The 67,728-nt window shown below is 60.3% G+C and overlaps 4 protein-coding genes across 4 annotated transcripts in view; 1 reads left to right on the top strand and 3 right to left on the bottom strand.

Moving 5' to 3' along the window:
- RNF213 (ring finger protein 213) overlaps positions 1-5,835 on the bottom strand; it is a 101,359-nt gene extending 95,524 nt beyond the window's left edge. Inside the window, exon 1 of the mRNA XM_032870432.1 lies at positions 5,724-5,835. Within this exon, the coding sequence (XP_032726323.1) occupies positions 5,724-5,820 (97 nt within the window). The 5' untranslated portion in view covers positions 5,821-5,835. The remainder of the gene's footprint in view (positions 1-5,723) is intronic.
- Positions 5,836-14,971: 9,136 nt separating this feature from the next.
- SLC26A11 (solute carrier family 26 member 11) lies at positions 14,972-30,191 on the bottom strand. The gene is made up of 17 exons (XM_032870433.1): positions 30,114-30,191; positions 28,871-29,106; positions 28,173-28,365; positions 27,740-27,825; positions 25,393-25,472; positions 24,209-24,351; positions 22,907-23,082; positions 22,399-22,471; positions 21,153-21,203; positions 19,758-19,818; positions 18,852-18,907; positions 18,635-18,775; positions 17,201-17,328; positions 16,895-16,994; positions 16,330-16,463; positions 15,817-15,889; positions 14,972-15,063 (listed from the first exon to the last, which is right to left on the bottom strand). The coding sequence occupies exons 2-17, from the start codon at positions 29,102-29,104 to the stop codon at positions 14,972-14,974; spliced, it is 1,821 nt and encodes a 606-aa protein (XP_032726324.1). The 5' UTR covers positions 29,105-29,106; positions 30,114-30,191.
- A 92-nt stretch (positions 30,192-30,283) lies between these two features.
- On the top strand, positions 30,284-36,833 carry SGSH (N-sulfoglucosamine sulfohydrolase). The gene is made up of 8 exons (XM_032870435.1): positions 30,284-30,408; positions 31,307-31,467; positions 32,822-32,927; positions 33,175-33,325; positions 33,651-33,807; positions 34,178-34,259; positions 35,239-35,442; positions 36,238-36,833. Exons 1-8 carry the CDS (start codon positions 30,312-30,314, stop codon positions 36,795-36,797), a joined length of 1,518 nt encoding a protein of 505 aa, XP_032726326.1. The 5' UTR covers positions 30,284-30,311; the 3' UTR covers positions 36,798-36,833.
- A 1,624-nt stretch (positions 36,834-38,457) lies between these two features.
- CARD14 (caspase recruitment domain family member 14) lies at positions 38,458-59,846 on the bottom strand. Its single transcript, XM_032870436.1, has 20 exons — positions 59,636-59,846; positions 58,293-58,430; positions 56,631-56,956; positions 54,473-54,640; positions 53,281-53,400; positions 52,620-52,745; positions 52,295-52,441; positions 51,150-51,266; positions 50,514-50,650; positions 50,286-50,380; positions 48,792-48,852; positions 48,358-48,550; positions 45,114-45,240; positions 44,622-44,859; positions 43,711-43,774; positions 42,859-42,973; positions 42,142-42,315; positions 40,018-40,139; positions 39,221-39,336; positions 38,458-38,722 (listed from the first exon to the last, which is right to left on the bottom strand). Exons 1-20 carry the CDS (start codon positions 59,844-59,846, stop codon positions 38,515-38,517), a joined length of 3,003 nt encoding a protein of 1,000 aa, XP_032726327.1. The 3' UTR covers positions 38,458-38,514.
- Positions 59,847-67,728: the final 7,882 nt, after the last annotated feature.

The following is a 67,728-nucleotide window of genomic DNA, read 5'->3' on the forward strand; positions in this document are numbered from 1 at the left end:
TCGTTCATGACTTGAGGAACAAAGGCAAAAGAAATGTACATAAAATTGAATTTCCTTAGGACCTTCAGCCCTATTGACAAACACTCCAGACGAGCAGAAAAGAACATTCCTCCAGGAAGTCCCAGTCTCCCGCGTTAATGCCTTGCTAGAGGAAATGCAACATTAGGTTGACAATAGCTAGCCAGACCTCCCAGATCCTGTGAGTCTCTGAGACAGGAAAATCTTTTTGGAAACTTTGCATTGTCCTTACCTCCCCCAACTCTAAAGTATATAATCTCTTCACAGCTCAGCATTTCACAGTCCGGGGGGCAGCTCTCTCTCCCCACAGGTCCTGCCCCTCCCTGTGTTATAGTAAAACCACACTTTTTGTACCAAGAATGTTGGAAGACTTCTTTCTGGACCATTTGCTCCCCAGCACCACTTCCAGTCACCTCCGTTCTCACCAGCACGTGTTAGTTCCAGCTGGATTCAGGAAGGGCAAACCTGCCGCATTTAGTAGGCTCTCTGCGTGTGAACCCGCCAAGTACCCACCGCCAGCCAACGGGGGACATGCTTTCCTGGTAGACACAAATATGGAAGGACAATTGGGGAGCAGGGCTTGAACCCAGGCGTTGGGCTGCCTCCCACAGTTTCACAGAAGCCACAACAGGCCCTGGGGACAGCTGTCGGGGTCCTGGTCCTTGCCCATAGGATATTTTGGCTGAATTGGAGCAAATTCCTGTCCCCTAGCCCTGAAGCATGTATGCACGCTGGGATGCCTGCAGATGAGCAGACCTGGAGGTACCCAGAGAGCCAATGGGTCTGAGCTCCCCTTTAGGTCCCCAAATCAGGTCAATGGCTGATTAGCACAGGAATGAGGGGAGAGGGCAGGGACCTCGCCGACAACCCCAAATCACTTCTATAAAATGTCACCGAAAATTAACTCTACCCAACACGGTCAGCCACGCTGACTCTGACACCCAGGCTGCCGAGGAGAGCCCCAGCAGCAGCCTAGGTCTGCAGGGCACGCACCCCTGGGACGGCCACCAGCTAGCCCAGGGCCCCCCTGCCATCCGGGCCCAGCCCTCGGCTGGAAAACAGGGGCCGCAGCCCTGCAGGTCCTCAAGGCTAAAGCGAGCACGCACGCCTCCCACTCTCACAGAGGTCCCTAAGGTAGTCACATTCCCAGAGACAGAAAGAGGCGGTGGGTGACAGCGGCTGTGGGCGGCATCAGTGTTTACTGCAGACAGACGTTCAGTTTGGGAAGATGGAAGGTTCTGGAGGGGATGGTGGGGATGGCCGCATGACAATGGGAATGGGCCTCAGGCCGCCGAACAGCGACACACCGTGAAAACGGTAAATTTCACGTTATAAATGTTTTACCACGATCGAAATCATAAAACCCACGGCACTGAGCAGTACGACCCTCCAGGTGTGCCTGCCCCACCCGGCCGGAGTCCGTTCAGTGAGCACAAACCCACGGCCTGTGCCGGTGGCCGTGGAGTCGAGGTGCCCACACCAGCCCTACAGGCACAAACAGGCAGGATGGCTCTGTCCCCGGCCAGGGACCCTCCAGTGCTGCCCCAAACCTCCCCCCGCCTGGGGCCACCCCCACCTGTACCTGTTCTGCCTCTGGGCTGCCCCAGGGGCCCCCAGCCCTACCCTGGATGTGAATAGGGTCTCAGGTTCTCCTCTTTTTCCCCTTGTAAAAACATCAAGGAAACTGGGACATAGCAGAAAATGAAAAAGTAAGGACGTTGGCCGGAACTTCATCTCCTGATAATAGGCTTCTAGCACTCAAGGAAGAGTCGGACTGGGTCCCCTGGGGAACCTGACCTTCCCCCCTGGTCCTACCCTCCACCGTCGGACTTGATGAGGGAGCAGGAGGCTGGCTAAGGACAAAGCAAAAGCTGGCACCTTGCACCCCCTCCACCCGCTCCCCTCCGTAATGTGTGTGACATTCCTCAGGCACCCCTGGCTGCCCTAAAAGAAAAACAAATAGTTAACTTGCAGAGATCACAATCCTGCAGGGCAGGAGTCTCCCTTGGTTTACAAATGTCCTAGAGATTTACAACAAAGCATCTATCTTATCAATAGCCCAATTTCCAGAGGCACATAACTCAGTTCCTCAAGCCCTAATGTCACCCTCCCCTCCATAAACAAAACTGAAGGAGGCTGAGGTAGAAGGAAAAGTAAATAAAGTTAAATTTCTTCTAAACCCAAATCTCACTAACAGGGAAGCTTGATAGCAGGAATGTGACATCCCACCAGGAGACTCCCAATTGTCTTCATGCTAGTGCCTCATTAGAGGGAAAAACAGTCTTGGCTTGACAATAACCAGGCCTTCAATATCCTGCCAGTCTCTTTACCTGATAGCCTTCTGAACACCCCTTTGTCCTCACCTACCCGACTCCTGTGTATATGATCAGCCCCTCCTCAGGATAGCGGGGCAGCATCTCTGTCTGCCCACGGGTCCTGTCCCCGTGCTTTAATAAACCACCTTTTTGCACCAGAGACGTCTTAAGAATTCTTTCTTAGCTGTCGGCTCTGGACCTCACCCCACCGAACCTCACCTAGGTTCTAGAACCTCATCGGACTGGCCCAACATGACTGGACAAAGTTGGCCCCTCTCTGCCCAGGATGGGCTGGGACTCTCCACACACACCCTTTCTGCTCCTTTATATGGTCGGTGCCCCAGCCCCAGCCTCCGCGACCCAGGTGTCCAGCCACAGGAGGTGCGAGGCAGAAAGAAATGGTAGAGGGAATGGGATTTCCCCGAAACTGCGGCCACCCGACAGACAAACAATGAGGCCAGGACGGAGCTCCTCCAGGAGCTCTCAAGGGTCGTCCTGTTACTGTCCTGCCAGAGCCCAAAACTACCTTAGCTCAACAAGGGCCAGGCCTCCGGGTTCCTCTAAGTCTTTAACATAAGGAAATCCTTTGGGAAACTTCTTCTGTCTCTACCCATCCGTCCTCCGCTTAAAAGAACATCACCCTAAAAGAACATCACCCGTTGCTCCCCAGGCCCCCATGCAGCTCTCCCTGCACTTCACGCACCGGCTCTGTCCCCGGGCTTTAATAAAACCACTTGTTTTGCCCTGAAAACGCCTGAAGAATTCTTTCTCGGCCGCGCACTCCCGAAACGGGCTTCAGATCCCAGCACCTGGGAACAGCAGCGGCACCTGCCTCTCTGGACCCCCAGCTCCTGGCCCCGCCCACTGCCCCAGAGCTCCTGGCCCGGAGGTGCCCCGGAGCCCAGAACCCTGGGGCTGCAGCCAGGCAGCTCCGGGAGGGGCTGACAGGAAGAAGATCTCCCCCACACACCGCCCCAGCTTGGTTTCAGTTTCCCTTCCTATAAGCAGAAGCTTGGCCGAGAATGAGGGAGGGGCGGGGGAGCGGAGGGGGGGTAAAGCACCGTGCAGGGCAGGGGCTGGGGGAGATCGCCATCACTCCTGAGAACCCTGGCCCTTGGGGATCCCTTGGAGTCCCATCCCGTGCGCCCCGCTCCCACCAGCAGCAGGGGAGGCCCTGATGTGAGAAGCCAGCACTCCCGGCGCTCTCCCGGCCTTCGTCCCTGGTCTGGCAGCATGCGGGAATCTCAGAGGTGGTGGGAGTGGGGGTGGGCGGGGCCCTGGACGGTGACCGCTGGCCTGCTGCCAGGACAGGAAGACTTCATGGCATCCTGTCAAAGCACCACATGTCCAGGCTGGCAGGCTGACCTTCCCTTCCCAGTTCTGTCATGACACCTGGGCCACCCTCAGCAGTGCTCTGAGACCTCCCCAAAAACCAAAGGAGGGCAGAGGTACTGCGCCCCCTGGAGACCCCAGAGAGGAGCGAGTGCTGTCCCAAAGAGGTGGGTCTCCAGGAGGCATGAGGCACTGGACCCAGACTCCAGAGAAGGCCCTCAGGGTCCTCTACCTGCCTGTCTGCGGTCCCCCTACTTTACCTGGTCATGGTCATTCATGTCCACCCTGGAGACCCACACTCAACCCCTACCTCATCCCTGACCCCTGACCCCCATACAGGCCAGGGCCAGCAGGGGTGGAGCTGCTTATCATGGCCCAGGTGGTGGCACTTCAGAGCAGATGGAGGGGCCGCCAGCACCCCACCCTCCTTCCCTCCCCTCAGAGGCCACAAGACCACGGCTTCCTCCCAGGATTCGAGCTCTGCAGAGCCGCTGGGTTCAAATCCTACCTCTGCCAATTGCTAGCTGTGGGACTGTAGACAGTTTCCTTAACCTCCCTGTGCCTCACTCCTGGCATCTGTAAAATGGGAATTTATGATGTCTCCTCTCTCAAGACTTAGCACAACATCAGGCTCACTGACATTTCACCAACTGGTCTGATTTGGGCTTTTTACTCTCTGGGGTCCCAAAGACCCCCTCACAAGGTCTCCCACTCAGGCGGATGTTCTAGTGACCAGGGGTGTGGTGACCCGGCAGGTGGAAAATTCTGCCTGGACCCACCAAGAGCTCAGCTAGGCCATGGTCCCATATCCAGACAGCCAGGAGCCAATGAAGACAGCGGACACCGAGCCGAGTCAAGCTCGACTGCGTGAGTCAAGTCCCCTGTGTTCCAGAGGAAAAGACAGACTCTAGGTCTGACTGTAGCCGGAGCTCCTCCCTAAAGGGGCAGTGGCCAAAGAAAGTCAAACAAAACCCACAGCACAAGCAGTCAGCAGTCGCTTCTTCGCACCTCTTACAGTCCAGTAAAAATATCTGGGATGTAAGCGTTTTGTATACACGCAGCAGAGACGAGAGTAACGAGCCAGGGCCTCCCCTTCACACACAGGGCACCCCCGCAGACCACCCAGGGGTCGGCGAGCAAGAAGGGCTGGTACTGGCAGCATTTACTGACTCCCGCGCAAACACACGCAAACAAACTATATTTAGAAAACACACACGATCTTCTAGAAGACTTTCTTTGCTGGGTCCGGAAATTATGAGTCAAGCACCCACTGTGTGCCAGGTGTCGTGCCAGGGACTTGGAGTAAAGCAGCGAACAAGAGAGCAAAGGTCTTGTCTGAAGCCGTGCGTGGCTCTGGGCCAAATGGTAGCAGCAAACAGCCTGAGCAAGTGGGAGTGGGCCTGGGGGCCGGGCAGGTGCTGCTCTCAGTGGGGTGGTCAGAGTGGCCTCCAGGTGCGAGGGCTGAGGAGCAAAGACAGAAAGGAGGTGGGGGGTAATGGTGCTGCCCTCAGAGGAAAGGTATATTCCAAGCTGAGGGAACAGGCAGTGCAAATGTCCTGGGTCCAAGAACACCCAGGAAAGGAAGGAAGGCAGCCTGAGGTCCTGGACACCCAGAGTTAAGGACCGCCCTGAGCTGGCAGGTGACATGCTTCCCTCTCAGACACTGACCTGCCCTCCATCACCAGAGAGGGTCCTGTCGAGGCTGTGGGGACCCCGAACCCCATCACACCACCTGGGATACCACTTCCACACAGCATCCTCTGCAATCCGGAAACGCCGCAGCTCAGCCCGACACTGCCCGGTCCCAGGGAGGAGGAGAACCATTAGGGGCTCTCCAGGAAAAGAAACTGAAAGTTTTTAAAAAGGAACAAGAGCTCCCAGTAAAGAACCAGATGAAACTGTTCTTGTAACAAAAGTGCTTCTAGTAAGAGTCCCGCAGCCACAGAAGACCTCCAGCTACTCGCCGCATGCAGCTGCCCACTGGCCACAGTTTCCATTTCGGCGAGGGGAAGCGGGGCTGGGCTGCTGCCCACCCCACCACCCCCATTCAGCCCTTACCTGGTACGGGGGCTGCAGGAAGCAGCTTCTGTCCACACTGGCTGCAGAACTTGGGGGCTTTGTCTTTGGAGACATAGCCACATGAGGGACACTCCATTCCTCCGGGATGGGTCTGCTCCAGGCAGGCACGCTCCCGCAGGTCTGGAAGAAAAAGGGTCCCCAGGCAGCTGACTATATACTGAGCCGCCTGTCACATGACCTGCCCTGCTTCAGTTTCATTTTCTGGGAAAGGGAAATTACAGTGCCCAGAAGCTCCCCCGGCTGAATCGAAAACCTAGTGCTAGCACTTCCTCACCTGCAGCACTCACAGCCCTGAACCCCCATCGGGTACCCGCCCCTCCTGACCCCGACATCTCCCCCCTCCCCCACCTCCTCCCCGACCAGGGGCTCCCGCAGGTTTTCTTCCTGACCCCACTTCCCCCGCCAGGGTCACCTCTCCCAGGGTCTCCATCCGTCAGTGAGTCTAAAACTTTTCCCGCTGGCTGGGCCTGGGGGCTGGGACAACTGAGAACTAGGTGTTGGGGGAGGGGGCACTGTTCCAGCAGAGACGCAGCCCTTGCAGAACCCTGAGATCAGACACCGTGTGAGAGGGCCCGCTGGGTGCTGGACGAGGGGCAGACAGACAGAAGCACCTGTGCACAGGTGCCATGGGGTCTGCGTGGGGCAGAGAGCACTTCAGAGATGCCAGAGCGCCCGAGGGGCCGGCCTGCGCGCTGGGGCAGCTCAGGGCGAACAGGGCTAGTGGTCAGGCTAGCGGGCTGCCGGCCCTGCCTCCCCCAGACTTGGCTCGCGGTGCACTAGCTAGTGAGCTCTTGGGGGCAGGGAGAGCTAGACCGTGTGGGCCAGGTTCCCCGGCTCAACCTGTTCCCTCCAAGCCTCGGCCGCCACCCCGCCCCTCATCCCTGCATGGCCAGGGACGCGACTACCGTCCCGGTCCGGCCTCTCCACGATTTTCAGTGCCGGCGGGGCCTCCACCCCTCCGCTGCCCTCCGCAAGGCTCTGCTTCCCCGCGCACCAGAAAAGCCACCACAGGGCCCAGAAGTCCCTGAAGGGCCCTTCTGTTTCCCGCCCCCACCAGGGGCCTGAGGCGTAGGAGAGCCCGGGCAATGATCTAGCCACTCAGCCTCCGACGTCCCCAGCTTCAGAAGTGCGCCGGGCTCAACGCCTATGCCCCAGCCGCCACCCCACCGCGCCCGCCGGCGGGCCCGGGGTCACGGGGGGGGTGGGGGACTGGGAGCCGGGGGTGAGGGGCGTCGAGGGCAGCCAGCTCCCCATCTCCGCACTCGCTCCTTCTCCGGCCTCCCCGCCGCCACCTCGGGGCCCTTAAGGCCGTCGCGGCAGCGGTGCCCACCGTGGCCTGGAGACCCCGGCGGCGGGCAGCGCTGGGAACGCGAAGGACGCGCTCGGGAGGCCACGGGGCGGAGATGCTGCGCTCCGGGGAGCTACTAGGGACGCAGGCAGGGGCGCCCCCCCGGCAACCCCAGGCAGCGAAGGGCTCCGCGCCAGCCCCGGGGCTCCTCCGCGCACACCGCGCGCCCACCGGCGGCCCGGGGCTGGGGTCCGCACGGAGCGGGGAGGGGCGGCGCGGGGCGGGGCCCGAGGCGAAACCGAAACCAGGCGCCGCGGGAAAAGGCCGCCGAGAGGGGACGGCCCGCAGCACGCAGGCGCCCCGACCCAGACCCAAGGACCCCGCGGCCCGCCCGCGCCCCCGCGCCCCCGCACCCCTCCGCGCACCCGCGCACCCGCGCCGCCCCAGCGTGCAAGCCTCCGCGGAGGCCCAGTTTCGTTTCTCTGGTCCGGGTCCCGCCCCTGCGGGCAGGGAGAGTTCGGGCGGGTGCGGCCACAATGCCCTCTCATGGCGCCTCCCGGTGGACAAGGGGGAGGCGCTGCCTGTCGCTGCCCTCGGGACAGGGTGCAGGGGAGCACAGATTCTGGACCCGCAGGGGTCTGCCCCCGGGTGTCCCCCAGCAGCCTCCACCACCCCACACCCCCGCCCCACCCGGAGCCCAGCACCCTGGACAGTGCCCACCTCCCTGGATAACCAGCAGGCGGCCAGCGAGGGGCACAGAGGACGCCAAGCCAGACACTCCGGTGCAAAGTATAGGTCACCAGCCCCATCGCATCAGGGCCTTGCACAGATTTAGTGACCTCAGTGGCCGATGGTCGTAGAGGGTTTCCAGCCCGCGCCCGGCCCTGGGATGGTCACTGATAAACGAGAGGCCGCCGAGGCCTGCGTTGCACCCCTATCTCTCCGTCCTCAGTGTCCTCATCTGTGAGCTCACCGTGCGGCATCCCAGGGCTGTTGGAGAATTGACCAGTAATAATAATACACCCAGTGCTGGTGTGCCAGGACCCAAGCAAAGTACATGATGTGTGTTACTTACTCCCTACGCTCCTCACTGCCCTCTCCCGCAGAACCAGCGACCCTGAGAGCACTTGGGGGCCCCTGGGCTGCTACAGATTCCATCAGGCATGATGACAATAATTTAAAAGGCCGGGGTTCCTTTCCAGCCTGTGTCTCCAACTGTCTCTCTTCCACACGCTCCAGCCACAACGCCTTTCCTCTGGCCCGGGAACAGCAGACTCACTTCCTGGGGTTCCCCTCCCGCTGTGCCCACCCCCTGCAAAGCTGGACTCTTCATTCCAACCCAGCTCACTGAGTTCAGGAGGTGCTTGCGGGGTGCTCAGCACGGAGCCATGATTGACCTCGTACTGACTCAAGAGCCACAAACTCCAATTCACGGCCTGCCACCCCCACTGCCTAGTTCATCTGGATCTGGGCAGGATCCAAGCTGTGTCCGCGGCTGTGACCTTTGACCTTGTGCTGACCTCCTGTGGGGCCCAGGAGAGCTTGTTCTGAAAGAAGGGGGCATCAGGCAGGGTGCTGGGCTGGGCAGGCTGGACCCGGCTGTCCCTTCTGGGTCCTAGCAGGAGGGGGGCTTAGTCAGAATCCAGGGAAGGTTCTGGGAATCTGGGGTTCCTCTGGGACTAGCAAGTGAAGGAAGAGCCCAGCCCTTCCCTACACTGTCCTGTGTCACCTTCAGATGTGGGGAGATGCCAGCAGAGCAAAACCCAGACGCCCTTCCAGGCCAGTGACCTGCTGGCCAGGCGGGGCACCTCCTGCGTGTGCTCTCACAGGTAGGCGTGGCTCGGGAGCTCCAGAACCCGGAGCCCACACCCAGTAACGGGGTGTGGAAGGGCCGGCAGAGAGGGCACCACTGTCGGCACTCTGCAGCCTGGCAGGGTCAGGAGATCACATCCCGGCCGAGTCAAGCGACTGAGAAACCACCCTGACCCACGTGGTGTAGCCCGTTTGTTGTAAAATGCAACATAGCCTTAGGAATGAGGATGCTTCCAGTGAGAGACACCCCACTGAGGGAGACACACTTTGGATTTTAAGGCCATATTTTAATGTCCCCAAGGTATCTTCCCTGTCCGCTTCTCTGTGTTCTTGACCACTCCTTAGCAGAAAGCAGACAGTAAAAGGATGTGTAACATCTCACCTCTGAGAGACGGGCTTGCTGTCCTGCCTTGTCTGCCCCTGCACTCCCAGCCTATTTGGTGGTTCAAGATCAACGAAGCTTCAGCTGGAGTGTCAGGTCATGGCCTCTTCCTTCGGCCGCTAGGAGCCTGCCTAGCCAGGCTGCCGGGGAGCAGGGCTGTCACTTGCATTCGCAGGGTGACTGAGGGACAGCAACCTCCAGAAGAGGAAGCCCGCTTAGAGCCAGGCTCCGACTCCCTACTTTCCGAGAAGTCAGGAAGTGGCATGGGGGGGGGGCGTGGACATCCTGTTCCAACAGGTACAGAGACAAGCCACCAGGGGCTCCAAGGAAAGCAGGGGTTCCAGAGACTTCCACCTCTCGGTGCTGAGAACCAGGCAGTATGTGGTCCTGTCATCAGGACATCTGCACCATGAAGATGGTTAGCGACCCCAAGAACCAAGTCAGACCTCACGGAGTACACCAAATACAGACGAAACGAAGAACACACGGAAAAGCCAGGGGTTCTAAGCCCGCTGCGGGAACTCACAGAGAAGATTCCTCGCGCTCCCTAGTCTTGATACACACCATAAACATACATGTCGCAATGGGCACGCAACTTTTGAAAAAATAATACATATATAGTATGACATAAAATGACATGTACGAGCTAACACCTTTAGGAAATAAGACAGAAAAACAACAAAATACAAGAACAGCGGCAGGCGCAGTTTCCTTCATGCGGCTGAGCCAGGACCAGAGACTGACGTCAGTGCGGGAGGAGGATGGGGTTGTGGGACGAAGGAAGGAAGAGGTGAGGAAAGGTTTCAGGTGGTGCCAACCTCCCTCAGCTTTGTCCCTACACATGCGGTGGTGCCGAGGCTGCAGGCTTGACTCTCTCCCCTCCTCGCAGCATCCGCAAAGAGCCTGACCCCTTCTCGGGAACATCTACTGGCGGGAAGCCCGCCCGCACGTTCTCCCCGGTCGGTGTCCGCGGCAGGCCGCCAGCAGACGAGCCCGCTGGCTCAGCCACCTGGTCTACCCGGCCAAACCCTGCAGAGAGCATCTTCAAGACCCGGATGGTGGAGCGTCTGAAATGTCCTTGATCTCGACCTTGCAGCCACCCGCGTTTGCAGAATGGATTCAGTGGGACCCCACACCTATCTGGTTGGCCGGCCTTGCTCCTCGCCTGCGGGTACTAAGGGTCCTGGGGTCACCTCCAGGAAGGACGGTCTCCTGCTCGGGGGTAGGCAGGAGGGAGGCACACTTTGCAGGGAGCGTAAGTGCAGGTAGGGGTCAGGGGAGGTGGAAAACAAGGGGGCCTTAGGAGGAGAATCTAGGCCTGGGGGCGTGTGGTTCCGTGGCCCTGGCCTGGGTTGGCCTCCAGCCACCTCAAAGCCGGGCTTGTGTGGCCAGGCAGGCCTGAACAGAGCGCTCTCGTTCATCTCAGAGCCGTGTAACTAAAAGCCGTGCAAAACAAGAGGGGCCTGCGGCTCTCGGCCTTGGTCGCATCTAGCCACCAGCCTGCCTTCGGGTCTTCTCTCCAGCTCTGGTTTTTCCCACGGAAGACCACACGTCTGTTTGAGCGAGGCTTGGTGGTCACGTGGCTCCTGAAACAGGCTTTGGGGTACAGATGGGTCAGGGCTGAGTTTGGCAGGTGGGAGTCCGTGTTCTGGATCTGCATATTCTTGACTAGGGATCGTACTCTTGACCCCACGGAGTAAGAACTGTCCCAGAGTCCGATGTCCCTCAGGTTGGAACAGTGGGGTCCAAAACCCGCCTCCATCGGCACCGGAGTCCCCACGGGGGCTGCAGGCCCGCACAGACAGAAGGGCAGCCTTATGGAGGTGCTGGAGTTCCTTGTTTTGGGGGCAGGGGACACAGAACTGAGAAGAAAGCAGCCAAGTGACTTGATGGCATTCTCCTTACCTATGGGTCTCCGTCCCCCCAGCTGTCTGATTTAGGGCCACCCTGATCCAGTGTGACCTCCTCTGAGCACAACTAATGACATCCTCAAAAACCCTGTTTCCATAGAAGATCAGAGTCACAGGCTTCTAGGGTCAAGAACTCTTTTCAGGGGACAGAATTCAACCTGCTGCAGGCACCAGCCCCGTGGGCTTTGCCCGATCTGCTCGGAGAGACCCAGCCATCTGGTACTGCAGAGGGTTCCTATGGTTTGAATAAACTTGGGTCCTTCCACAGGATTAAAATTATTCTAAAGTGGAGAGAGGGGACAAGCTCTCTGCCGGTGTCAGTAGCTGAATTTATAGAGGGTAGGTACGTCTGTGCAGAACAGGGTTTATACACGTAACCACATCACAGCCAGGAAAAGTTTTGCTGTTGGCTCCAGGTCAGCCCAGGCAGGATGGCCCAGCTCCAGGGGGATGTTCTACTGAAGACGGAGGTCCCCGGCCCGCTCTGGCACTCATGCGGACACTCACTGCTCCCCACATAAGCATGCGGCTGGCCCCGTAAGAGCTGGTGGCACTGGGGGGACCGCTCCACGGTGGCCTCAGACTGCAGGCACGGAGGAACAGTCACACGGGATTCCCCCACCCTGCCCGGGTTCATTTCCCTGGGGCAGGGGAGGAGCACTACGTGGCAGCCCGGGGCCTAAAGCTCCCCCTACCCTCCTCCCACCTTCAGAGTCCTGCTTCAAGCCGCCTCCAGCAGGGGAGCAGCCCGCAAACACATGCTCATCAAGGAAGGCATTGGGTTCATGCTCAGAGCAGAGGAGGGGAGAGCCCGAGGAAGGACAGGGCCAGGAGGTCCGGTTCCCAGCCGCGGTGTCTCCTCAGAGCCCAATACACACCCATCCCTCCCTACCCTGCCCCTCAGCTCCATCCCTGCGACGGCCCTTTGGAGGACGTGGAGATTAAGGGTCAGGGAGATTAGACAATTTACCCCATGTCATGCAGCGAGAGACCAGAGCAGCCTGGACTCGACACAGCTCTCCGCCAGCCGGCCACCACATGCCACCTCCTCTGCTGTCCCCTTGTCCCCACGTCCCCACACCAGCGAGTCCCATGACCACCCCAGGGATGGAGTGGAGACAAGCAGAGGCGAGCAGGAGCTCGGAGCAGCCGGGGCCTCCGAACCACGCCGGGTGTGGACGTCTCAAACCTGGGGTATCCGGCCCAGCAGCCACAGGACACATGGCCCGCAGCACTCGAAGCGTGGCTGATCTGATTCACGGCGGGCTGCGGACACACCATCCACAGCGTCCTTGAAACAGGGTTTCAAGACATCCTATGAGCAAAATGACGCCAACCGTCCCATCGGTGAGCCGTGTATAGATCACGTGCTGAAACGATAGTATTGGGGGTGTAATGGGTCAAACGAAACGTTAATGTCACCGTTCCTTGTTCGCTAAGGTGACAGAAAACGGTAAGATGGCTCGTGTGGCTCACGTCGAGGCCATGGACCTGGGCCATCGTCCAGTGTATGGTTGGGGCTCCGGGAGCGGCTGCAACAGGTGGCAGTGCCCGTGGGCTGCTGCTTGGCACGTGCCCTCTTTCACGCCCATGGGCCCTCAGTCTGCCATTTTCAGCACGAGGCTTCCTGGGGCACCGATGAGGCCCCGTCCTGCCAGCACTGAACACCTCATTAGTTTGCCCAGGCTGTTGTTACACAGCAGCATACACTGGGCAGGGATAGGGGGGTGCGAAGGCCAGGATCCTGGGCTCGGTGCAGGAGGTCCTCCCGAGGCTGTGAGGCAGATTCCGACCCTGGCCCCTCTCCCAGCTGCTGTGGCTTACTGGCCACCTTTGCTGTTCCTGCCTCACAGAAGCATCCCCCTGGCTTCTGCCTTCTTGATCACACAGCTTCTCCCCACATGTGTGTCTGGACCAAACCGCTCTTTTTACAAGAGCTGAGCCATATGGACCCATACTGCTCCAACAGCACCATCAGCACCCAGGGCACAGGCCAAGGCCCAGAGGGGCTCGTCTGCCAATGAGGGGCGTCGGTGGGGCCCAGCGGGCATCCTCGGACACCAAATTCCGAAGTCTTTCCGTGCCGTGGTCCATTCCAGTCTTCACTCTTTTCCTAAAATGAAGCTTTAATTCTATAATTAATAATTATAGAATTATGTAATTAATTATAAATTTAGTAAGTTCAAAATTTAGTAAATTTTAAGTTAATTTTAAACTTAACAAATGTATAATTATACATTATATTAACATAAATTTAATATAAATTAATTTTAAGCCATAACTTAATTTTTACCTATATATGAATGCATCATTGAGAAACATAGACCGTTAAAATGAACAGAAGTCGTGTAACGTCAACGTAACTCCTCGTGTCTGTTGGATGTGTATCTTTCCAGGACTTTCCTTAAGCTCAGAGAGACATCGCGGCATCAGTCACACAGTCGCGTCTTCAGGACATCGCTCTGCAACCCTTTCTTTTTCCTCAAAAGCGGCAGCGTGCAGACGCACGGCTCCGCGCGGTTCCCTCACCTGCCCCAAGGCCCTGCGGCCAAGGGGACATTCCGCTGGCTTTCACTTCCCGAAATCGCCGAGGCTGTGCTTAACCATCCTCAGGTCCGCTCACGGCCGCGGCTCTGGGTGCAGACCCCAGAGGGCAGGGCCTGCCAGGGCGCCCGGATCTGCCTGCTCTGCCACCGGGATGGTCTCTGGGTCCAAGAAGGGGCGCGCTTGGCGTGGGGGCCGCGAACCACGGGACGGCTGCTCCACGGGGCTCTGGGGAGAGGCGGCCCAGAGCGCAGGGCTCCAGGACATGCTCATTTGTGCAGAGAGAGGGGCTGCTCGAAGTCAGGAAATCCAGATTCAGGGGTGGGGGTGGGTCAGGGGCCAGAACACGTCCTGCCAGGAACGCCGGGGAACTCCGTGGCGTCTGCCTACACGGCGAGTTCTTTCTCGAAGCCCCAGGGTCCCAACCTTCCTTGGCTGGGACGGCGGGGGTTAGAAGGTGTCCGTACCCGCCGGGCGAGAGAAGCTCACACGCCGAGGCTCGGGGTGCCCGCTGTGACACAGACACGGAATAAAGCACATCGGAGACGCCACAGACCACGTGTTCTCTATTTATTATCACAACGAGTAATTCACAGCGAGGACTGCACGGAAGTGTGGGTCACAGAGCACCGCGTACGCCATGACCCCGTCCACACGCGGCTGGGAGCACACGCCCGCACACTGACACGGACAGGCACGCGCACCGCGGGGACAGGCTGGGCGACTACCAAAGTGGATGGAGGGGGTGGTTTCCAGTACGTTTTACAATAAGCATTTATGGTTTTTACAAAAACACCAAAGCTCTTGCTTTTTTAATTTAAAAAACACCGACAACAAAATTCTTTTTCACGGACACGTTAAGTCACTTGGCACATCTCGGTTTCCTTCCCAACAGCAGCGCAGATGCCGCCACCCAGACTGGAACCCGCCTCAGAGCTGCCCAACCCCGCCGCCCCAGAACCGGGAAGGGGCAGGGGTGTGAAGACCCGGCCCCCAGACCAGGTGGAAATCCCGCTCCCCACCCCCACCCCGGTCAGTCATTCCAGAAGGCTCTCGGCAAACTGTCCTCCAGGAAAAGGTTCATGCCCAGGAACAGAGGGAGACGACTTTCCAGTCACCCCGAATGAAGCGCGCGAGTCCCACCGTGCATCCCAACGCGTGGCTCCCTCCTCCTCCGGGGGTCACCTGCGCAGAGCCCGGGACCGAGGTGTTCGTAGGGCGGCATCTGGCATCACAGCACCCAGAACCTTCCGCGGGACTCCCCAGGCATCAGGTGCCCACCGGCGCCCCCTCAGGCCTTCAGCAGGGCGACCCCGTGCTCCAGAACGGAGTCCTCGCCGCCGCTGTAGGGCTGGGGCCGCGGCTCTGGCAGCAAGCTCTTCTCTGCAGAAAATACAAGGTTCGCAAACTCGAAAGGGGCTGAAGTGAGGAAGGGCCACGTCCTAGGATGGGATGAAGGTGGCGCTTCCGAGTCCTGGGTCACAGGGGTTGGGGCGCCCCCGGCCGCACTCCCAGCCCAGGCAGCTTCCGCCTAAATCCCTGTCAGCGCCTCATCACTGTCCACACCCAGAGGACCCTTCCTTAGGGCCAAGTGGTCCCCTGGCTCGGTCAGGCCACGTCTCCTCCCATCCCCTGTGGGTCAGCGCCTGCACTGCTCCCAGCAACGACACCGCATCAAGCCCCAGAAATCAGACACAGACCAAGTCCTTCAATTCCAGTTAGGCGAGGTTCTAGAACAGGCAGAGCTGACCCGGGGGGAGGGAACCGGAACAGTGGCTGCCCCCAGTGGGGGCCACGAGGACGGACTGATGGCACTTTCCAGAACGGTGGAAATGGTCCGCATCTCATCGGTGCACGCCCGGGCGGACCCACCTGTCAGACCTCGAGCCGCACACGAGGTGTGTGTGTCCGCGGGGTACACGCCACGCGTCATTAAAACACCCCCAAGGTAACTCCCAGAACAGGGGGGGCCTGCCCTCCGCTTCGCGCACCGTGCCCATGCCCCCACGTTCACACCAGGCCGCCCCACCCTCCCAGAGCAGAGTCTCCGTCCTGCGGTCCTGCCCCCCGATCCTGCGGGCAGTAGGCACGCCACGTGGCCGCGGCTCTCTCTCCGGGGACTCTGCCGACACCCACCTGCCTCTTCCAGGGTGGAGAAGTACTGGACACCCTTCAGGTCAGTGGACAGCAGGACACGGAGGACAGGAACCTGCGGGGCAGAGAAACTCTAACTCTAGGAGGGGTGGGGGGCGGGGCCGCTGTTGCCCGCAGGCACGGATGGGCCCGGCCCCCAGGCCCAGCGCCACCACGTGTCACAGCCTCGCCTAGCCTCCTGGCAGACACAACATCACCTCCGGGCAGGAGAACGGAGAGAAGAAACTGGCTTTCGGCCGCGCTGGAAGTGGGAGGTTATTTACATTCTCACTCACATGAAACCATGAAAACCAGCTGTGCAAACCCGACAGAGAAGGTGACACTCAGGAGTAAGCTCTGGAGCCAGGGGGCCCAGCATCCTCGCTGCGGGACCGCGGGCAGGTGGGACATGGGACCTTCTCGGGGCCCCAGCTCAGGGATGGTAACCACACAGCCCTCACGGGCAGGTGTGGGGATGGACAGAAACCCGGCCAGCGTCCCGCTGATGCCGCCCACCTGCAGGCCGACGAAGGCGAGGGTGACGCCGCGCCTGTGGAAGTCCCCCACCAGCTCCTCGAGCCCCAGCACCACGGTGGAGTCGATGCTGCAGACGTGCGTGCACTCCAGGATGGCAGAACGCGGGGGTGACACTGCGGAGATGGGGCCTCTGGTCACATGGGGCGGGGCGGCTGCAGGAGGCCCTGGCCTGGGGCGGGGGCATGGCGAGGCCACAGGGGGCTCTGTCCCCAGCGGGGAGCGGGTGGGTAGGGCTGGCAGGACCCCAGACAACAGCTGTCTGGAGACCACAATGATTCCCCTTAGGCAACAAACAGGTTCCTTTTCTCCCCTAAATCCCAATGCTGGGTCTTTAGGAACCGAGACTGGGAACAGCCCGCCCCGCTGCGTGCAGACGGCAAGCACCCGCTGGACGCTGACCTGAGGTAGCCAGCCTCCTGGACGCAGGAGCGGGGGGCTCGCCCCAGAGCTGAGCCAGGGCTTGGGTCCTGCGGCAGCAGACTGGGGTACAGAGACAGTGGCGGGAGCCGGGCACAAACGCACCCTCCCCACCCCGCCTGCGTACCTTCCAGGGCCTGGGTGATGATTGCCTCCCGGAGGGCCTCCGCCGCGGGGAACTGCAGGCCACTGGCCGGCTGCAGGACCAGCACCGGCCCCTCCGACACCTGGGGACAGGGACAGAGCGAGGGGAGGCACATCCGAGCTGGCAGCTGGGCTAGGGCGGCCCGTCCAGGCAGGAGCCCCCAGCCCACGCCCCTGGGAGTGGGGAGCACAGGGCAGACAAGCTGGTGCGTGAGGGGCTCGGCACCTTCACCCCCCAGGCCGCTGAGGCCACGGACCCCTCTCGCGGGGAGGAAGGGCGGCTCGGCACCTGCATCTTGGGTCTGGCCACAGAGTGCAGCAGGATCAGCACAGACACCAGGCTCCCGGCCAGGATGCCGTACTGGACCTCCCAGAAGCAGAGCAGGAACGTCACACAGAGGGGCAGCAAGTCCAGCCCTGGAAGAGAGCGGGCCGGCCGGCTGAAGCCCCTGGGGGACCCCTGCTGGGGACGCCGGGCCTGACGCCACTCACAGGCCCGGCGGGTGCAGAGGCCCGTCAGCCCCGCCCCTCCCAGCCCGGCGGAGGGGCCAAGACCTGAGGGCCTGGCCCAAGCCGCTGCCTCTGGGAGCCTGTCCACAGCGCACATTTGTCAGGGGCCTGACGACAGGACTTGGGGACGGGGCCAGGCCCAGGACGCTGGGGGCCAGGGAGGCCTTGCGACCTCCCAGAGAGCATGTGGCTGACCCTGGGCAACCAGTGACTTCTGTGAGCCGCAGGACAAGGTATCCTGGTGCAGAAGGCTTGGGGGGCGGTAGTTGGGGGTTCACCCAGGACTTGACCTTGACATGCGTCACTCAGACGAGGCCCCCATCCTCCCAAGGGCCTCGGCGCGGGCAGGAAGCATCAGCTGGTGGCTGCCCACGGAGGCACGGCAGCGCGCGTCTTGGGGCTGTCCCAGGGACGGGGCAGTGGCTCAGGGAAGAACAGGCACGTGTGGGCTGAGAACCACCTAGAACCACCACTTCCCTCACCTGGTGACTCTGGGAGGCCGACAGCAGAGCAGCCCATGAGCCCCATCCCTCCCTCAGAACAGACACTCGTTCCGGGAAAGGCCCTGTAGGCGTGGGGGGTCCCAAGCACTGTGACTGGCCGGGAGCTGGGGACTGCTCTGTCAGGACGGGCTGGTCACCCTGGAAGTCTCCCATCGTCCCCTGTTGGAGCGGGCTTGGGGCTGGGAAAGGGGCGGCAGGAGAGGAGAACAGGAATGCAGGTGGAGAGGAGGAGAGAGAGGAGTGGAGGAGGATGGAGAGGAGTGCGGGAGGCAGAGGACTGGGAGAGGAGGGATGAGGGAGAAGGGGAAGTGGGGAAGGGAGGGTGGAGGAGGATGGGGAGGGGTGCGGGAGGAGCGGACTGGGTGGGGAGGAGAAGAGGTGCAGAGGAGGAGGGAGAGAGGAGGACCGGGAGGAGTGCAGGAGAGGTAGGGAAGGGAGGGGATTTGAGGGAGGGAGGGGTGGAGGTGTGCGGGAGGAGAGGAGCAGCGGGTACCCTGTTAGTTGCGGACTCGCTCAGCACCTCACGGAGCTGGTCTGGGGCTCCTGGTGGCCTGAGGGGCTGAAGGATGCCCTGACCCACGGCCGGCAGCGGGACCACCTCCCAGGACAAAGGACGCCCAGCTCCAGCCCGACCACCTGGGTCGGCGAGGGCAGTGGGGAAAGAACCCAGGACGGGTGTGTGTGTGCGAGGCAGACGAGGGCACACATACTCTTCACACGCCACAGCGTCCCGAAGACCCTGATGTCGAACAGCGGGGCCACGGCCATGATGATGACGGCCGCCAGCGCGGACTTGGGGATGTAGTAGAACAACGAGGTCAGGTAGTCCAGCGACAGCAGCACCAGGACACCTGTGGGGACACGGGGCGCCCGTGACCTCCAGCCCCACCCCCTGCACGCAGTCCAGGCACAAGGGGGGGTGCTCACCTGTCACCAGGCCCCCTGCTGGGGTGCACACCCCCGACTGGGCGTTCACAGCCGTCCTGGAAGGCAACAGAGGCCGTTAGTGGCCGTGGGAGCCTGGAAGAACAGGGAGGCCGGTCTCCCGAGACAGGAGCGCCTGCAAGGGGACGTCGCGGCCTCGCGGACACTGGCGCTGGCCTCGGCGCACTGCTTGTGCAGCAGGAGCAGGTGAGAAGTTTTATGACAAGGGAACAGAGCTTTTATCCCACAAAGTAGCCCCCGGCCCTGCTGTACACACTCCCCACGTAACCTCTGGTAACTCCGACGTGGGCCCTGCCGTGACACCTGTTTGCAGGGGGGACACTGAGAATGCCCTGGGGCCCCTGGGATGCAGGGCTGTGGGGATGTCAGGGGGACCTGGTACTCAGGGTGGGGCCAGCGGTTCCGGGGATCTGGGCCCTGCAGGCTGGGGCGTCCACCGCCTCTCGGCCCCAGGTCACCCTCTGCCTCACGAGGGACCATCAGTGGCACTGAGCATGGACGCTTGTGCGTGACCCTCCCCTGCTTCTGCAGGCAGAGGGCAGTGGTTCCTGCCCCCACTTCCTTTAGGAAGGCACTCCGCCACAACACACGGAGCACGGCCACGGGCTGGGAACATTTTAGGAGTAAACCACAAGGCCATCAAAGAAAACCACGTGAGATCATGAAGGACGGCAGAGTGAGACCCACTCCTGCCTCCCACGGGTGCCGCTGCTCTAGAGATGCGGCCGCTGGCAGGCTGACCTCGGCCCCAGAGGACAACAAAGTGGGATTGAGTTGTGGGCAAGGACTGGGCAGGCTCTTTGAGGTGGACACGGACCCTCTGGCCTGGGCTGGGACCCCCCCCACCCCCGAAGCACAGAGAAGGAAGGACTTTGGACAGTCACTCACCGTCCAAAGCTGCCGGTGACCGGGTAGGAAGAGACGAGGGAGCCCAGCACGTTGGTCAGGCCTGGGAAGAAAGCGGAAGGAAAAGGTTTATCCAGGAGAGAGAAGGGTTTAAAATAGATTGCGGGGGGCGTGGTAGAGAAAAGGAGGCCAAAGACCAGAGAGGAAACAGAAGACAGAAGAACAGAGAAGTCACCCAGGGGTCCTATGTCTGTGTCTGTGTGTCTGTCTCGGGGAAGGGAAAACAAACCATGATCTTTGCCAAATTCACTGACCCTCCCTTTAACGTAACTTTGGCCCTGGCCCTGCCCGGTAAGTGGAACACCTTTCCCCACGTGTAACAGGGAGAGGAACCCCCCTGCCCAGCAGGGGCCAAGCACACTTAAGGCTTCGCAGAGGCTGGCTGCCCACCCGCCGCACCCCACGAGTGCCTCCAGGCCCATACTCTTCTCATGAGATGACCAGCTAGGGCAGAAGATCATGGTTATCAAGGAGTCTGCCCCTGTGACCCACTAGCACGTGGCTCAGCCTGGCACCTTCACAAATACCACGGAGGGGGGGCCGCAGGGGGCAAGCCAGTCCTGGCCAACTGCTCCTTGCCAGCCACCGAGGAGACGCCCGCCAGCACGGGCTCAGAGATGAGCGCCCCCAAAGCTCCTGCGACCCATCCTGGGGCTCCATGCCCTTGGCTGTCGGGAAACCTAGCAGCTCAGCTCCAAACCGCTGGCCTGAGGGAGGTGCCCGGGGCAGGGCGGGGGTTGGGAGGTCGGGGCAGGTTCCCGAGGACTCTGCCAGGAAGGCACCCAGTGCCGCTGCCCGCTCCAAACCGCGCCCCCTCACCAGGAGTAGGAAGGAAAGGCAGAGAGGCCTGGTGTCCACAAAATCCAAACACAGTCGTGATAGCAGAAATGAACAGGCATGTCACACCCTCACAATGAATCACCAGAGAGGATGGATTCACACAAACAAAACCGGGATGCCACGCACAGACTGTCCACGCTGGGGCCTCCCCGAGTCTTCATGGAGGTGCCTGCCGACCTGGAGGGAGGCCCTGGGGCGGGGGCCCTGGGCGATCAAGTCCAACAAGTCCCACCTGGCCACGTTCCTCAGTGATCTGACCCCAGGGGGGACATTCTGAGCGTTCCTTGACAGAACAAGGCTACAGCCCTCGGGGCTGGGCACAGAGCCAGCGCTGGACAAGCTGTGGTCAGCAGGGACACCGCAGGTGACCTGCCTGCTCCCAGCGATCGTTTACGGGTGAATCCACGAGAGCCTTTCAAAGGGCCCAACTCGGGGCCAGCTCTGCTCCATGGACCTCACCACCCCCGGGGACCTGTGCGGCTCAGGCAGACGCGGAGATGCACACTGGGCCTCAGAGAGCCGCCGCGGGGCGCTTACCGATAGCCAGCAGCTCCTGGTTGGAGTCAACGCGGTAACCACCTTGAGAAGCTACGGACAAAGGACCATAAAAACGTCACTAGACACGTCACCACTGAGAAAACATTCATGGAACGAAGCCCTCACGTTCCGGGAAAGGGCAAGGCTGGGAATGCTGTAGGCGTCGCGGGCCACTCTCTGTCCCGACGACTCGGCGCCTGTCGTAGCTGGAGGCCGGCATGGGGACCCGTGAACACGTGAGCAAGACCGTGTTCCAGGGACACCACCTTCTATAAACACGGAGACGCCAATTCATGCGCTTCTCGTACGTCACAAAATCCTAATCCTCTTTGGAAACTCGTTCAAACGTTTAAAAACGTAAAAACCGCCTTTGGGCCGCGGGCTGTGGGTCTCCAGCCCCGGTTTCGGAGAACAAACAGCTTTGACGTTTGGATACGACGTCTGGTGACTTCAGAAGAAAACAGCTTCAAAGCCCCAAGTGGCATAAACGCTATGAGGTGCAGAATCCAGAGGGCCCCGAAGCCCTTCACCCCGGGGAAAATCATCGGAAAAACAGAAACTGCGCAAGGCAGATCTGATCGGCCTGCGCGGCGGGTCGGGGGGCAGGCGCTGGGGCCTAGTGGGGACAAGCCCGAAAATGCGCGTCAGGCACGCGACTCCGGGAGGACGGGAGACTCGAGCCACGGGCACAGGCAGACCCGGTCTACGGAGCTGCAACCACGTACACGCCGTTCACTGGGTTCATCTTCAGAACTGACCCGCAGCCCAGGACCACGGGCGCGTGACCATCATAGCAGCAAAGGAACGTGTCATCCATGTGCACAGCATGAAGCCGGATGACCCGCAGACCCGAGGGAGGGGCCGCGCAGGGATGAGCAGGCTCCGGAGAAATCCGAGGTCTGCAAGTCAGTGGGCATTTAGGCAGATTAACGCGTCCCGGCGTCCTGGGACGCTGCAGGTGGGGACGGGTGGGGGACACGCTGACGCCACAGGAAAGGCGACGGCGAGACACAGGCCCTCCTCCTCCCGGACAGCAAAAGAACTACCATCACACACGTTACCAGCCACTGCCGGATGGCGGCTTTCGTCATAAATGCGCTTCTGCTACACTGTTTAAATACACGAGCACGCGTTCCTTCGATTAAAAACTCAAGCTGTTAAAAACCAAAGCGGGTAAAAGCAAACAAGAGGGCAGGCAAGCAAGGCCAGGACACCACCGGCGGGGCAGGGACGGCGGGCAGCTTACCGAAGGACTTGGCCACCGCAATGCTCTCCAGGAGACCCATGAGGGGCACCACGGCCAGCCCAGCCCCCATGTCCTGAGGGGAGAGAGGGACAGCAGCTGAGCCTCCGGGGAAGATGAGGAGGGGCCGGCCAGGCAGTGACCCGCCAAGGCCGGCACAGGCTTGTCACGTCTGACTGGAAGCCGAGCTTCAGCTGCGGGGCTGGGAGCTCACCCTCCGGGCCGGATGCAAAGCAGAGCACCAACCACATCCCTGCTCTGCCGGGCCCACGGCGCGAGGAGCACGCTGGGCTCAGGCCAGAACACCGAACGTGGCGTCCCTCGAGGTCCTGCCCAGTCGGGACCCTTTCGTGCCTGTCACTGCACCCAGAGGCGCCCCATCCCAAGGACTCGGCGGTCCCAGCTGGGCTTGGAGCTCCTCGTTACAAGGCAGAGGCCTCAGGGGTGCAGACCCAGGCCCAGAGACGACCGCGGCTCCACCCAGCAGGCCTGGCTCCCCATCTCCACCCACCTGCACCATCTCGGTGAAGGAAACTGTCCCGTTGGCTGTGGTCACGGAGAAGGGTGGAATCCGGACGGGAGGGAGCCCCTCGGCAGTCTGCCCCGTTAGAACAAAAGGCTGGTATCCGGTCACCTCAAAGGAGTACGCGACCAGGGCAGCAAAGGAGACCACTAGGGCATTGCGGGCTAGGACAGAAGGAGACCTGCCGGTGAAACCTGGCTCCTCTAGGCAACGGGGCAGTAAATACACGCGAGGAAGCATGACACCCGTCCCCAGCCACCACCAGCCCCGACACTCCAGCCAGGAAATGGCACACACACCAGCGACCGAGGGGCAGGCAGGGACAGGGAATGGCCCGGTAAACGCGAGAGGGTGGGACGGGTCCACGGCGACAAACACAGCTACCTGTGTCATCGATGGGTCACCCCGGGTCCCACCTCTCGGCTCCCGCCCCAGTGGTGCTGGCTGTTTTCCTTTTTATTTTTTTGAAGATTTTATTTATTTGAGAGAGAGTTAGAGCGTGTGCGACGACCGAGCTGGGGGTGGGGGGCGCGGAGGTGGAAGGAGTGAGAGAATCCCAAGGAGACTCCCCACTGAGCGCAGGCCCTGACACGGGGCTTGATCCCACCACCCTGAGAGCAGGACCTGAACCAAAACCAAGAGTTGGAGGCTTTTAACCAACCGAGCCACCCAGGTGCCCCCGTGCTGGCTTCTTAAATGGGGGGGATATACCTCTGCCCAGAATCGGACCCCATTACCCGGCGAGCTCTGAAAAGACTACATCGCAGCCTCATCACTGATGTTGCCGTTGGGACAACAGCTTCAGCACCTTACAACCTTCCAGGATGCAGGAAAGGCCCAGGGCCCTGCGGCCCGTCATGTGATGGGAAACCCAGGCTCAGCCCCACACAGCTCAACCCGACCCACGTGGTCCACGTGTTTTCTCCATCAGGGACCAGCCAGGGCTTCCCGGCCTCGCACTGGGATGTTCTGAACCAGCTCATCCTTCACCAAGGCAGGTCGTGCCCCGCAGGTGTTTGCTGGCCTCCCTGGCCTCTCCCCACCAGGTGCCTTGACAGCCCCATCTGGGAGTCTCAACCAGAAATGCCTCCAGACACGGCCAAAGGTCCCTGGGAGTCGAGATGGGCCGTGCTCGAGCATACTGGACGTCGCTCCCCACCCGGGCTGTGGCTCGGAGCCCGCTGGCAAGCTTCAGTAGCCCAGTGCCCGGGTCACACCCGGCCAGGGACGGCAGAACCTCGCGGGTGCAGCCTCAGTGCACGGGACAGCCGCGGCCAGAACCCCGCTCACCTGTGGTGGCCGTCCAAACCAGCCCGTGGCTGAGCCGCACGCCTGGGGGCATCTCGGGGTGCACAGGGGGCACATGGTCCCGCATCAGCTTCAGCAACAGCAGCAGCAGCACGCACGCCAGCCCCAGCACGGCATCACCCACCCTGCGGACAGACAGTCACACCCTGGCAGCTCCGGGCACACAACTCCACCCTCCCACCGCCCCTTCTGCCAGAAGGCCTTCTCTCCCGACGGCTCTCCTCGCTCTTTCCTAAGCTACGTGCATCCCCGTTCTACTTCCCAGCTTTGTTCAACAGTCAGTGACAGGCAGGCCTGGGAGCCGAGGCCCCGAACGCGGTGGTGATGGGACTAGAGGCTCATGTTAACAGCCACGTAGCCCTGTGGCCGCGCTGCGTCTGTTCCAGAAGGTTCACGTTTCACAGCCCGGCTCTCTGGCCTGTCAGTCTCCGATTCCCCTGCATCCCCTCCCCCGCCGCCCCACAGCTAAGAGGACCTCGTCTGCATGTCCTGGGCCAGGGAGCCCCGGGTTCAGCTGGATTCAGCGCTGGGAAGCCTTGCAGCCGATCAGAAGCGGAGGAGAGAACAGTGGGTCACAGGTGCCCCTGCTCCCTCCCAGCAGCTCCCCTGAGACCACTGCGACCTCGTGCTCCTCCGGCCACCGAGGCATCCTGGCTTCCTGATGGGCCCCTCTCGGAGCATCTCCTGTCTGTCCTTCATCTGAGGAAGGCGCACGAGTGGCGGCCCGGCTCTCATCCCCTCCCCCTGCATGTTCTGTCTGCACCTGCCTCCCCCGCGCCCTGTGCTCTCCTCACTGCACTACAAACCTTCAGAGACACCCTGGCTCTTCCTCTGCACGGGGCCCTTCCCCTCCTACCATCCACGGAGGCTGCGTGCATGGGCCCCGCAGACCGGCTCCTGGCCCCGTCAGAGCTTCTGAACCTCGGGTGTGTGCCCCCACTCCCTGGGGCTCTGTCGAGCCCTGATGGATGCAGCAGGGCTGCCCGGGGCTGACACTGCATTTCTAACCCGCTCCTCGGACGCCTGCCGGTGCTGCTCTGGGAGCCAGTCTGGGCGGCCGGCCGGGCCCCAGGGGGCTGGAATCCATGCCAGCTGGTGGGGGAACAGGGTGGGGCCTGGGAGAGGGGCTCTGGAGGGAAGCGCGGGACCGCACGGCCGGCAGGTACCTGATCTCTCCGACCTTGCGGAATGTCTGATACACTTGCAGGAAAAACTGCCTCGGGACATCATGCAGTCCCAGGAGGTTCTGTCCAAACACAGACGGAGTTAGACAACCTTCCCCTGCAGCATCTCAGCACATCTCAGCCCCCTTCCGGGGCACATCCCAAGGCTCCCCGGGAACCATCTGCCCATCCCCAAAGCCCCCAGGGGAAGGAGATCAGAATTATCCTCCAATGAAAAGGCATTTCACGTTCACAGTCAACGACACTTCTTGGTGAATAATTCTCCCTTGTGAGAAAAATCAGCCTAAGTGATCTCAAAGGGAGAGACCAGTACATCCCTGCCCTGGTCCAGGTTGTCTGCCCCATGGGTCCCACTGCCCTGGTCCAGGGTCCAGGTCACTGTGCCTGCCCCATGGGCCCCACTGCCCTTGACATGCCCCACACCCCCTTGCCACTGGTCTGAGGCCCACCTGCCCGGTACTGCTCCCCTAGAGGGAAAATCAGGTGAAGCTTTGGGCAGAACCACCAGGGGCTCTGAGGGCCTCCAGGCAAGGGGACACAGGCGGGCAGGGTCCTTGGAGGGGAGAAGGGGCTCTCCTCTGTGTTTTAATTCTTTATCCCACTTGACAACGGGTGTGGAGTATTAGCAGGATGGTTGAGGCCCAGACCCCCACAGTGTTAGATTCCAAGATCCCAAAACCCACGCACACAGCCTGAATGGGGACAGACTTCAGGGTGGAAACACTAGATTCTGGGACCCAGGGAGCTCCTGCCAGAGCAGGTCAGGAGAACCCCTGACTCCTGACCCCCACCCTGGCCCAAGGCTCTCAGATGGCTGTTGTAACTTAGTCAAGGTGTTAAAGACTTAGGAGACCTAGCGTTGCCGACCACCCATGCATAAAGAAGCCACCTTCTATACGTTCTAACTGCACAAAAGAACATTCCTGATACCAAAAAGGACACTTTCGGAATAAAAGACAGATCATCCCATTAAGCAGCACTGGCCAGGCTTACCCTAACACACACGCACACGCCACACGCACATGTCCGCTGCACCTAAGGGCTTCCCTCCTCTCTCTGCACAGGTAGTGATGATCCTGCCTCGCAGGGGCGTCAGGACAACCCAAGGCAAGGGAGGGTCTAACCCAGCATCAGGCATCATAGGAGCACAGAGAAGGTCCGCTCCTTTCCTCTGGCCCGCCAGGGAGGCAGTGTGGGGCCAGCCCTGACCACGCGAGGCATGCCCCAGCGAGGAGGAGTGCTGACAGTGGGTCCTGAGACGAGGCAGGCCATCGCCTGCACAATCTGGCTCCACTCCGCTCTGCACAGCCCCCGAGCACTCACCTACTTCTGCACAAAGGATGGGGCTGGCCAGCTGCAAAGCAAAACCAGCCCTGTGCTTTGGGACCTCAACCCCAGGTAAAAAGGAAACAGTCGCTGGTGATAACTAGTTCCGGGATTTCTTATAAATTCTCCTTAAAGATTTTACTTATTTATTCAGAGAGAAAGAGACAGAGAAAAAGGGCGAGTAGGGGGAGGGGCAAAGGGAGATGGAGAGAGAACCCCAAGCAGACTCCGTGCTTAGCATGGAGCCCGATGTGGCTCAATCCCAGGACCCTGAGATCACAAACTGAGCTGAAATCAGGAGTCGGACGCTTCACCGACTGAGCCACCCAGGCGCCCCCCCGTTCGGTATTTCTCAGATGCCACGTCTCCTTACGTTTCTGTTTCTAACACCACCTGTAAGAGGGCACCTGGCTGGTTCAGTCGTGAAGCATCTGACTTCGGCTCAGGTCGTGGTCTCAGGGTCCTGGGATCGAGTCCCGCGTCAAGCTCCGTGCCCGGCAGGGAGTCTGCTTCTCCCTCTCCCTCTGCCCCCCTCCCTCCGTTTGTACTTACTCGCTCTCTCAAATAAATAAAATCTCGAAGGAAAAATACTGAACGGAACGGAGAAAAGAACATTAAGATGAAATCTAGCTAAACGAGCACGAGCACGGGAGGACCAACTTGATCGTCAACATGTCCACAGGACGTGGACGGCCCGAGGCTACGCTGGCGGAGGAGTAGGGAAGGCAGCAGAACAGAATCGCCCTGTGAGGCAAACCAAGCACACTGGCCCCAAAACCCCAACAGGGGCGAGGCTGTCGCTGACGGTCACCCCAATAACCTGTCGTATTGTCCCACAGGCACGCAGCATCTCTCACGAGGGCTGCCGGGATCCGTGGAGACCCAAGGGAGCACCTTGTGGTCTGAGATTTGGAAGAGCAACATGTCAACTGGCCCGCACAGAGGGAAGCCAGCCTCCGTCCCGCAACCCAGAAGGGGCCTGGCTGCCAATCAGCGTGCCTACCTTGATCTGCCCGAAGCCGATGGTGACAGTGGCAGCAGAGGTGAAACCTTTGATGACGGGGTAGGAGATGAAGTCCAGCAGGAAGCCTGGCGGCCGAGAGGGAATACTGAGCTGGTGGCCCCAGCTCTGCCCAGTCCCAGCAGACGTGGGTGGGTGTGGGCTGGGAGAGGAGGTTTGGAGGGAGTGCGGTTGAGGACAGGTGGGGCACACACCCTGTTTGGACTGGTCTGGACGGTGGGGAAGGGAGGCTAGGGTCTGAAGCCCTGGGCACTTCTCCAAGTGTCCTGGCCTCTAAGTAGAGTAGTGGAGGCCTGAGGGAACCTCTCCCTTCACACATGCACCGGACAGGCAAAGAAGGGAAGGCCAAGAGCCAGGGCCTCTCCAGGAGGCAGGTGCCTGGGTAGCCCCTGGCAGGAAGGCCTGAGAGTCTTACCCAAGTGCAAGAAGCCCATGGCTAACTGGATGCAGCCGGACAGAAAGGCGAGCAGCACAGCATAGGCGGGCTCGTGGAAAGTGTAGAAGGAGACCAGAAGGGACATGATGGCCGTCGGGCCCAGCGTCACATCCCGAGAGGTGCCCAAGAAGAAATACACGAAGCATCCCATGAAGGCAGAGTAGAGGCCGTACTGGGGGGAGACAGCACTAAGCATCGAGGTGGCATACAGGGGGCCCCCAGTGTCCCGGGGGGAGATGTCTGAGCACAGGGTCTGTGGGGGCCATCCCGACGGCGGGCACAGCAGCGCACACAGGGCAAAGCGCTCGCCCTCCGTGACCTGCAGCAACTACGGGCCTCTTTTCTACCTGCACCCCACCTGGGTGTCAGCAGGGACACAAGGGCCAGGGTGCTTGCTCAGTCTGTGAGCCTAAGCAAGCGTTCTTGAGACCACAGTGAGTCGTCCTGCCGGCCCCGATGGACAGCCCAGAACCAGCTCAGTTACAATTATGACAAGAGCAGTGACGGGGCGTGCACGTGGCCAAAGGCCATCACATGCTAAAGACTGTACACCGAGATTTCTGGGGCCCCACGGGGCTGGGTCCTGGCGGCCTGCTTGTCTGCAGCGGAGAGGATGCATTCCCACCTGCTTTCGGGCAGCGGCTGCAGTGGGGGTGGGGCAGGGGCAGAGGTCTCACCTGGGGCGGGAGTCCAGCCACCTCCGCGTAGGCCAGCGCCTGGGGCACGACTGTGAGCCCGACTGAGAGGCCCGCGACCAAGTCCATCTTCAGCCACTGCAGCGAGTAATCCGGCAGCCAGGCCAGGAGAGGCAGCCACCTTTGCACGGCCGCTGGGGAGCAGCAGCGGGCCTGGGGGGCCATGCCGGCACCCGTCGGCCGGGCCTGACCCAAGGCCTTCACAGAGGAGGGCATGCCTGGGGGCAACAGGACCAGCGGTCAGGGTCTGGGCTTGTCAGGATGCAGCAACAGAGCGGGGTCTAGGGGCCTGGGAGAGGCACAGGGGTCTCCCGAGGGGTCTGAGCCACAGGGATTAAACACGCCCTTTCGCTGCGCTGAAAGGCACCCACACCTGGGCACGAAGGACCGCAAGAACAGGTGTCATCCCCACCCTGGCGCCTGCTCACTGCTCCCCCTGAATCCCACCTGCCCCAGCCCCGGCTGCCGGCTGTCCACGGACCTTGGCCAGAAAAAGGCGATACATGATTTCTCCGTGAGAAACGCAATGGCTAATTAGACACCGTCTCTCCCCCCGAAATAATTTATCTCTTTCTCCTCCCCACGGATTTAACGGGGAGCAGTGCGAGGAGCGGCAGGTCCACGGGGGCTCCCTCGCCCGGCGGCGTGGGGGCTGCCGCTGCCTCGCGCGCCCCCGGCGTTCCCCGCACAGCAGGGCCGGCTCCACCATCCACGGCGGGCTGCGGCGCGGGCGGTGGGGGTCTCCCAGCCTGAGGCCGCGCCCCACCCCACCCCCCACCTGTGGCTTTCTCGTCCCCGCAGGAGCGCCCCGGGACTGAGCGGGCGCAGGGACAGCGTCCGAGGCCGGGAATTCAGGACGCGCCACAGCCTCTCGGCTCCCGGCCCACAGCCGCTCGCGGAGCCGGTCCCAGACCGCCCCCCACCCCACCCCGGCGCTGGACGCACCCCGCCTCCCACCCACGAAGACGCTTGCCCCGGACCCGCGGTCTTGGGTGGGGACCCCGCGCCGCCTGACCGCTCCGGCAAGGCCGAGGACGGCGGGGACGCGGCGGGGACCTAGCGGGGACCTAGCGGGGACGCGGTGGGTACGCAGTGGGAAAGGGTCCCGCAGGAGGAGCCCATCCCCTCGGGCCCCGCGCCGCCCTGGCGACCCCGGCCCGTCCCCGGAAGCTCGCCCTCTCCGCCCCGGGGCCCGGGCCCCGCTCCCCGCCCGCCGCGGACTCACCCGGCGCCGCGGCTCGGGGTCTCCCGACGCCGCCGCAGCGGGGTCCGCAGGAACCGCAGAGGGAGGGGGAGGGAGGAGAGGGGGCGGAGCCTGGAGAACACGTGATCACCCAGGGAGGGACCTGGCTCGTGCGTGACCACCGGGGGGCGGGGCGGTCGCGCACGTGACCGCGGGCGGGGCGGGGCCAGGGCCGCCGCCATGCACCGCCGAGGGCCGGCCTGCGGGCTGCTGCTGCTGACCCTGGTCCTCTGCCGCTCGCACCGGGCGCGTCCCCGGAACGTGCTGCTGCTCCTCGGTGAGTGCGTCGCCGCCGCCCGTCCGGCGAGCCCTGCGCCCCTTCGCGTCTGCTCCTGCGCTCCCCGCTGACCCGGCCCGTTCGTGGCCGCCTTGGGGAGGGAGGCAGGGGCGGCCTCGCCCACCGCGGGTCCGGCCAACCTCCAGCACCCCCGTCCGGCCTCCGCCCTGACCCCCACCCCACGCTGCCCAGCTCAGCGGGGCCTCTGGCGCGGGAGCATGGGCGGCTCTCCGGAGCTCAGCGGGGTACAGCCCTAGAGGGGCTGCCGGCGAGGGGCGGGCGCCCAAGTCCGCAAGGACGGCTGCGTGCGGGGGCGCCCCGCTCCCCTCCCCTGCCCCGGAGGAGCCCTGCAGGTTTGTTTCTAGACCCGGGAGTGCTGTGGCTCCAATCTTCTGGCTGAAAAGCGCAGCCCCCCCCCGCCCCGCCCTCTCCCCTAACCGCAGCCCTTCCCCCAAATCACAAGTTCCCCCGGCGCCCTGCTGTTCACGAGACTCGGTGCCCAGGGTCCGGCTGTCACAAGACGGCCCTGCTCTTTCCTCTTTTGAGGTCTGGCGTTTTGCCAGACTCATTCTTTCTGATTAACTTTGTGGTCTCCAAGCAGGCCCGTCCGCTGATGGTAGCATAAAACAGTTCTCTCCTACTCCATCGGCTCCTCCTTGCTGGGGACACGGGTGCAGAAACCCGTCCTCCTGTGGCCGCTGCAGAGCCAGGACCACCCAGTCCTGCCCACTTCCTAACAGGGCTGCCTGAGTACCGTGTCCTCTGGGTGTCCCGTCCCCCTGGGCATCAATCCCAAGCAGCTGTCATGCCGCCTTGGGTCATGCCCACCTGGGTATGCCACTTGCATGGGCTTCCCTGGCCCAGGCTGCCACGGCCTCAGTGTCTCTGCCTTCCTCAGCGGACGACGGAGGCTTCGAGAGTGGCGCCTACAACAACAGTGCCATCAGCACCCCGCACCTGGACGCCTTGGCCCGCCGCAGCCTGACCTTCCGCAATGCCTTCACCTCTGTCAGCAGCTGCTCCCCCAGCCGAGCCAGTCTGCTCACCGGCCTGCCCCAGGTGAGGGCCGCAGGGGGGCAGGAGGATGGCATGGGAGAGGGAGCGCCCCTCCCTGACCTCTGCTGGGACATGCCCACGTTCTCTTACCCACCGCCCGAGCTCTGGCTCCCCTGCTCCGTATGACCGTGAGCAGAGCACTATTTGTGCACCTCGATCGTCTCACCCGTTAGATGGGGTCATGATAATACCTTGTTCGTGGGATCGTTACGGGTGGGCCCAGCTCCTACTTCATACATAAGGCACCCAGGAAGGCAGGAAGGTGTCCGACACGCTCTCGCCCAGCGTTAACACATGTTACGGTATCGCTCAGGAGCCCGAGTGCCGGGAAGAGCTGCACTTCCCCCGTGTGTGTTGTGCTAGGACACGCACAGTGCAGAGCTCACCCTTTTACTCCTCCGTGAGCGTCCCCCCTCTATCACGCTGTGGTGTAGCCGTGGTCCATCCGTACGTCTCCAGAACTTCCTCATCTTCCCAGACGGAAGCGGGGTGCCCGTCAACACTGCTCCCCACCCCCTCCCCCAGCCCTGGCGGCCGCTCCTCCCCTGTCCGTGTCTCTGAACTTGGTCACTCCAGTATCTCATGTAAGTGGAGTTCTGCAGTATGTGTCCTTTTGTGACGGCCTTACCGCCCTGAGCGTGGTGCCCTCCGGGTCCCCCCACGCTGTAGCACAGAATGTCCTGCCTTCTCACAGCTGAAAGCGCTGACTGCGTTCTGTCGTATGGGTATGGCCCGTGTTGTGCACCTGTCCATCTGTCCCCGGACACTTAGGTTGTTCCTGCCCGTGACGATGATGAATAGTGTTGCTGTGAATGGGGGGACACAGGCACTTCCTCCGGTCATGTTGTCTCATGACATCGTCTCATGGCAAGCTGCTGTGTCCCGTATGTCCCCATCCGAGTCCAACGCCCACGTGGAGAGGCAAGCTGTGACCAGTGCCCAGCCCCCGCCAGTCCCCTGAAGGCTCCTCAGGCCACCGTGGGCCACAGGAGTGAGGACAGGGCTGCCCCATCTCACCTTAAGTCTTTTTTCAGTCTGACTTTGTGTTGTGTCGGCTATTTTTTTGGCTCTGTAAAAAATCCAGTTAATCGAGGTCTGGTGCTTTTTCTTCCCACTGTGGTGTGCGCTCATGACCAAAGAGTTGGGAAGTACAGGTAGACAGGATGAAAATAAAGGCCCCGCCCCGTTATCATGGGTGCACTTTCCCGCTTTGTGTTTCCTGCCGCTGTCCCATGAAGCGGGTGGGGCTGGGGGAGGCGGTGGACTCTCTGGGGGCTCCAGGGGGGCCTGGGAAGGGGCGGGCTGAGAGAGCAGGAGCGGGCGGCGTGGGCCCAGCCTCAGGGGCGTCCCCCCGCAGCATCAGAACGGGATGTACGGCCTGCACCAGGACGCCCACCACTTCAACTCCTTCGACGAGGTACAGAGCCTGCCGCAGCTGCTCGGCCGAGCCGGCGTTCGCACGGGTGAGCGGCCTCGTGCCACAGTGGGAATGGGCCCCGGCAGGCGAGACCTGGTCCTGAGCTACCCTCCGCCCCATGTCATGTCCTCAGAGCACCCCACGGCCGGGGCCTTCTCACTGGGCCCTGGGTCTGTGCGGACAAGGGCCTGGGCTGACCTCATAGAGGCCACTCCAGGGCACGGGGTTTGGGGGGCGGAAGAGGGCAATGGGATACCTCAGGGACTCTGGCAGGCCTGTGTCCCCACCTCCAGGCATCATTGGGAAGAAGCACATAGGGCCCGAGACGGTGTACCCTTTCGAGTTTGCGTACACGGAGGAGAATGACTCCGTCCTCCAGGTGGGACGGAACATCACCAGAATTAAGCTGCTGGTTCGGAAGTTCCTGCAGACTCGGGATGACAGGTGTGAGGAGGCCCCGTCCCCTCCCTCGAACGGCCAGACCTCTGGGCAGTTAACCTGTGATGCACATCCCAGAGCCTTTAGTTGGGATCCTTGGAGGCCCCAGGTAGAGGAGCGAGGGAGGGGGGAGAAGTTTCCAGAAACTCAAGTTAAAAGGAAAGGAGGCACGGGGAAGTTGAGGCGGACAATCCCAGGGAGACTTCCAGCTCCAGAGGAGTGAGCAGTGCTGCAGGGTGTGCCCTCCTAAAGGTCGGGGCTCTCCAGAGTAGAAAGCCAGGTGGCACATCCGTCGGCTGACCTCGGGACTCAAGCCCCCCTCTCTGGGCAGGCCCTTCTTCCTCTACGTCGCCTTCCATGACCCCCACCGCTGTGGGCACTCCCAGCCCCAGTACGGGGCCTTCTGTGAGAAGTTTGGCAACGGCGAGCGCGGCATGGGGCGGATCCCAGACTGGAACCCGCGGACCTATGACCCACAGGACGTGGTGGTAGGAGAGAGCCCTTTGCAATATTTCCAAGATGCTTGCGTGCCCTTCCTTCTCCGTCTCTTAAATCCAAGGGCTTGGCAGCCCTGGCCCCGGGTGTGTGATTTTGAGCACGTTTAAGAGGAGACTCCATGACTTACTGGATCCGGGTTCCCATCTGCAGAGCCAGGAGAGAGAGGCGTTGGCATGTGGAGTGACGTGTCCAGGAGCAGGGACGTCCTGGGCTCAAGCGTGCATTGGTGGAGGGTGGTCTCAGGCCCTGGGAGGAAGGCTGGCTCCCTGGTGTCCTGCCCCAGTTCAAGGACTGTCCACCCCTCCCCCCAGCCCATCTGCCTGTTTGTAGCCCTGACCTCGCACCCACACGCCCCTCCAGGTGCCTTACTTTGTCCCGGACACTCCCGCAGCTCGAACTGACCTGGCCGCTCAGTACACCACCATCGGCCGCATGGACCAAGGTGGGTTCAAGGAGCCCGGGCAGTGGGGTATGCTGCAGCGTGGGCCCCCGTCCCAGACCAGAGCTCTGAAGTCACAGTGTCAACAGGACTGTGCCCCCCCGCAGGCCCTAGGGGACAGGATAGTCCTTCCTCTTTCCAGCGTCGGGTGGCACCAGGCGTTCCTTGGCTCCTCGCTGCACCCCTCCCATCTCTGCCCGTCTTCACACAGTCTCTCGCGTGTCTCTCAGTGCTGCTGCTTTTTTTTTTTCTAAGATTTTATTTATTTATTTGGCAGAGAGAGAGGTCATAAGTAGGCAGAGGCAGGCAGAGAGAGAAGAGGAAGCAGGCTCCCTGCTGAGCAGAGAGCCCAATGCGGGGCTCGATCCCAAGACCCTTAGCCCATGACCTGAGCCCAAGGCAGAGGCTTTAACCCACTGAGCCACCCAGGTGCCCCGATCTCAGTGCTGCTTCTATAAGGACACTTGTCATGGGATCTAGGGCCCTCCTGGCCACGTCGAGCCGATCTTCTTGAGATCCTTGGTGACAGCATCTGCAAAGACCCCTTCTTCAAACGGGGTCATGTTCACAGGTTCCTGAGGGTTTATCTTTGTGGGGATCACCATTCAGCCCCCACAAGAGGTTGGAACCTTTATAGCATCCCTGTTGGTGCCATGAGCGGATGGTGACCTAGAGAGGGGGCAGGCATAGGAGTCCTGTCTTCCAGCCACCACCAGTACTGCCCTGGTTATCCCCATGGGACAGGCATGAAATTCCAGAAAACAAAACAAAGCCAGCGTCCGGCTGGTAGTGGCTGCACAGGGTGGCGTGGATGTGCTAAGGGACGGCCGGCGTCCCTGGCCTGCTGCAGGACACGGTGCTGGGTGGGACGGCAAGGGTGCAGGGCCCAGCAGCTGCAGGAGGAAATGTGTGAGCGCACGCACATGCCCATTCCCGCATGCCCGGCTGTGGCTGAGCTCTGCTGTCCCCTCTGCTCTCCCAGGGGTTGGACTCGTGCTCCAGGAGCTGCGCACAGCAGGTGTCCTGAATGACACCCTAGTGATCTTCACGTCCGACAACGGGATCCCCTTCCCCAGCGGCAGGACCAACCTGTACTGGCCGGGCACAGCTGAACCCTTGCTGGTGTCATCCCCAGAGCACACGAAACGCTGGGGCCAGGTCAGCGAGGCCTATGTGAGCCTCTTAGGTACGGCTCTGCAGCTCACGCAGGGGCAGGGGAGGGGAGGTGAAAATTCAGGGGCACCACCAAATCCGGACAGTGCTCACACCGCTGCCTTACGTGGTTCCCACACCACCTGGGCAAGGAAGGGACGGCCACCCCATTCTACAGATGCAGTCCGGAGGATCAGAGAGGGCAGGGCAATTGCCCACCATCACACAGCTTGTGAGCACCGAGCTAGGATTCTAGCTTGGGTCTCGGTCTTTGAGGCTGTTGCTCCTCCCACTGGCCCACAGGTGAGCGTCACACTGTCACACTCGCACGCAGAGCTTGTTAACCCCCCGTACGGCAGGCCCCGCCCCCAGAGTGTCAGACACTGTGGATTTGGGGTGGGGCCTGAGAATTCACATTTCTGACAAGTTCCCTGGGTGATACTGATGCTGCAGGCCCCACGCCACCTCCACTTTGAGGGGTCAGGGCAACAGGGCCCACATCTCCCTTTGTCTCCAAAGCACAAATCGGGAGTACTGTGGCCACAGCACAGGGCAGGAATCCATGAGCCCCCCACCCCCCATGGGGGCTTCCTTACTGATCCGGAGGATTCTGGTATGATCCTAAATATCGCCAGGTGGGGGGCCTCTTGTTAAAGGCACTGTGTCCTAGAGGGCCAAGATGACCGTGCCAGGTGTGGGACCTAGTGCAGCTCCTCCCTGTTGGTGATCCCATGTGCGAGGCGACCCACCGGCATTACAGAATGGCTTGGGAGCCAGAGCGGCTTGGGGGCTGGAGGGCCACCATGCTGAGACACAACCTTCTCTCCAGATCTCACGCCCACCGTCTTGGACTGGTTCTCCATCCCTTACCCGAGCTATGCCATCTTTGGATCAAAGCCTGTGCGGCTCACTGGCCGGTCCCTCCTGCCGGCGCTGGACGCAGAGCCGCTCTGGAACACTGTCTTCGGCAGCCAGAGCCACCACGAGGTCACCATGGCCTACCCCATGCGCTCCGTGCACCACCGGACCTTCCGCCTCGTGCACAACCTCAACTTCAAGATGCCCTTTCCCATCGACCAGGACTTCTACGTGTCGCCCACCTTTCAGGACCTCCTGAATCGCACTGTGGCCGGCCGCCCCACGGGCTGGTATAAGGACCTCCACCGTTACTACTACCGGGAGCGCTGGGAGTTGTATGACAGGAGCCAGGACCCCCACGAGACCCGGAACCTGGCTGCCGACCCCCGCTACGCGCAGGTCCTTGAACTGCTGCGGACCCAGCTGGCTAAGTGGCAGTGGGAGACCCATGACCCCTGGGTGTGCGCACCTGACGGGGTTCTGGAGGAGAGGCTCTCCCCCCAGTGCCGTCCCCTCCACAACGAGCTGTGAGCATCCTTGGGGGCACATGGGTGGCTGTCCCAGACCGGGCCCTGATGCTGGTGTCATTCAGCCGCTGCCTGGAGGGGAGAGAGTGTGCCCTGGCCCTTCGTCCCCCCGTGACAGGGGACACTGCTTTCCTTGTGTCTGAGCCGGGTCTCAGCACGGGAATTCCAGGGGATCCAGGAACAGGGCGGGGCCCCCCGTCTGTGACAGGTGAGGATGGTCGTGATCGGGTTGGGACCTGGGGCTTGAGGTCCTCTTCCCTCCTTGGGGCCCCCACATGTTCTTGTATCCTTTGCCTAAGAGGAGACGGGGCATCCGGGTATCGCGTGGGTGGCAGGAAGGTTCAGACTACACTCCGTGTCGGGACACAGTATCTGCCTTTTATCAATCTCTGGTTTTGAAAAAACCTGAGACCAAGCCTGGGGCTTGTTTTGCTTTGCCCCTCGGTCAAGTTCCTGACCTTGGCTGGGTTTCCACGAGGCCACTGATTCCTGGTGGGCTCCCTGCACACCCGGTTTCAGTCTGTGGTCTAAGCCAAGCTTGTCCTTCTTTTTGGATGTCCGAGGCTGAAGAGCCTGTCCTCTGGCTCGGGCCGGCTCTGTCCGGTTGGACATGGGGCTGTGGCACGAATGTTGCTCATTGATGCTCCAGCCCTGCCCGGCGTCCCCCTGCTGTCCCTGGACGCAGAAACTCTCCCTGGAGAGCCTAGAGCTCGGGGTCTTTTTCCCTTGAGTGGGTGGGCTTCTGCCCTCCCCTCCCCCACAAGTCCACCCTGGGGGCATGGACGGAGAGCCACAGTGCCCGGTGCTGCAAAGCTTTGTATTTCAGTAAAACACGCACAAGGTCATTTTCTGGCTTATTTACGGTCCTGCCTGCCTCAATCCCAGAGCAGCTTCTGGGGCACTCGGGTTCAGGGGCGCCGCTGCCAAAATGGTGGTCAGTCTGCTACAGTGGGGGGCAAGGCCAGGGGCCGGGGGGCCCAGGAGTGCTTGGCCCGGCCATGTCCACGTGTCTCCTGAGCTCTGGAGGTGGAGTAAATGCTCTTTACTGTCCGGTAGAGGGGGGCAGAGGTGGGGCTCGGGGCAGCCCGGCCCGTGTGCGAGGGTGTCTGTGGGTGGCTTCTCCAGGACACCCCCGTGGGCGCACCGGGTCTGGTGGCCACCAGGCAGAACCCCACTGAAAACACTGTTTCCGTGACTGGGAAACCGTATCTCCCAGTTGGTACACACGACTCTCCAAACTCGAGCCCCTGAAGCAGGTCTCTGGCCACTGAGGCAGTCAGTGAGATTACCTCACCAGGGGTCTGTACCTCCGCTCTGGGTGGGGGTGCCAGTGACTTCAGGGGCACCAGGGCTACCAGCCTCCTGCCTCAGGGGCTGGGAACGAGCCCTTCAGCACCCTGAAATGCAAAAGGGGAGATCGGGGTCAGGCAGGTGGTTTTCTGGAAACGTCTACAGGAGATGTGTTCTCGGGGCCTCTGGGTCGGACACGGCAACTGAGCCTTGGAGGAGGAGACAGCTTGGCAGAAAAGTGGGCAGATGGTTCGGATGCCTGTCTGTGACCTGCACAGAATGGGGTTCAAGGTTGGGCCCCAGTGAGAGAGGGGACCAGATGCCCAGAGAGCTGGGCTCGGGCGAGCATGCCTGAGGCTATGTCTACAAGGCTGAGCTCAAATCGCAGGGACTCAGAGGTCCCCGCGGCCCCTGGAAGGGCTCCGGTGCCGTCAGCGGGGGCTCTGCTCCGTCCACACGACCTTCTTCTGCTCGTCCCCGATGGCGGAGCGGACGCAGCCGAGCAGCGTCTCCAGGTCATTCCAGCCGTCGGGGGCCAGGCTGCCGTACAGACAGGGCGCTCTGTCCAGCGCGGCCTCCTCCTGCCTGCCCGCCTCCAGGAGCTGCTCCTCCGACGTGCCGAGCCGCTGCAAGGCCTTCCTGCACAGGCCGGACACGGGACACGCTCAGGGAGAGCCGCGCACTGGCTGCCCGGAGTGGACCCAGCTCGGAATTCCAGGGGACCGGCGTGCGGACCCCCCCCTCCTGGGGGCCAAGTGCCCCACAGAGGAGACATGAGTCGGGCCTCAGGTGACTTGCAGTGATGGGGGGCGGGGTCTAGTTTACATGCTCAGCCGACAAATCGTAAGGGGGTGACAGGACGTTGTAAACCGAGTACTGGTTTCCAGCCCCGTCCTCGCCTCATGTGGCCGGGCTGTCAGCTGCGTGTAGCCCACTAGACACGTGCCCTGAGTCAAGGCAGGGTCCAGGTCTCGCCTCACCGTCCCCCAGGCTGTCCCCGGAGGGGAGAGCAGCAGATCCTTTGTCCCAGAAGATGTGGGGGAACCACCTTGTCATGCTTCCAGGAGTTCCTGGAGCCCCCCACCCCCACGTGGCGCCAGGTGCAGACCCCAGGCCAGCCCCCGGGGCCACACCTACTTGAATTTCTTTGCTGCTCTCTCGTTGATGGGGATGTGGATGATGATGGGGAAGATCTCCATCCCGTGCAGGGCACAGATGCTGTCCAGCCGGACGTCCAAGAGGGCGTGGGTGTTCTGAGGGGGACAGTGGGGAGATGGGCCAAGGTCCTTGGCCTCAGCAGCCGCGAAGGGAACCCACACCCAAGAGGGGTGGTGGGGAGAGAACCCAGGGATGCTTTGTGGTGTCCAAGGGCGCTTGCTCTACCAAGAGTCTGTCCCTTTGGTTTGTCATCTGTGAGCCGTTGGGGTGGAGGGAGACTGAGAGGGGCCGGAACCCCCAGGGTCAGAAGGCTCCATCAGCCTCTGCCGGGGTAAAGGTTGGGAAGGGGGCGTCTGCCTCTGGCGCCCAGCTGGGCCTGGCCCTCTTAGGTCCCAGAAAGCTGCACAGTTCACGGTGAGCTCTTTTTCATGTTCATGTGGGCCTCAAATCACGGACTGTTCCCTCATCTTACTCGTTACCTGACAAATACTATTCAGCATTTCCTGTTTTGAGGAACCAGGCCTGGGGACATTAAGAGGCTGGCCCCAAGTACCCTGGATCTGAAAGGGCAGGGTCAGGGCTGGACCTTTCTGCACCCCTCCCTCTGAACACCAAGCCAGAGATAAGCTGAGCACCAGCACCGGGTGTCCCTGGCCAGCAGGTTGGTGACCAGCGTCCCCCAGATCTCAAGGCCAGTCCTTCCTGTCCTATCCCAGCACGGTCCTCTGGGGATGGAGGCCCCTCGCTCCCAGAGCAGCCCCCGCCCTGCCCCTTACCTTTTCCATGAGGGACTCGACAGCCCGGCGGGTCACGCAGTAGCGGCCACCGGATGCCTCCCTCTCCTGGATGATGTCCCCTCTCTGACTCGAGGCATCGTATTCCTCCTGGCTCAAGTACTCTGAAGGGGACAGTGGACAGGGACATCACACTCTGTGAGGTGAGGTGAGGGAGCCCCAAGCTAAACGTGCTCACCCCCACGGGCCCCGCCAGCTCCGGGCGACGCGCCTCCCGGAATGGGCCTTCACACTCAGAGGGGTCTGTGCCCTGCACGGCCCCAGACACCAGCGGACATGGCAGGGGCTCAGTCGGCGCCAGGGTGTGGGGGGACGGAGGGAGGAAGGAGGGGAGCAGCGACGCAGATGAAAAGTCCTCCCCGTCACCCCAGTCCAGCGTGCTCCCGGGGTGCACTCGTATCCAGCTTCTCACACCTAGCAATGAGCCCGTACGTCAGTGCTTCCTAGCAGTGGGCAGCTGTGCCCCCGGGGGCCGCTTGACAACATCTGGGGACATTTGTGGCTGTCACCACTTGGGGGGCATGCTGCTGTGTCTACTAGGGGGAGGCCAAGTGTGCTGCCCCGTGTCCTGCAACGCCCAGGACGGCCCCCCACAGAGGGGAAGGCAGCCCCATGCGACTGTCAGGGCCAAGGCTGAGAATAAACAGTCAAAACATGGGGTGCCTGGGTGGCTCAGTGGGTTAAAGCCTCTGCCTTCGGCTCAGGTCATGGTCCCAGGGTCCTGGGATTGAGCCCCGCGTCAGGCTCTCTGCTCCGCAGGGAGCCTGCTTCCACCCCTCTCTCTCTGCCTATTTGTGATCTCTCCTTCTGTCAAATAAATAAATTTTTTTAAAAACATAAAAATAAAAATAAACAGTCAAAACACAGCCGGCTTTTGCCTTTCTTCCTGGATATCCTCTGTTCTGAGCACGCGTTCTCCTGGGTCAGACCGGCGCCCGCCGTCATGGGGACTCCCGCCCACGACAGCTCCTCTCTGAGCCCCTTCCTCCCGTCGTGCCGCACCCGCAGCAGCCCAGGCCCGGGGGCCACAGCCCACCGCACTGTTGCCTGGTCTGCGGCCTCACCAGCTCCTGCCTGCCCATCAGAGCCGAGCTCTGCCCCGCCTTCTCCAAAGCACCTGTCTCCCTCCCCGGGCCACTTGTGGAGCCAACAACCAGCAGCCCATCTCGTCTCCAGGCGGCTGCACCTCTCCAGCTCCCTGTAGGGAACCTGGCACATGCTAGACAAGCCGGACTCACTCAGCCCATTACCCTCTGTGAACCCCAGTGGGGTCTGGACAGAGCCCCACTCCGCCTCCGCTGGTAACCCAAGGCCTACCGTCGCCATCGGCTGGCCAGTGCCAAACTAATGAACAAAAACTCCCACAAAGCGGCTCTCCCGCTCGTCAACCTCGGAACCGCCTCTCCTGCGTGCAGACACTCAGACCCTGTCCCCTGGCATGTAGGAGTCCAGATGGCCAGTTCCTCTCTGCGACTCTCCACCAAGGAGCTCTGGGGCTGAGCGGGTGAGGAGCCCTTTGGGGGTCCACCCCGGTTGAGTGCAAGCCCCATCTGCCGGCAGGATCTGCCCCGGATTGAATAGCATCCCCCCAAGATACATGACCATCCAGAACCTTGGAATGGGACGTATTTGGAAATAGGGTCATTGCAAATGTGGTGAGTGAAGATGTGGTCATCGGGAGTAAGACGGACCCTGATTCCATGACGGGTTCCTTATAAGAAGACGGTGTAAAGACACAGAGACATGGGAGGAGGCCAGGTGACGTGGAGGCAGAGACGGAAGCGATGCGGGTACAAGCCAAGGACCCCCAGACTGTCGGCACCACCGGAAGCCAGAAGAGGACAGGAGCGCCTCCCCCTGAGAGCCTCGGGGCGGAGGGGCGGGAGGGCAGCACAGACACGCCTGGATCTCAGCCTTCTGGGCTCCGTCACCACTCAAGACTAGATCTCTGCTGTTCCAAGTGGCCCAGACCACGGTTCTTTGTTGGGGCAGCCCCAGGACACTTGCACAGGAACCTCCACGCTGTTCTCCCGAGAAGGCAAGCATTGTACCAAGGCCTCGCCAGGCCACCCAATGGGCAGGTGGGGCTCCCAGGTGACACCGTACCTGCTGGGCATTTCTTAAACCCTTGGAGGAGGCACAGCTTCTCGCTGAGGATCTTCCCGACAACCCTGGGCACCAAGATCACTGGCCGGGGCTGGCTGGGCCTGTGGGGGTGCACCAGGGTGTAGGGCACCAGGGTGAAGCAACTCTCGGCCCAGAAGCACGCAGTGGAGGGCTCTGTGGGGGAGAGGAGGCATGAGTGGGCCGGGCGCCGGACCATGCTGTCTGCCAGCCCCTCAGGCCGCAGGCCGGACTGTGTGTTTGGGGCAGTAACAGAAGCTCGGCTCCCCACCAGGGACATGTGCATCCCACACCCCGTGGCTGACCGTGGAGGTCTCTTCGGGCTCAGCTCCCTGGGCCCACAGCGGGGAGAGAGAGAAGCAGTTCTCCGCCTTCCCAGCACACTGCGAGATCCCCAGCCACGGGGCCCTCGCCCTCACTGGCCCCGCAGGCCCACGCCTTCCCTCGCTCTGGCTCCCTGCTCTTCTAGGGTTTACTTCTCTTTTCATCAGTCATATGCACCCAAAACACTTGCCAAAAAGAGGAAAATTAACTCAAAGTAATTCACCTTACTCTCAGTCCACTCCCGCTGTCTTCACTACAGGGTTTGACCCGATGGGGCGCGTGCCACGCTGACCTCTGTCGTGACCTCACACCCACACCCACACCCATCACACCGAGGCCATCCAGGGCCCCCTTGGCCTGCACCACTGGCCTCACCTTCCAGCTTGCTGGGCTCCCACAGGGCCCCATTGAAGGATGAGCACAGAGGGCTGGCCTTGGTTCTGTCCACACTGATGATGCGGACCAGCTTCTGGGGTCCCCCGGAAGACTGCTGGAGGAGGGAAGAGGGACAAGCAGGTGTCCGAACCATCCGCATCCTGGCGCACTGCCAAATCCAGGCTAGTCCCTGGACCACCAGGCTGTGCTCACTGAACAGCCAGGAGGCTCAGGCCCCATGCTGGAGGGAGGCAGCGGGGAGGCAGGATGGGGTCCTCAGGCAGAGTCCCCGAGCAGGGCACCCCCTGAGCACGGCGTCCACAGTGCGGGCAGGCTGCATAAAGCGGGAAGGAACACCAGGGGCCCCCGCGGCCTAGCCCTGCCCCAATCCAGGGAAGCTGCCCTAGCGTCCTGCTCGGGGACAGCTGAACGGTCTGTGTGTCTGTGTCGGGACCTCAGAGGGACTAGGATGGGGTGCAGATGGACAGGCAAACGGAGTGGCCTAGGAGTGTGACACAGACAGCCCAGAGGATGGATCTGTGCCCACAGAGGAGCCTGGAGGCTGGGTGTGCTGTGCGGCCCCAGCAAAGACCTGGAGGGACCACCGGGGACAGGACATACCAGGTCGCACCCATGGGGTCAGCAGCCTATGGGCCCTGGCCCTGGGCCCCCAGGCCATTACTTGCCCCTCTTCCAGCTGACCACAGACAAGGCCAGGACCCACCAGGCAGGAACCTTCCCCCATCCCCCAGATGATGTGAGCCAGGAGGAAGAAGGCCAAGATAGAGAGGCAGGCCCCGCTGTGGCGCGGCCCTGTGTCTGGGATCCAGGCTGCCGGGTCTCCCAGCGCACCTTGCGGCCGGCGGTGCTTTGCTGAGCCATGTCCTGGATGAGAGCGATGAGCAGCTGCTGAGCCCTGCGCAGAGGAGGCCAGCCCTGACCCAGGGCAAGGAAGGCCCCGCCCAGCACCCCCAAACACACCCCTGCGGCCCCGGCCCCCGTCTGCAACCTGGGGGCAGGGAGCCCACTAGGGTCCCCTGGGGTGTTTAGAAAACTGCAGCTGCCAATGGAATTGCTCTGGTTAGGACCCCGCTGACTCCGTGGGAGCCTGGGTGTGGGCCATACTCTGGAACGTTGCAGCAGCAAGCCTGCCGCCACTGAGAGGGACGTGGCTTTGGGGAGCTGGGCAGGGCGCCCTGCTCTGTGCGCTGTGGGGGATCGGGAGCACGGTTCTCCGCAGGGCTGCTGCTGCTCCCTGGGAGGGCAGCCTACTGTCCCGGCTGGCCCCAGACGGAGAGGCTCCCCAGGACACGGGACTTTCCTAGCTGTAACCGAAATAGTCCCGGACACAGCAGGATGGTGGTCACCCAACCCGCAGGGGATGCTGTGCAACGTCTGGAGACATTTTGAATCATCTTGGGGGCAGAGGGGCTCCTTGTGTAGCGGGTGGACGCCGCTGAACGTCCTGCTGTGCCCAGACGGGCCCCCGTGTCTGAGCGAGCCAGCCCCAGATGTCACGCTGGTCCCGGATGCTCTAGAATGGTCTAGGACCAAGGGGCATCCCTTTGCACAAAGAAACCCCACCTACACAGTGACATTGGGGGTGACCCACCGGGGATGCCCCCTCAGGGTGTCTGGTCGTGCCCACCCTCTCCTCTTGGGCAGGAGGGCTCGCCCACAGGAAGCCAGGCCAGGCCCCTTTGGCCGTGCCCCCGGCCCTACCCAGGGAGGGGGAGGTGTTGGGGCGCGCCACCGCGGCTCACCGGGCGTAGTTGGGAATGGTGCCATGCTCCACACCCTTTGTGCTGTAGGGGCCCACGCGGTGGGCGCGCCAGCAGCCGCGGCCCTGGAACAGGGTGTCGCTGACGTGCAGGACATCACTGCATCGCACCCGCAGCTCCCCCTCCGCCCGCGCCTCCATGGCCAGGTTCACCCGGATGTAGAAGGAGTCCCCTGAGGTCACCACGTTGGCCTCCAGGTCCTGGACCAACCTCCTATAACCTGGTCAGAGATAACCCCAGGGCCATGATCCCCCTCGGGGAAAGTTCTGGAATCTGAAAGCAGGAGAGAAGGAAGGAGCCTCCCCTAGAGTCTTGGGAGCCATCCCGGTGCAGGAGCCAGTGGGCGGGAAGGGGACCCCCAGCTGCCCCGCGGCCCTCTGCACACTTGGGGCACAGTCTAGTTCTGGGGTGCGCGCCAGGGGCTCGGGCCTCAGGTGGTGGCCTTGCAGGCTGGGCGGGGGGGAGAGTGTGTACCCTCCGTGTTGACCTTCACAGACAGGCAGCAGAAGCCGTTCACCCTCTGCAGGAGCCCGACAGCTTGCTCCAGGGTCGTGTCCTCCAAGGTGGCCTTGAACGAGGGCTCTGTTGCTTCGTAATCCACCTGAGAGCAAACCAGTGTTGGCCTCTTTCCACCCGGATTCTGTACTCTGCAGTAGGACCTGCTCACCCTTCCCGGCCAGCCGCTCGCACCCACCAGAGCCCTTGCCACCGGCCCTGCTTCAAGACCTCGGGCTCCTCCAGCGACACTCATCCCCGTCCCGAGAGTCAAGCACCAGCCCCTTCCATCAACAGATGACCACGAGGGCCGAGTTTCCACTTCTCAAGACAGAGTCAAGCCTAGAGCATTTCAGGTCAGGGGTTCTCAGCTCGGGACTATTGACATGTGAGGCCACTGTTCTGTGCTGTGGGGTTGGCCCTGGGCCCTGCAGGACGGTGAGCAACATCTCTCCCCCGCCCTACCCCCACCGCCCTAGCGGTGGAAGCCCACAGGCACAGGGCTCTTGCTGTCCACCCCACTTGTTCTCCCAACCCTGGGCTGTTTCAAGTTTAGACGAGTATATATTTTTCAGGGTGCCTGGGCGGCTCAGTGGGTTAAAGCCTCTGCCTTCGGCTCAGGTCATGATCCCGGGGTCCTGGGATCGAGCCCTGCATCAGGATCTCTGCTCAGCGGGGAGCCTGCTTCTCACTCTCCCTCTGCCTGCTGCTCCTTCTGCTTATGCTCAGTCTCTCTCTCTCTCTGTTGAATGAATAAATAAAATCTTTAAAAAAACAACAACAAAAGAAAAACACTGATGAAAGATATTGAAGATGACACAGAAATATGGAAAGACATGTTAAGTACATGGTTTAGAAGAACAAATATTGTTAAAATGTCTCTACTACCCAGAGCAATCTACACATTTAATGCAATCCCTATCAAAATAACACCCGCATTTTTCACAGAGCTGGAACAAACAGTCCTAAGATTGTATGGAACCAAAGAAGACCCCGATAGTCAGAGGAATGTTGAAAAAGAAGACCAAAGTTGGTGGCATCACAATTCCAGACATCAAGCTCTGTTACAAAGCTGTCATCATCAAGACAGAATGGCACCAGCACAAAAACATAGATCAATGGAACAGAATAGAAAGCCCAGAAATCGACCCTCAACTCTATGATCAACTAATCTTCGACAAAGCAGGAAAGAATGTCCAATGGAAAAAAGACAGTCTCTTCAACAAATGGTGTTGGGAAAACTGGAGAGATTTTGTTATGTGCCAAAGAATGAAACTGGACCAGTTTCTTACACCATACAGAAAAGCAAACTCAAAATGGACGAAAGACCTAAATGTGAGACCTGAGACCATAAAAATCCCAGAGGAGAACACAGGCAGTAACTTCTTTGATCTTGGCTCCAGCAACTTACTGGACACGTAGCCAGAGACAAGGGACTTCATCAAACAAAAAGCTTCTGCACAGTGAAAGAAACAGTCAACAAAACTAAAAGGCAGCCTTTGGAGTGGGAGAAGATACTTGCAAATGACGAGGCCAATAAGGGTCAGTGTCCAAAATACATAAAGAACTTACAGAACCCGACACCCAAAAAACAAATAATCCAGTTAAAAATGGACAGAAGGAAAGAAATGGGCAGAGGACATGAACAGACATCCCTCCAATGAAGACATCCAGATGGCCAACAGACACATGAGAAAGTGCTCCACATCACCCGGCACCAGGGAAATACAGATCAAAACCACGATGAGATCCCACCTCATGCCAGTCAGAATGGCTAAAATTAACCAGTCAGGAAATGACAGATGCTGGCGAGGATGCGGAGAAAGGGGAGCCTCCTCCACTGTTGGTGGGAATGTAAGCTGGTGCAGCCATTCTGGAAAACAGTACGGAGATCCCTCGGAAAGTTGAAAACAGAGTTGCCCTATGACCCAGCAATCACACTACTGGGTATTTACCCCAATGATACAAACATGGTGATCCGAAGGAACACATGCACCCCAATGTTCATAGCAGCAATGTCCACAGCAGCCGAACTACAGAAAGAGCTGAGATGTCCATCAACAAGTGAATGGATAAAGAAGATACAGTTTACACACACACACACACACACACACACACACACACACACACACACGATGGAATACTATGCAGCCATCAAAAAGAATGAAATCTTGCCATTTGCAACAATGTGGCTGGAACTAGAGGGTGTTATGCTGAGTCAAATAAGTCACTCAGAGAAAGACAATTACATGATCTCACTCATATGTGGAATTTAAGAAACAAAACAGAGGAGCAAAGGGAAAAAAGGAGAGAGAGAGTGAAACCAACCCTTAACTCTAGAGAACACACTGATTTTTACAGAGGGGAGGTGGTGGGGTTGGATGAAACAGGCGATGGGGATTTGGGACTTGGGGTCATTATGGGAAGTGTTGAGCTGCTCTGTTGTGCACTGGAGACCAATATAACTCTGTATGTTCACTAACTGGAATTAAAAACTTTCAAGTAAATAAATAATAATAAAATATATTAAGATAACAGGACTGTCTCCCCAGACATCATAAAAGCTGCTTTAGCCACAACGTAGTCTGTTAGTGGTGAGGGAGAAGCGGGGGGCCCCAGGGCCCGGGAGCAAAGGCACCTGCCGCCCACCCTTCTCAGCACTCGTCTCCACCCCACGCCGTCCCTGCTGCAGCCCAGGCTCCTCCTCAGGAACACTGTTCTCTTGCTTTCGGGCCACATTGAAGTCACCTCCCTGCTCACACATTCACTTGATAATCATTAGTCAAGCAGTGTATTTATGGGTTTTGCAGTTTAGTCAATATTTCCCAATAAATAATTTTTTTAAATGCCCCGAACAAGATGGTGAAGTGTGTGTGATGGCTGTGTGTTTTACTACATACACAGGGCATGGTCGGCCCATAAAGAAAGAACAGGACTATAGCTGTATCAAAAGATCCCGGGTCAGTGCCGTGGCAGCCAGAAGCCTTCTCCGATGGCCGGTGGACCAGCCCCACGGCAGCTCTCAGGCTCACCCACCCCAGTTTGAGAAGGTTGGGGATCCAGACGGGGCAGGGCTACTGTGGGAGTCAGCTGGGGCTAGCTTCTAAGTGCGTGTGACCTTAGTCCGCAGACAACGCGTCCTTGTCAAGGCAGAGCTGCAGCTTCTGACCTGGCCCCGAGAGGGGGCAGCGGGGGGTGCCCGCGGGGTGGGGGACACACTCACCATCATGATCTGGGTGCCCGGGCGCAAGGCCATCTCGTCCGCCGGCGAGCCAGGGGTGACCCGGTGAATGAAGATGCCCGTGTGGTTGCCACCAATGACGCTTATCTGCTCCAGCAACGCGTCCCCCTGGAAGGCCAGCACGGTGACCTGGCTCAGGATCTTGCGGGCCAGCCTCCTCCGCACTGGGACGCTGCTGCAGGACAGGAGGTGACAGAGCCCACCAGCCACAGGGGGGGGGGTGTCGGGCCAGGCCCCAACGCCGCCGGCCCCAGCGTTCTGAATTGTCTCTCTCTCTCTCTCTCTCTCACACACACACACACACACACACACTGCCATGACCTCATCCTCAGAGGGGCTGTCACCTCCCAGTGGTGTTAGGACACAGCCCTCACTCTGCCCTCCCACCTGCGGCCCTGGCCACTCCCACTGCTCACCTGGATGAGGTGGTGAGACCCCCGTTGCAGGGCTGCACGCTGCTCTCACACTCAGGAAGGTCTGCACGGAAGGGCCGGGCTCAGACACAGGACAGGCCCGTCCCTGGGGCTCTGCCCTCCCATCGGAGCTTTACTTACTGGGGCAACCTGGTCCCGCATCCCAGCCCTGGGTTGCACCCCGCGGGCCTGTCTCCTTCTGCTGAGGCCGGACCTCCCCGCCTCTCCCCTTCCTCACTGCTGAGAACCCTAACGTCATCTTCCCCTGGACAGGAGCGGGATTTGGCCTAGTGTGTCCTCACGCGACAGCTGAGTGGCTCCCCCACATTTACAGGACAGGGCACCTTGGGGCTCGATTTCTGGCTCCATTAAAAGTCCGCTCTGGGTGCGGGGGTGGGTGACACAGGGGACGGGGACTGAGGGTGGCTTGTGACGAGCGCTGGGTGCTTAGAACAAAACGTGAAATTATCAAACCCGGCATAACTGGGCGCACTTCTGCCGGCTCCTTGCGCCGAGCTTACGGCGGGACAGAGCACACCGGCGGGACCAAGCGCACCGGCGGGACTGCCCCGGTCACACCGAGTCCCACCCCGAGTCCCAGGAAAACGGACCCTCCGGCCGGGCGGATGCCGCTGCGCGGGGGAACCAGGACGCTACCCGGAGCTGCGACAGAGGGATGCAAGGAGCGGTGCATCCAGGATGCAGACGCCCTGGGGGTCGCCCTTGGACCGCGGTTCCAGAGACGCCAACCTTCCCGCTAGGGCGGGGATTCTGGCCTCGTGGCGGGCTGGGAGCCCCGACCCCGCCTGCCCCAGGGGCGGCCACTCCAAACAGCACGAAGCCTGTTCGCCCCCTGGTGGCCACCGTGGGGAATTCGGACCGGGTGCTAAGCGCTTGCGGTGCCCCAGGCCTACGGCTGGGGGCAGGTGTGTAGGGTGGAAAAGGGGAGAGGCTGTCCGAGTGGGGCCCGTGGTAGAGAAGGAGAGGAGGTCGGTCAAGTCACAAATACGAGCAATGAGCCCCAGAAGTGGGTCTCAGGTGCCACCGCTGGGAGGAGAGATGTTCCCAACAGGTGCCTCCTCCGGGGTGGGGGTGGGGGTACGAAATCCTGCTGCCTTCTGATGTCGCTGGGAAACCTGAGTGTCCCCAGACCAGAGCAGGGAGGGACCGCGAGAAGGAACGTGTGTCCGGAGCTGTCTAAGCCTTTACTGCTGAGTGGGATGGAAAGAGGAGCACAGCTCCCTTGGCTTCCAGGTGAGAGACCGAAAGGACGCCCGGTGAACAGGGCATGGGCTGGAATGACCATGTACTTGGGATTGCCCAGAGGCCCAGGGCAGGGCAGCAGGGAAGCTCGCTTCCTCAGCCCAGCCTCTGGAGAGGCACTGGCTTGTCTCGCCGGCCTCCCTGGAAACCCCTGTTCTCCCTCCTCCTCCTGCTCAGCCGGCCCAGCCCAGGGGCGAGGGGATGGCTGCAGAGGCCCAAGTGGGGTGCACTCACCTGCTCTGTCTACAATCTCATAATCCAGGTCGGCATCCACTGCCTTCACCCCCCGGGAGAGTCCTTGGTCCACCTGCCGGATTTCTAGGAAACCACTGGAAAGCATGGGAAGACGACAGCTCAGGCGGTGCCGCTGTCTGCCTGCTCAGACCCCCCTGACCTGCCCTCAGCCCATATCCGGCGAGCTGCTGGGGCCCGTGCCATCCGAACCCCGTGGCCTATCATTACCTAAGAGACCAGGGGTCTTCCCGGAAGTCCTCTGCCGCCCGCTTGTACAGGGACTGTGGACTGGGAGGCAGGGGGCTGCTGGAGCGGAAGCTGTCCACCAGCTCGCGGTTGCACGTGGCGTTGAGGTCAGAGCAGAGCTGAGACTGGAGGAGGACAAGGCTGAGGCCGGCATAGCGCTCCCAGGGGGACCCCGCTCATCCCCTCCCTGCTGCTCCACTGGATGAGGGGCAAAACTGTAACAAACCGTGGTCCCTAACTCTCGGGGCAGAGGACTGAGAAGGACATAGCCCAGAGCTGGGTCATACTAGCTGGACCCTACTGCGTGCCAGGCCCCTGCCGGCTGCTTTCCACATTCCCCGTTACTCAGTGCAGACGCACACATCTACGCGGTGGGTAGCATGGTCCCACTTCACATGCAAAGCCACTGAGGCCCAGAGAGGCCCAGGCCCAGGCTGGCAAGGGCCACGTGTGGAGCGAGTCAGGTGCGCAGTGCACATCTGAACACAGGCCTGCGGCCACGTTGCCAGCCACACACACACACACACACACACACACACACACACACCCTGTCTAGCCCGCCAGGGGAGGGCGCAGCTGGCTTGACCCAGGAGAGGAGGAGGCACTGGCCGGCAGTACCTCAGTGGAGCTGGGGCTGCTGTCGTCACTGTCATCCCGCGGGCAGATGGCGAACATACGCACGAGCGGCTGCTTCCCCCTCAGACCCGGCTCCCTGGCTCCGGCTTCCTGCTCAGGCTGCCCGAGACGGGCCCCCGGCTGCTCAGTTCAGGCAAGTTTCCTCTCGGATGCTCCTGGGGGTTTCCAGCAAACCCACCTCCCTCCTGCCTCCACCTCCCCACTCCCGGCTCCAGGCAGCCTCCCCTGCTCATGTCCCCTCCTCGGAGCATGAGAGCCCCAGCCCTGCAGAAGCCGAGCCCCGAGGACAGCGACCAGCCTCGTGATGCTCTTTGGTCAGGAGCGGGGCTCCTGTATTTATGTATGTATGTATGTAATACGTACATACATACATATATATTTTGGGGGGGGGACGTGGTAGGTGTGAGGAGGGTGAAGGAAGAAAATTTAAAATACCTATTGCTCGTGGGCATGGGGAAGATTAAGTTCTACAGGTTGTATAAATATAAGATTTTGCAACTTTGAAGAACCCCGTACAACCACATGTATTACAATGTGAAATACACTGTCTTCTAGAAGTAGCTTGCAAATCCTTGGAAACTAATTTCTGGAGGTAAAAGCATCAAGTGGGGTTTCCCCGACCAGGAAGAGGAGGGTGTGGCTCAGCCTCAGGGAAGTCCTGGCCCCTCTGTAGGGTCTCACCACCCCCCGACCCCGTGCCTGGAGCTGGAGCTGCTGACAGACCGTAACTGGAGGTTTTGTAATCGTTTTAGCTCTTTGGGAACATAGCTTCCTTCGTGCCTGAAGCCAGCTCCTGGCCATCGGACTTGCAAACATCTCGGGAACGCATGAGCTACAAAAGCGAGTGGCTGCCGCCTGGCCCAGTCTCATAGGCTCTCTTTCTTCGTGGAACACCATATGTTACAGGTTCCAGAACCGTCTGCCCAGCTACCTGTCCCACGGCGTGTGTAGACCACCACCAGAGGCAGACATAGGCTCAACTCACCCAGTTATGTCTTCAGTGATTCGGTAACAAGGCTCGCCCATGAGAGCCAGAGGGCCTGATGTCCCAGGCGGGGCGCACGTGGCCCGGGACCCGTTCCCCCACCCAGCCCGGTCTCCCCGTGGGGTGGGAGGGAAGCACTCACCCCCTGGGGGGACTCGGCCGGCCTGCGGAGCTGCTGGCGCAGTTCACAGACGTGGTCCGTCAGCTCGAACACTTCTCTGCGGAGGGAGTCCTTCTCCGCCAGGTTCTGAGCAATCTCCATCTGGGCGGCGTCCCGGGCGGAGTAGGCCTGCCAGCCCGACAGGAAAGGAGGGAGGATGGTGCCGAGGGGGCTGGGAATCTGGAACCAGTTGCCATGGGCGGGTGCGGGGCGCCCCATGACCCCAGCCAGCTCCTCGAGGAGCCTGGGCCGGACGGCACACCCTGTCCCCGCTCGGCAGTGCCCCGGGGCCCCCCCAGTCAGGCACCTGGTCTCGCTCCTTCTGCAGCTGCTGGAGCTGACCCCGCAGGGCGTTCACCTTCTCCTTGTAGATGTCACAGTCCACCTTCGTCCTCTGGAACTGGAGTAGGGTCTGCTCCTTCTCTTCCCAGTACTGGCCGGGGACGAACACAGCCCATGCAGGCAAGCGGTGTGGGGTGGGGGGTGCAGGGGGGTGGCGGTGGTCGGGGACAGAGCGGCTGGTTCGGGAGCTGATATGGGTGACTTCCTGCTTGTTCCTTAAGCGCTAAATCTCGGGGTGGGCCTGCGGGGTTGCCGCGCTGATTACACCGGGACTCAGTTATCAGAACACACGTGGACGCGGCAGGTCGAAGCACGTGTTGTCCATCCCGCGTCCCAAAAGACGTGAACCATGTCTCATTGCTGCCTCTCTCTATCCCACCATCTCCTTCCTCCCGACCCTCCCCTGCCTGTCGTAGCCACGAAGTAACGCCCGCCCCACCGGAAAGCAGCCTGAGCTTTGTTGCTCGTGGGCCCGGTCCTTTCCTAAGCACCCACAGACCAGAGGCGACCGCTAGCCCGGGGCCGTGAGTCTGTGCCCCATGAAGCTCTCACGAGGGATGAGCGTTCGTGAGAGCCTGACCTCCCGGCCCCTGCCCTGCGCTGTCGCGGCCACCTGCCGGGGTCACCTGCTTGCGCTGCCTCTCAGCGGCCACGGCCCGCTCCCTCAGAGAGTGGATGCGGTCCACCAGCTCCTGCTTGCTCTCCAGGGCCTCGTCCAGGTTCTGCTCCAGGATGTCCTTCTCCGCCTGGGACAGAGAGAGGTCGGCCCAGGGACCCCGGCCTCCTGAAGGTCCTGCCCCTGGGAAGCGCCCCGTCTTTCTGCCCTGAGAATAAGCAGCAGGAAACTTCGGGGCCGGGCACGTGAATGGATTCAGGCTTATCCCCGCACCCGAGGCAGGACAAGACACAGGGTCAGCCATCAAAATGGGAAATGTGTGTTCTGCTTCTGTTTCTCTGGGCTGGGGACAGAAAGTAAACTGGAAGTCTCTTGGTGGGGGCCATCCCCCCGCCCGGCTGGGCCATGTCAGGCTGCTCTGACCACAAGGTCACCAGCACGGTCTCCCACAGAGGACCCACCAGGGGACAGGCCATTCCCTCTCCTGCCCACTTCTCAGGAAGGGGCTTAGGAATGGTGGCACTGCCCAGGCCCCATGACCAGGCCCACCCTGCACCGGGGTGTCTGTCACTGGACAGAACAGTTTTTTTTTTTTTTAAAGATTTTACTTATTTGACACACAGAGATCACAAGCAGGCGGAGAGGCAGGAAGAGAGAGAGGGAGAGGTAGGCTCCCCGCTGAGCAGAGAGCCTGATGCGGGGCTCGATCCCAGGACCCTGGGATCATGACCTGAGCCGAAGGCAGAGGCTTAACCCACTGAGCCCCCCAGGGGCCCCGATGGAACAGCTCTATAAACAGACTTGGTATTGATGGAAAGGAACCCACGAGGAGAGGCGGAAGTTTGCATAATTCCAGCAGTTGGTGTCACCCAGTTCCGCCCCTTCCTTCCCCAGCACGCGTGGACGGGACAGCACGGGACAGACTATTCTGCAGGCACAACACAACGGTGCCCCCCGCCCCCAGATCCCGCCATTTACAATCAGCCTAATTCCCTCCCGCCGCTGGGCCGGGGGGGGCTTGCTAGGTAGCCCCGTAGCTGTTCACCCTGCCCACACTCGAGGCCAGACAGGCGCAGGAAGGGACACGTAGCGTGTCCCAGGATGGCCTCCCGGCCTCAGCCACCCCTCCAGGGACCACCTGTGAGAACCAACCACCCCCGCCCCCGCCCCAGGCAGCTGCCAGGGAAAGGTGCGGGACCCACCAGGCTGAACGTCAGCGACCGGAGCTTCTCATTCTCCTCCTTCAGGCGGCTCAGCGCCTTGTCCCCGGGCTCCAGGTCCCCAGCCATCTGCGGGGACCGCCCCCGCAATTCTCGCGCGTGGCAGGAAGACATCTTCTCGCGCTGCAGCTCCTGCTTGGTCAGGTAGAGCTGCCGGGAGGAGGCGGAGGGAGGGCAGGGTAAAGGCTGGTTCTCCACCCGCCCGGGGGGGCCTGTGCGTCCCTCAGCCTCTGTCCTCCGGAGGACGCTTTCCATCCCTCAGGGGGCCCCTCCCCGGACTTCAAACTCCATGGAGGAGTTCTACCTGGTGAACAGTTCCAGCTCCTGCGGGGGAGAAAGGCATTTCTAGCTTTATTTTTTAGATGAGGTGAGCCATGGAATCACGGGGTGGGGTCCCGGGAACAGAGGAAGGAGCCCGGGAAATCAGCTCTCTGGAAATCAGCCCAGGAAATCCCTCTCTGGAAACTTCAAGTCCCAGCAGCCGGTGGGTGGTGAGTGACCAGCGAGCGAGCCTCGTCCAGCATGTTCCCTGACTTCCCCGCCTTCCCACATTCTGCTGAGTACGTGGCAAAGGGACTCAGGATTCGTGGAAAGCAGGACGTGAGAAGAAAGGAAATCGAGTCAGACGGAGCAGAGATGCCTGATCTACGCAGACGCACTTGCAATCCCGAGCAAATATGGGCCACCCCTGGCCCCACAGGCGGTGTGTCCAGGGCTGTGGTCCCCTGGAAGCTACATGGCCAGGGCCTGGGGGCCTCCACCCTGCCACCCTGCAGGATTGCACCCCAAGAGAAACTCAGACCTGGAACCCAGGGCCTGGCCTCTCGCCCCCAGGAGGGTGTGGTGCCCCTGGCGGGGAGGGGACTTTCCCCAAAAGAAAAACCCAGAAAGTCTGGGTGTCAGGGTGGAGGCAGCACTCCCTCTGGGGTCAAGAGGAGAAGGAAGAACCTTTCCACTCGGGCTTTTTCCCTCCTGACATCCCCATAGCAAATTTTCCATAAGCAACTGCACAGCTCCGGCTGTGGGCCGTCTGCATTAGAGCGCGTTAGACTCCGTATACTAACTCACTCCTTGGGACCTGCACGGGGCTGGGTGCGGGGCTAAAACTGAAAATAAACTGAGCAAATGAACCTTATTTCAAACACTGGGGCCACAGCGATGGGAGGGAGAGAGAGGCAGAGGGATGGAGAGCGCCAGCCATAGCAGCTCATGAACGACAAACCCTCAGCTCTCGACAGCTCTGTTTGGTGCCCGAGGTGTTTGCCATGGCCTATAGGCTGGAGCAGGTGAGCGTTCGTGTGGGTGGGGGGATTCTCACTGTGGAAGAAGGGGAGCCCAAAGATGGCATGGGGGAGGCAGGGACACACCCTGGGGACGGGCCAGAATTAGAGGTGGGTGTGACCTCACAGTTTCTAAGATACACGTGTCTGTGGACATGCATCCTTGCACGCGTAAGTCTGTATGCATATCTGTGTGTGTCTGTGCACGGGCGTGTGTATGTGCACGTTTCCTAGCTCTGTCTGCTGGAAGCGCCAAGGAGCAAAGACACCCCAGGGGCAGTGAGCACCCCCAGGGCCCCGATCTTGCTGTCTGCAAGAATCTAGGGCCCTGGGGCACCTGGGTGGCTCAGTGGGTTAAGCCTCTGCCTTCGGCTCAGGTCATGATCCCAGGGTCCTGGGATCGAGCCCTGCATCGGGCTCTCTGCTCAGCAAGGAACCTGCTTCCCCCCCTCTCTCTGCCTGCTTCTCTGCCTACTTGTGATCTCTGTCTGTCAAATAAATATTAAAAAAAAATAAATAAAAGAATCCAGGGCCCTTCAGGGAAATGGCTGAGCCCAGAGCTGGGGCAGGGTGGGGACGAGACGATCCTAGGAACTCGAGATACCAGCAAGGGAGTGTGCGCTCAGAAAACGAGGGGCCGTGCCACAGGACACGGAGGACATTGAAGGGGCCCCCCCGGCCAAATCTGGGATCATCTGAGGAAACTGCTTCGGGACGGTAGTATGTTACAGACTACTGGAAACGGGAGTCCACATGCCTATGCCACAACAGACACACGAGCGGGGGGGTGGGGAGGATTAAAGGCTCCTCCTCCCGGCAGGGGTGGGGGCCACAGGGGGCAGGGAGAGGGACAGCCGCACCTCCTCCTGCAGGCTTCGGCAGCGCGTGGCGGCCAGCTCCTTCTCCCGCAGCGCGTTGCTGTAGTGCAGGGACAGACCGAGCATCTCGTCCTTGAGCTTCAGCACCTCGTGGAAGTGGGCGCTGACCTCGCGCTTCATGCGGTCGTGGTCGGCTTCCATCTGGCCCAGGCTCTGGACGCGGGCCTCGGCCTGGCCCAGGTGCTCCTGGAGCTGCTGGCAACGCCGCAGCAGGGCCTCCTTCTGCCCCTTCTCCTGGCTTAGCTCCTCCTGCAGGCTGCTGATGGCCCCGGCCAGGCACTCGGTCAGCTTGGACGTCTCCATGAGCCCTGCGGACAAGGGGCAGGTGGGCCAGGGCACCTCCCTCCTCGGCCACCAGGGGCTTTGCTACCTCTGCCCAGACCCTCAAGCAGGAGTCCCCCGACCCTAATCTGTGGGTCTCCTTAGAAACTTCCGGGCTTGGGGTACCTGGGTGGCTCAGTGGGTTAAGCCTCTGCTTTTAGCTCAGGTCATGGTCTCAGGGTCCTGGGATCGAGTCCCCCATCGGGCTCTCTGCTCAGCAGGGAGCCTACTTCCTCCTCTCTCTCTGCCTGCCTCTCTGCCTGCTTGTGATCTCTCTGTCAAATAAATAAATTAAATCTTAAAAAAAAACCCACAAAACTTCCGGGCTCAACCGGGCTCAGTTCTGGTTATATAAATAGCATGACTGGTAACGGTGGAACCAGGATTACCCCCTTGAGCCTTCCCAGGGGACCCTGCTGTGTAGACCCAGCTCCCCCTCATCAGCTAAGGCGTGCTCCTGCCAGATCTTCTCCATGCCACCCTACGAGAGACATAACAAGAACGAGGGATAAAAATCCATACAACAGAACTCCAACTAACGTCACCACGGTCTACGATACCAAACAGGCAGAAAGGTTTTCCCATCCAGTTTTGAGTGATGCTGGTCCTGCCCTTTGCACACCAAAGTCTTTCTATAGCTCCTGCACGGAAGCCTGAAATCAGCGAACAGAAATGGCCGTATTTCCCTTTAGGTCGGCTCGATCTCCGCTCTTCCGGTTGAGCGGAGGTACGGAAGGCTGCCGGCTCCACTCCTCCTCCCCTCCGGCAGGGGCCTCTCCCAGCAGAAGCCGCCCCAGGACCGGGCTATCCCCTCCACATAAGCACACGGCTGAGGCTAAGGCCATCTCAGGAGCGTTTCTAGGGAAAGGCCATACTTGCCCTCTCCCTGCATCTCCCGGGTACAGACTCTCTGCCCCAAGCGGAGTTCCCATTGCTACTGCAGAAGTAGGGACAGATCTTTCCTTTCCTTTTCTTTTTAATATTTTATTAGAGAGAGAGAGAGAGCAGTGGGGAGGGGGAGAAGCAGACTCCTCACTGAATGGGATCCTGATGCAGAAGTCGATCCCAGGACCCTAAGACCATGACTTGAACCGAAAGCAGATGCTTAAGCAACTGAGCCACCCGGGCGCCCCAAGATCTTTCCTTTTAGATCCAGAGGCCACGGGTTCCTTCTCCTGCCACCCACACACGGTTAGTGGGGGTGTCATCACCCCCAGAGTGCTGGGGGGTTAGCAGGAGAAGCAAGAGCATGCAGGCACTGGGACCCAGAGGCTCCAAAGAAGCCTGTGCCCAAGACCCCCAGCCCCATGACCCAGCCCTCACCACTGAAGTTGCTGAAGTCCACCTTGGGCTGCAGCCCGGTGACCAGGGTGTAGATGTCCGGGTTGTGGAACTTCAGGCTCTCCAGGAAGGCAATGGCTCCGTTCTTCCCTCGCGTCTTCAGCAAATCCAGCAAGTGCCCTTGGGTGAGAGGATGGTGTCAGGTCGTGAGGTTCTGGGTTTCCCTTGGGATGCAGGATGCGGAGGAGGAGGAAATCCTCGCACATCTAGGGATCAGGAGGTGACAGCAGTTTTCCGGGATCCCTGGGGGCGGGTGCCCTCATCGCTCTTCTCGGTCCTTTAAGGGACGTGTCGGCAGCCAGTCCCCAGAAGGGCCAGGCTCATAGTCCTTGAGAAGCTACTATATATAACCCAAGTGCCAAGAGTTGTTCATAAAAGAAGGAAAAAGGTGACGTTTGCTCTAAAGACCTCCCAGCCATGTTAGCGGACATATGCGGACACCATACAAATCTCATGGGATGAAAGAAGCAAAGGACAGTGCCCCAGGGCCCGAGTCCCAGCGAGCCTGCCTCCCGGTCCCACGGCTCTCAGCAGGCCTCCTGATCCCATGGCTCTCAGCCCAGCTTGGTGGCTTGGATTCCTTTCTCCTGGATCTAAGGCTCCTAAACATCAGGCAGAAACAGAATCATGTTCATAGCGACCACTTTACTGCCTGCTTCCTATAGCCGCGGCTTGGAGGTCAGTGTCTTATAAACTGTCTCATCCAGTCTCCTAAAATTCTGACAGGGTGAGGCTATCAGCTTCCTTGGTTTTCAATGAATGAACATAGCTAGTCAGACTCTCAGAATCGGCTCCGAAGACATCTGGAGTGGGTTGAATTGTGCCCCCCTCCCCCAAACAAAGGAACCTTCATCTGGAACCTGCCAATGGCAGCTAATCTGGAAAAGGGTCTTTGCGGAAGAGATCACCCTGGATTATCGGGGTCGGGGGTCCTGAATCCACCGAATCCAGTAACAAGTGCACCCATGAGACAGAAAAGGAGACACAGAGAAGACCACGTGAGGACAGAGGCAGACCCTGGAGGGATGTGGCCATAAGCTGAGGGCCAGCTCGGGCCACCAGGAAGGCACAGGCAGGGACATCCCCCTCGAGCCCACACCTGGATCCCAAACTATGAGCCAATACGTCTCCGCTGGTCCAAGCCATCCCGGGCTGGTCGCCTGTTACGGCAGCTCTGGGAAGGCCCTACAGAGTCCCCATGCCTGGAACGTGGGTCCTTAAAGTCCTGCACTCCCTGCCGGGCCCCAGGCTTTGTGGCACAGCCCGTGTGGAGCTGCCGTGGCGGGGAGGGGCCGAGGAGCCGGTGTGCTCCCGGGGGTCCTCACCGACTCTCATGACGGTGTTGGTGAACCTGGGGCCGTGGAGCACCTCCTCCTCGTCCAGCTGGTCCAGCACCTTGGCCTGGCGCAGGTAGGGGGTGAGGCGGCTGGGGCAGATGCTACGCACAATCTTGTGGCGGTGGCTCTCCAGCAGCTCCCATAGCGCGTCCTCGTCCAGCGCGGTCAGCGTGGACTCCGTCCGGCGCAGCTCCGCCATGGCCCCGAAGCCGGGAATGCTGGAAGGAGAGGGTGGCCGTGGACGGCTGGACCCAGCGACACAGCCTCCGGGCCCGCAGGGGCCTTTCCAGTCCAACCCCCTCACCCCAGGTCACGGGCGGGCGGGGAGGGGAGTGACCGGTCTGGAGAGGACGGTGACGCCGCCCTGGCCCTGGTGCCCAGTGACCTGGGCCAGGGCGCTAATTAGCCCTCCCTCTTGCTGATTTCACATCAATTCCTCTCTCCGGAGAAGAACAAGAACTGGTTTCTCTGGGCGTCGGGACACTGAATTTGCCTTTGAAGCCTGGGAAACTGCCCTGGGCCCTGGGGAGCTGATTTACAAGCTTGGTCCAGAACAAGCATTCTCAACGGGGGCGACAGAGCCCCCCGAAACTCTTACCCTTCCACGTACAAAGCTCAGCTGTGCACGAACACATTCAGCACACCTGTGATATGACGATCTCTCGGAGCACAGCGAGGGAGGAAACGTCTAAGGCGGCTCCTTAGGGCTGAGGACGGCAGGAGCTTCAGGGACACTGCCTGGAACAAACGTAGGGTTTGGATGGCCCATCCAGCCCCCCCCCCCCGGCAACCAGAGGAGGCCCCCACAGGCCATGGTGAGGGCACGCGGGGAACAGGTGGGAAGCGGGCTGGGGGGAGGCGTGTGTGCCCGGAGAGCCCACTGCTTTTATTTGACGTGACCCCAGGACACCCGTCCGGAGACGCTCAGGGCATGTGCTAGGGAGTGACACTTGGCAAGAGTGTACTAGAAAACAATTTAGAACAAAAACCAAGGACTCCGAGCAAGTAATACGGGCCGCCACCTCTCGGCTGGTGGGTCTCCGAAGGGGCTCGGCTGCCTTGGGCCTGGGTGGACTCTCTGGCTGCGGCCACAGGCTCTTGGACTGTCTGGGTAGAGATCATGGAGCAGCTCACCCTCCAAGTACCTGACCAGCCGCTCTGGGGCAGGGGGTGTTGATGCAACTGACCTAAAATCTAAGACCTTCTGTTGGGAGCACCTGGGAGGGCACCACCCGGCCTCCCGCCCACGGAGCTCACCTGGGTACCTCCAGCTTTGCAACGAGCCCCTGGCTAAGTCTCTCTCTTCCCTCCTGGCCCTGGCACAGGGTCATTAGAACATTTTCCATCTGAACAGTTCTAAAATGCTTTTAAATCCTGGGCTGGTTCGAGTGTATTTTTCTTGTTTTGTTTTGTTTTTGTTTATTTTAAGACATCGAGAGAAAGCCCAGCGCGGACCCTGACTCCGGGCTTGATGTCGCAATCTTGAGATCACGACCTGAGCTGAAATCAAGAGTGGGAGGCTTAACCCACTGAGCCACACAGACACCCCTAGCTCAAGCTATTTAAAAAGTCCCACAAACAGACAACATATCTGTGTGCCCATCATTCAGACTCAGCAGAAGGTTCCTCATTAAGGGAATGCATCGTTAGAGTGGGCTCAGTCCTGCTAGCTGCAGCCTGGCCCTCCCCCTGTGCCCAGAGGGAGCTGCCAGGCCGTGTCCCACGTGTGGGTGTGTCTGCAAACAGATGCCCACTTTTACACGATTCCTTGTGCGAGGAGGAGCTGAACGTAAATGGTGTCTTTCCTGTTGACTCTAACTTTCTATAAACAGTGTCATGCTGGGCACAGCTCTACACTCCACGTGTTCCTCACCGAGGTTTAGTTGCTTACAACCTTTCCTCCCTTTTTTAACTCGTGCTGGATTCAATGATACGAACAAGCCACAGCTGACTTCTGCCGATGCCCCTGTGGCCAGCATTAGGCTGTTTCTACTTTTTCTCCAACCCCCTCGGTGCTGTGGTGAGGTCCTTGGGCACAGATGGGGACGTTTCTCTTAGACCCCTGAATTCCTGGGATTTGGTTCTTTTCCTTTGGAATAACAAGCTGGAGTGGCTGGAGTCAAATGCCTCTGGAAGAGGTCTGTCCACTAAAAATGCTGGAAAGCCAGAGCAAACCAACCGGTGTAAATTCAGGAAAATGGGAAATGGTGGTGAGAAGATCTCATCTCCACGAACGCACCCACCCCCCGATCTGTACGAGGAACCCAGGCTACAGAAAGTGCTCACTGAGAAATGCTCACTCTTGTGTTCCCAGCAGCTCCTCGCGGTGGCTTGGGATCTGGAGCCCCCTCCGTGGCCAGCTGTGGCTCCGCCGCCGCCAGTCCCTTTCCCTGTAGGCTGCAGGGAGGATCGGGCCGGGCGGGAATAGCCGGCCAAACCAGCACCAAGATGGGCTTCCTGCTCTCTCCAGCCCCGAGCTGCTCCAGAATTCAAAGTTCAGGCCCCAAAGACTAATGCAAGGAGGAGGAAAAAAAAAAAAAGGCAAGCTCAGATCCAGGAAATCACTTGACAGATCTTTGACCTCTGGTTTGCTCAGTAACTACAGACACTTTCTCAGGGCTTAGAAGCAGGTTCCTAGAAGGAACCGGGTGGTGAACCATGGCATAGCTACCCACCACGTCGTGGGCCCACCCGACTGCGATGGTTGCCCATACCTGAATCTACTAAAAGCCATAAATCGCACCCCTTAAATCGGTGAATTGTGTGCTACATGAATTATGTTTTAACAAATTTTTTTTTTTTTTTTTAACGAAAAGTTCCCAGAGCTGCTGGTAACCACACCCTGCTTCCCTCTGGCCCCCTCCCTGCCAGCATGCAGAGGAGGGTGGGTGGTGGGGAGGTCTCCTGGGGAGCTGGCCTGCTTTCTGTAGTCCAAGCTGGACCTGCAGGTGTCCTGGCCATCTGGGGCCCCCAAACAAGCTCCACCCTTGCCCCCTGACCTTCCCTCCTGGCATCTGCCTTTCCATCCCCTGCTCTCGCTCATTCCAGTATCCGTGTACCCCTCTGTTGCCCTGCGCCCCAGGAGCACTTCTCCAGATGCGTGAAGGTGTCTTTGATGAACCGGTGACATTTGTCATGGGGACAGCTGCCTCCCACCGTGTCTGGCTCAGACTCTGGGTCCAATTCCACATATAAAATCAGTCCAGATGATAGAGGTACCCAGTGAAGCAAGACTCAGAATCTCTGCCCCAGCTCCTCCCGAAGTACGTCAGAATTGTAAATAAACACGTAAATAATAAACAGCCACAAAATGAGGAAAGGTGGAAAGGTAAACACTTTCCATCAAACACTCTGAAAAATAGTAAATGAGTCCTGAGACCGATGGGCTGGTACAGGGGGCACGGGACCCAGTGACTCCCCCAGCCCCCATCACAGAACCAGGGGGAGGGTCTCAAGGACTTGCCCCACTAGCTGTTCATCTCGAGAGAAAGAAACCGCGGACGTCCGCAGAGCTGAAGAAAGAACCCAGAACTCCCTAGGACTTGCACAGAGAAAGCTCAGCTGAGGCGAGGGAGCGGGGGGGACCATGCTGGGGTGGGAAAAAGCAGGAGCCCAGGCTGCACTCCTCACTGCGTGGTGAGCCCTGGGTCCGTTGCATTTCCCATCTGGACCCCAGCTCGGCAGGACTCCATAGCAGGTCTAACACCGGACTTTTTTTTTTTTTTTTTTTAAAGATTTTATTTATTTATTTGATAGACAGAGATCAGAAGTAGGCAGAGAGGCAGGCAGAGAGAGAGAGAGGAAGGGAAGCAGGCTCGCCGCTGAGCAGAGAGCCCGATGCGGGGCTCGATCCCAGGACCCTGGGATCATGACCTGAGCCAAAGGCAGAGGCTTAACCCACTGAGCCACCCAGGCACCCCTAACACCGGACTTTTTGTAGACTCCCGCCCCATCGTGGTGAACACAGGTCAGCTCATGCTACCTGCTGTCTCGCCGGGGCAGCTGAAGACAGGGGTCTCTTGGGGGCTTTCTACACCCCAACCAACCGGGCCGGGTCCCGGGACCCCTGGCCACGCTGGGGTCGGGCGTCAGTGGTGAAACCGAGCAGCAGCCACTCCAGGCCGTTCTTTGCACACCGACGCGCTTCTGGTGAAACCCCAAATGTCTTCTGGGGGTTTGCAACTCAGTCCCGATTTAAATAGGGGCTAGTCCTACCAGTGAAGGAAACTTACCCAGAGATCTCTCAGCATAGTTTAAACTCTCAAACGTCTTCTCTAACCCTGCAGCCATTTCAGAGGGAACCCAAGGTCACAGGAGCCCTGAGCATCTGAGTCGGGGGTCCTCCTGCGGGACCTGCCCGTGCCTCCTCATAGCTCAGGGCTCAGTCTTCCCTCGCCTGCAGCAGAGGGAAGGAGAAAGCACACACACGTGCACACGCAGGGCTCCAGAATGGGAGTGGTGAGTACGGGAGAGCTTAGAAAAATCAGTAGAAACCCAGAAACATGACGGGTGAGGTGCACGGCCACGAGGCCTCAGCTAAGTGACGGCTCAGTGAAGAGTCCAGCCCCGTGCTCCACTGAAAAGGTCTGGCTGTGTCCTGACCCCACCGGTACAGGCAGCTGCGCTTAGAAGAACCCTCCGTCCCCTTCTTTCACCGGAGAACCAGGCAGAGATAAGAGCCCACATCAGGGCCTTCTTTTATCCATCATGCCCGTCCTGCCAAGGCAGGCGGCACTGACCAAGCCAAAGGGGACAAACTGCTTCCTCCTCTCACCCACAAAACAGGCACCTCCACCCCTTATGAGGCAGAAGACCCTCATTCCCCCAAGGACGGCTCTGGGACCCCATCCCAGCCTCCCTCCCACCCTCCCCTGGTAGGCTGACCTGCTCTCCCGGGGACAGACTCCATGCCCTGGCCGTCCTTGTGGTGGAGAAGCGATGGCTGACCCGAGACTGAACGGGAGGCAGATGAGCAGGTCTGGCAGGTCCGTCCTTCCCGGCCCTGCCCACAGAGCCCCCGCCTTACACTGGGTCTCCGCGTATCCCTCAAGAGCCAATCCGTTCTCGCGGCATGGAGGACACGTGCAGAAGTCTGTTTTGCTTTTGTGAGAACCCTGGGAAACCTCGGGTGGTGGTGACCCAGAGGATGATGGAGAATCTTGGGGTGCAGGGAATCTTCTCTCCTCCGGGAGCTGTCAGCCCAGCTTAGTGCAAACCCCTCAGAAAAATCCGGAAAGATCTGGATTCAGCTGGAGCTTTTATTTGGTTCTCACGACCCTTTGTGGCCAGTATCTAAGCTATTCTGATGGACCCACCCAAAGTCAACATTCGATAGCCACTGTTTGGGGGGAGGCAAAAGTCGTGGCTGCTCTGCGTTAGGTTAGATCCAGAATCTGGTCACTGCTCAGCACTGGCACCACTGTCCCCTGACCTCTGCCACACACCCCCAAAGCGAATTCTTGGTGCTGCAGACAGAGGGACACCGTCCAAGGATGAGTCATGCTATGTCATTCCCTCCGTCCTCACTGTGACCCACAGGGCCCTGCTTACCTCGTACTTGCTGCTCTCATACCACTTACCTGCCCCGCACATAAGGGCTGCTTGAAAGCTCTAGGCACACTCCAGCCCCAGGGCCTTTGCACTTGTGGTTCCTTCTGCCTGAAACCCTCTTTCCTTTGCCTCCTTCTGGACTCCATGCAAGAGCCATCTTCTCAGAGAGGCCTTTCCAGGCCATTCTACTTAAAATCATGGACTCCCCACCCTGGCTCACCCTCCCCTTTACCCTGCTTCATTTGTGTCTGTCGAACTCATTGTTTTTTTTTTTTTTTTTTTTAAGATTTTATTTATTTGACAGAGAGATCACAAGCAGGCAGAGAGGCAGGCAGAGAGAGGGGGAAGCAGGCTCCCCGCCGAGCAGAGAGCCCGATGCGGAGCTCGATCCCAGGACCCTGGGATCATGACCTGAGCTGAAGGCAGAGGCTTAACCCACTGAGCCACCCAGGCGCCCCCCCATTGCTTCTTAATATATGATACGTTCCAGTTACTTGCTGGTTTCTTGCCTGCCTCCCCACCATGAGCCCGTAGCCTCCAGACGATGAGAATTCTTATTTTCCCCGTTCTCTGCTGCGTCCCCACCCCCAGAGCAGCGATGCCCATACACATGGGTTGGGCGAACGCGCAAACGTTGGTTGGGCGCCTGGTTCCCACCGAGGTGGAGACTAGTCAAGGAAGACGGTCACGAACTGAGCAGGAAGGACCTTGAGGATTTTCATCCCAACAGACAAGGGCCGGTTCCCAAGGTCACACAGCCAGCTGATGGCAGAACAGCCACCAGAACTCAAACCTCCTGCCTGGTGAGGAGAAGCACGAGGCTGAGGCTGCCTGGGGCAGAGCGGGGATCTGGGGGAAGCGGCCAGAGCACAGATCGGAGGTCAGACACGGACACAGGCTCTCAGCCCAGAGTCATGGCCCTGTTCTCCTCTAAGGCAGGACATTTAAACTCCCAAGCCTTGGCTTTCTTTCCTCGGCGGTAGGGTTCAGGGGGCGCCTGTATCATCGGGGTGGGAAAGCATTTCTCGCTGTGCCTGGTGCGTGGAAAGTTCTAGGTAGTTCTAAAAAACTCAAAGAAACGCCATCATTCTAAGTCAGAGAGGAGGCCGGTGGCTCTGATGTAAGGAACAGCAGCAGTACCGAGAGCTGCAGAACAGAGTTGAGGAAGCCTCCAGTTCCCAAAGGGGCGTGAGCACAGGAGAGCAAAAACCAGTTCTTCGTCACCATCGTCAGGGGGACCCCGACTGACCACGTTTCCATACATCCAAAGTCAAGAAAGCGGTGTTTCTGGTAACCTTAGCTTGGTTGAAAGAGTGTCTTCTGGGGGAACTCAGAGGAGTGGGGCTGGGGGTGTCCAGGCGGCACGGGGACAGCACCACCTGGTGACCACATCCCATAGCAGTGATCAGTAGACCCCGTGAGCTGCCTGGGGCCAGCCACAGAGCACCTGAGGGTGACGCCTTCTCCATAAAACGGAGGGAGCTGGCGTGGGGGGCCTTTGGGCTTGCCTTGCGATCAGGATGCCGTCAGCAAGTGGAGGCAGGGCTGGGCACACGAAGGGCCAGAGACCCGGAGTGCAGGTGGAGGACGGCGGCGACGGGCCCCATTGCCCTGCAAGGGCAGGTTTCCGGTAGAGGCTGACACACCGTAAATGGAGACTATGCCTTCGCTCTTCCGATAAATGCTGGGGGAGGATTCCAGAATTTCTAGGCAGGTTCTCAACCCCACGGTGGAGAAGACGGAGTGCGTGTCCCTGGGGTGGGGCGGGGTGGGGCTGGGTGTGGCTGTGAGCGTGGCTTCTGGGGCACAGACTGGTCAGTGTGGACCCCACCCCATCTCTGGCCCGCTCCAACGCAGAGTGGGCTGAGGAGGCAGGAAGCAGCCATGCCCACAGGAGCAAGTCGAACCAGTCATTCTCTCTTACTTTCCACACGCAGACACGCGAACACCTGCCTGCCACAGCCCCACTTGCCCGTCTAGGCGTCTCGGATCGAACCCGGCTAAATCGGGCGAAATTCACACAGCACAAAATCAGCATTTTCTTTTCTATTTATTTATGTTCTTGAGTAGGTCTCATGCCCCGTGTGGGGCCTGAACTCACAACCTTGAGCTCAAGAGCCGCATGCTCTACCAAGCCAGCCAGGCGCCCCCTAAAATTAACCATTTTTTTTTTTTTAAGATTTTATTTATTTATTTGACAGAGATCACAAGTAGGCAGAGAGGCAGGCAGAGAGAGAGAGGAGGAAGCAGGCTCCCCGCGGAGCAGAGAGCCCGATGCGGGGCTCGATCCCAGGACCCTGAGACCATGACCTGAGCCGAAGGCAGAGGCTTTAACCCACTGAGCCACCCAGGCGCCCCTAAAATTAACCATTTGAACGTGAGCCCTTCACAGTGCTGTGCAAACCTCTAATCAGCACATTTTTGCCACCCCCAAAAGAAGCCCCGTACAGGCCCACTGAGCAGCTCCTCCCCCATGCCCTGGAACCACTCATCTACTTCTTGTCTACGGACCTGCTTCTTCTGGACATCTT

This window comes from Lontra canadensis, unplaced genomic scaffold (assembly GCF_010015895.1).
Source record: "Lontra canadensis isolate GAN:19392208 unplaced genomic scaffold, GSC_riverotter_1.0 scaffold41, whole genome shotgun sequence".
NCBI lineage: Eukaryota > Metazoa > Chordata > Mammalia > Carnivora > Mustelidae > Lontra > Lontra canadensis.

Coding starts and splice junctions, on each gene's coding strand:
- SLC26A11 (XM_032870433.1), bottom strand. CDS start 29,104: ATGCCCTCCTCTGTGAAGGCCTTGGGTCAGGCCCGGCCGACGGGTGCC. Junction 25,473..27,739: donor TCGGCTTCGGGCAGATCAAG/GTAGGCACGCTG, acceptor GTGTTTGGACAG/AACCTCCTGGGACTGCATGA. Junction 15,064..15,816: donor CTCCACCCTGGAAGAGGCAG/GTGGGTGTCGGC, acceptor TATTTTCTGCAG/AGAAGAGCTTGCTGCCAGAG.
- SGSH (XM_032870435.1), top strand. CDS start 30,312: ATGCACCGCCGAGGGCCGGCCTGCGGGCTGCTGCTGCTGACCCTGGTC. Junction 30,409..31,306: donor GAACGTGCTGCTGCTCCTCG/GTGAGTGCGTCG, acceptor TGCCTTCCTCAG/CGGACGACGGAGGCTTCGAG. Junction 33,808..34,177: donor ATGACCCACAGGACGTGGTG/GTAGGAGAGAGC, acceptor ACGCCCCTCCAG/GTGCCTTACTTTGTCCCGGA.
- CARD14 (XM_032870436.1), bottom strand. CDS start 59,846: ATGGCGGAGCTGCGCCGGACGGAGTCCACGCTGACCGCGCTGGACGAG. Junction 52,746..53,280: donor CTGAGAGGCAGCGCAAGCAG/GTGACCCCGGCA, acceptor GTCCCCGGCCAG/TACTGGGAAGAGAAGGAGCA. Junction 52,442..52,619: donor TGCAGAAGGAGCGAGACCAG/GTGCCTGACTGG, acceptor TCGGGCTGGCAG/GCCTACTCCGCCCGGGACGC.